This window comes from Salminus brasiliensis, chromosome 12 (assembly GCF_030463535.1).
Source record: "Salminus brasiliensis chromosome 12, fSalBra1.hap2, whole genome shotgun sequence".
Taxonomy (NCBI): Eukaryota; Metazoa; Chordata; class Actinopteri; order Characiformes; family Bryconidae; genus Salminus; species Salminus brasiliensis.
In genome coordinates, this window is record NC_132889.1 from 36,441,400 (window position 1) to 36,511,881 (window position 70,482).

At 43.7% G+C, this 70,482-nt stretch overlaps 6 protein-coding genes across 7 annotated transcripts in view; 2 read left to right on the plus strand and 4 right to left on the minus strand.

Moving 5' to 3' along the window:
- Positions 1-11,669: 11,669 nt before the first annotated feature.
- Positions 11,670-22,797, plus strand: LOC140573604 (uncharacterized). The gene is made up of 13 exons (XM_072693042.1): positions 11,670-11,733; positions 14,676-14,735; positions 15,069-15,116; positions 17,521-17,571; positions 17,665-17,718; positions 18,400-18,480; positions 19,161-19,307; positions 20,463-20,495; positions 20,608-20,667; positions 20,771-20,839; positions 21,358-21,390; positions 22,561-22,605; positions 22,718-22,797. The coding sequence occupies exons 1-13, from the start codon at positions 11,670-11,672 to the stop codon at positions 22,783-22,785; spliced, it is 813 nt and encodes a 270-aa protein (XP_072549143.1). The 3' UTR covers positions 22,786-22,797.
- A 4,765-nt stretch (positions 22,798-27,562) lies between these two features.
- On the minus strand, positions 27,563-33,943 carry LOC140573901 (perforin-1-like). 2 transcript variants are annotated; one of them, XM_072693514.1, is made up of 5 exons: positions 33,856-33,943; positions 32,780-33,367; positions 31,942-32,074; positions 30,952-31,169; positions 27,563-29,524 (listed from the first exon to the last, which is right to left on the minus strand). In XM_072693514.1, the coding sequence occupies exons 2-5, from the start codon at positions 33,295-33,297 to the stop codon at positions 28,648-28,650; spliced, it is 1,746 nt and encodes a 581-aa protein (XP_072549615.1). In that variant the 5' UTR covers positions 33,298-33,367; positions 33,856-33,943; the 3' UTR covers positions 27,563-28,647. The 2 variants fall into 2 exon arrangements, with proteins under 2 accessions (XP_072549615.1, XP_072549614.1); XM_072693513.1 differs by having other exon boundaries at positions 31,942-32,080.
- A 2,476-nt stretch (positions 33,944-36,419) lies between these two features.
- Positions 36,420-38,928, minus strand: LOC140574044 (perforin-1-like). Its single transcript, XM_072693734.1, has 5 exons — positions 38,911-38,928; positions 38,213-38,750; positions 37,822-37,960; positions 37,411-37,634; positions 36,420-37,322 (listed from the first exon to the last, which is right to left on the minus strand). Exons 2-5 carry the CDS (start codon positions 38,740-38,742, stop codon positions 36,431-36,433), a joined length of 1,785 nt encoding a protein of 594 aa, XP_072549835.1. The 5' UTR covers positions 38,743-38,750; positions 38,911-38,928; the 3' UTR covers positions 36,420-36,430.
- A 5,217-nt stretch (positions 38,929-44,145) lies between these two features.
- LOC140574116 (perforin-1-like) lies at positions 44,146-46,313 on the minus strand. The gene is made up of 4 exons (XM_072693831.1): positions 45,784-46,313; positions 45,475-45,613; positions 45,154-45,377; positions 44,146-45,065 (listed from the first exon to the last, which is right to left on the minus strand). The coding sequence occupies exons 1-4, from the start codon at positions 46,311-46,313 to the stop codon at positions 44,174-44,176; spliced, it is 1,785 nt and encodes a 594-aa protein (XP_072549932.1). The 3' UTR covers positions 44,146-44,173.
- A 5,844-nt stretch (positions 46,314-52,157) lies between these two features.
- On the minus strand, positions 52,158-55,647 carry LOC140574090 (perforin-1-like). The gene is made up of 4 exons (XM_072693798.1): positions 55,118-55,647; positions 54,857-54,995; positions 54,532-54,755; positions 52,158-53,049 (listed from the first exon to the last, which is right to left on the minus strand). Exons 1-4 carry the CDS (start codon positions 55,645-55,647, stop codon positions 52,158-52,160), a joined length of 1,785 nt encoding a protein of 594 aa, XP_072549899.1.
- Positions 55,648-61,816: 6,169 nt separating this feature from the next.
- The window catches only part of paqr4a (progestin and adipoQ receptor family member IVa), a 21,748-nt gene continuing 13,082 nt past the window's right edge, over positions 61,817-70,482 (plus strand). The window contains exon 1 of the mRNA XM_072693768.1: positions 61,817-63,574. Coding sequence (XP_072549869.1) covers positions 63,409-63,574 — 166 coding nt within the window. The 5' untranslated portion in view covers positions 61,817-63,408. The remainder of the gene's footprint in view (positions 63,575-70,482) is intronic.

Here is a 70,482-nt window from a genome sequence, read left to right on the forward strand (position 1 = left end):
TCTAGCCCACGCCTGGAATTAGGTGGCATGGTGCCAAAAGGTGCTTGCTTATCTGGTCCAGAGAGTCCTAGTCTATTAGGGGTTAGAAGGAGACATATAGATAAGCTATAAAGGTACTTACTGTTCCTCTCCATTTTGTTCTGCACATTTACATTGCACTCGGCCTACAGATGAACCGATATCTCGCAGGACTTTGGTCAAGCTTTCGCTGCTTTGACCCCAGCATCCAGCCAATCATCCCAACAGAGCATTGGGATTATTTCACAGTGCCAAATAGATTGTCATCTCAGGCAATTCATGGATTAATTCCCTACTCTGGTGCAGCAGTTCTGCGTCAGCAAATGTATTTCAGTGCACAGATTTTTCCCCCTAATCCCCCATTTACACACGGAGCCACAGATGGTTGCATGCATGGCAGATTAGGGGTTGAGTGGCATGGCCTGCAGTACTGTGCTGCAGTAAAGACGCTGCCTATGAAGCTGGAGTGTCGTCACTGTCCGTTATCATGAGTCCAAATGTTTCCGTTTAATCTCAGCCGGAGCAGACCGTATCAGTCCAGTGTCAGAATTCTGACACAGGTGATAAACAGAGGGTAAAAAATGGCTTCTGGAACCGGATCACTCCGGAGACACATCTCAGTGAGCTGGATGCTTTCCAGCTGCCGCATAAACCCTCCCTGTATTTCATGTCTCGACACTATGGCTGGAAATCACAGGCCTCAGCCTGGAGGTGGCGGAGGCGGTCAAAATTTGACGACCAGCCGTGAGCGCAGACATTTTACGGCCCGCGCACAGTCCATCCATTTGTCCCAGTGTGTGCGCATCAATGGCGGCCTGTTCCCAGTTTGTGCTGAGTCGGCTCCGAGCCGCACAGCTGATCACCTTTTACGTCAGCCATCATACTTTATTGGCCGTGGAAATTGCACTGCCGTCATTCTCAGGAGTACAAACCAGAGAGGCATGAGACATGTAGAAGCACTGGCCTGTGCACAGTTTTATATTTATGCTTCATTTAGTGACCATCAGGGAGCTATCTCTCAGTGCCTGGACATCAGCATCTGTCTCATAGAGCTGACCCCTGCTGTCTACCTCATTGGGAGTCCCTCTGATTGCCTGCAGTAGCCAGCGTGGGCACTGGTTTATTAATGACAGTCACCTCAGTTGAATAAACTACAGCATCTGTACGATTCCTCCTCTGAACTCCTTCTGTGTTCATCATTCATTTGTTTTTATTTGTTTGTTCTTTCATCAGGAGTCCGACCCCAGACTGGAGCCCTGGGGAGATTAGTGCCAAGTCGAGGTAAAGCAGTCTGCATTCTTTAGCTACCCCAGCCAGGGTACTTACCCAAGAATTTACCCCATTACTCAATTCTGTATTTATCACAGTAATTACCCAAGTATTTATCCCATTACTCAATTCTGTATTTATCACAGTAATTACCCAAGTATTTACCCCATTACTTGACTTTGGGGTAAATACAGAATTGAGTAATGGGGTAAATACTTGGGTAATTACTGTGATAAATACAGAATTGAGTAATGGGGTAAATACAGAATTGAGTAATGGGGTAAATACTTGGGTAATTACTGTAATAAACACAGAGTTGAGTAATGGGGTAAATTCTTGGGTAATTACTGTGATAAACACAGAGTCGAGTAATGGGATAAATACTTGGGTAATTACTGTGATAAATACAGAATTGAGTAATGGGGTAAATACTTGGGTAATTACTGTGATAAATACAGAATTGAGTAATGGGGTAAATACTTGGGTAATTACTGTGATAAATACAGAGTTGAGTAATGGGGTAAATACTTGGGTAATTACTGTGATAAATACAGAGTTGAGTAATGGGGTAAATTCTTGGGTAATTACTGTGATAAATACAGAATTAAGTAATGGGGTAAATTCTTGGGTAATTACTGTGATAAACACAGAGTCGAGTAATGGGATAAATACTTGGGTAATTACTGTGATTACTACTTACTGTGATTGCAATTAGATTGCAATTAGAATTAGTTCCAGTATCCTTGTAGATGTTCCAGTGATTGTTCTGGTGATTATACCAATACTTGTCCCAGTAGTTAATCCCATTCTCCACCTATAGTGAACTGGAGCTAGAGGTCTATTGACCATCATTAATGTATAGTGTGCCACACTGCTTTACTGTCCCTCTCACCTGTTTCTATTTCTGTTGTCAGGTGCTAGTCTTGGCAGTGCTGGTCTGAATGCAAAGCCTGGAGGTTGGTGTTCCTGTGTTGTCAACATTGTGACAGTGCCCCAGAATTATTGCGTATTCTTCTTTAGTGCCGGCCTCTCTCATTTACTCAGTCCTCTGTCGACTCTTTCCTCGGTAGGTGCTGGTGTTCTTGGAGGCCGTGGCTATGGAGGCAAACCTGGGAAAGCAGGCAGTACGTACCATGACATAGGTGTATATGTGTGTGTGTGTGTGTGTGTTTATCCCATTACTCAACTCTGTATTTATCACAGTAATTACCCAAGTATTTACCCCATTACTCAATTCTGTATTTATCACAGTAATTACCCAAGTATTTACCCCATTACTCAACTCTGTATTTATCACAGTAATTACCCAAGTATTTACCCCATTACTCAACTCTGTATTTATCAAAGTAATTACCCAAGTATTTATCCCATTACTCAACTCTGTATTTATCACAGTAATTACCCAAGTATTTACCCTATTACTCAATTCTGTATTTATCACAGTAATTACCCAAGTATTTATCCCATTATTGAATGTGTGTGTGTGTGTGTGTGTGTGTGTGTGTATGTGTGTATGGGCTGAAGTGTGTTGTGTGTTAGATTAGGATTATGCATGTATTGCACAGAACAGCACATCCGAGCCCAGAAGTCAGGGCCCAGGGTCAGCCGTGCTACAGCACTCCTGGAGCTCAAAGGCCCAACAGTGGAAACCCTGTGATCAATAACCCAGCACTGTAACCACTGAGCCTTGTAATGCTTGTGGCCATATTCAAGTCCATGCATATATAAGTAGATAGATACACTATATGTCCAAATGTTTGTGGACGTCCTTTCTAATAAATGTATTGTGGGGGGGGGGGGGGTTGGGGGTTATACCCCTCTAGCCAATGGCTGGCATTAGGTGGCATGGTGGCCAATAGGTTCGTATTTACCTGCTCCAGAGAGTCCTATTTTTTTTATCCATACATCTCTACAAGGACTAGACAAGCTGTGTGTGTGTGTGCATTTGCACATCTGTGTCAGCAGTGGGTAATTTCATGATGTTTCTGTACCTCTCTGCTTTATTATGTTCTGAATAATGACAGTGCTCTCTTATGTCCTCTGTTCTGAACAGCTGGTCGTTATCTTGGAGGTGAGTTGAGATCATTAACTGTGCCGATGGTGAAGGACCTGTATGAACATGGTTGCATTATGAGTAAAATGGGTTCTCGTCTTCTTCTCTGCAAGCCGGAGGATACAGGCCTTTAGCCGGCAGAGGAGGCATGAAGCAGGGCTATGGAGGAACCCTTGGAGGTTATGGTAGGACTTTTTTCTTTACACAGCTGTGTCCAAGGGCCACAAGACCTGGATATGCAACACTTACAATACACTGTATGTCCAAATATTTGTGGACACCCCTTTCACGAATGCATTCAGCTGCTTTAAGTCGATCACTTTGCTGACACAGATGTGCGAATGCTTGTCTAGTCCCTGCAGAGTAGCCCACTGCCAATAGAATAGGACCCCAGATACATAAACATAAACCTCTTGGCACCATGCCACCTATGCCAGGTGTGGGCTAGAAGGCTATAAAGCCCCCCAGCAGCATTGAGCTGTGGAGCAGTGGAAGAACTGTGTCCTCTGGAATGATGGATTGGGCTGAGGTGGGATAATGATCATCATCCAACATCTTGAACACTCTTGTCGCTGAATGCAATCCAATCCTCACAGCAATGCTCCTCCGAAATCTAGCAGAAAGTCTTCTTCCCTGGACAGTAGAGACAGTTATTCCAACAGAAGCATGATCGCCATATTTTAACACTTTTGGTTTTCAGTGAATGAGCAGGTGTCCCAATACTTTTGTCCATACAGTGTATTTAACTCCGGCTCATTGCACAGCATTTCAAGTCAAGTCAAGTCAAGTCAAGTGGTTTTTATTGTCATTTCAACTACATACAGAGAACACAGTGAAACGAAACAGCGTTTCTCCAGAACCATGGTGCAACACAGACACAGTGCATACAGACACAAGTGCAACACAATACAAGTGCGGACAGACAACACAACACAGTACAGACAGAGAATAATAAATAATTAGGGGTAGTGTGCAAATTCTGCAGTGTGTAATAAATATTGAGCCCAGTGAGGTAGTAAAGTTATTAGTGCAAATGCTTTGTGCAAAAATGCTTCCCATTTTATCTGGGGTAAATGGTTGGAGAGAGAGAGAGAGAGAGAGAGAGAGAGAGACATCAGTTCAGAAGTTGAGTTGGGTTGAGAAGTCTGATGGCTTGGGGGAAGAAGCTGTTGCAGAGTCTGGTCGTGTTGGACCGGATGCTGCGGTACCTTCTTTCTGATGGCAGGAGGGAGAACAGTCCATGTGAAGGGTGGGTGGAGTCATCCACAGTGCTGGTTGCTTTGCGGATGCAGCGGGTGGTGTAAATGTCCATGACAGAGGGCAGAGAGACTCCGATGATCTTTTCAGCTGTCCTCACAATGCGTTGGAGGGTCTTGCGGTCAGAGGCTGTGCAGGTCCCAAACCAGGCAGTGATGCAGCTGCTTAGGATGATCTCTATGGTCCCTCTATAGAAGAGGGTGAGGATGGGTGGAGGGAGACGGGCCTTTCTCAGCTTCCAGAGGAAGTAGAGACGCTGTTGGGCTTTCTTGGCTGTAGAGCTGGTGTTCAGGGACCAGGTGAGGTTCTCCGCTAGGTGGACACCAAGGAACTTGGTGCTCTTAACAATCTCCACAGAGGAGCCGTTGATGTTGAGCGGAGAGTGGTCTTGTCTTGATTTCCTGAAGTCAACAACCATTTCCTTGGTCTTCTCTACATTCCACTGAAGGTTGTTGACTGTACACCAGTCTGTCAGCTGCTGCACCTCCTCTCTGTATGCTGACTCGTCGCCTTTGCTGATGAGACCCAGCACAGTTGTATCATCGGGGAACTTTATGATGCTGTTAGAACTGTGTTTCGCAACACAGTCATGAGTCAGCAGGGTGAACAGCAGAGGACTCAGTACACTACACTGCCCTGGGGTGCCCCAGTGTTCATTGTGATGGTGCTTGAGCTGCTGGACTTTCTCTTTTGCACATTTTGCACTAATTTCTATTGTCCATGTTTTATATATATTTATGTATTGTGTATTAGGTAAGGTTTAGGCCCCAAATCCCATTATTATAAACCATCTCTCTCAGCAATCAGAATGTTTTTACTGTAGAAGCTCCAGATCTCATCAGAACAGATAAAGCAGGTGAACATAAATCCAGTAAAAAGGAGAAACAAGAGCTTCTGATTCTGAAGAAAGAAAGTAGTGAGATCTTGTCGGTGAGCTAGTCGGAAGAACAGAGCTCGGTTCCTTCAGGTTTCTCCTGGACGCCCCCCAGTCCAGCCAGCACAGCGTGGAGGATGTGTTCAACTCCATCAGCAGCAGCAGCAGCAGCTCACCTGATTTACCATCATTAAGCCCTGATTTACCACCAAACCAGGTGTTGATCTGAGGAGAACTCTAAATAACACTAGACTTCATTGATCATTGATGCTTTGCTTGGTCTCTAGGTGCTGGCCTGGGAGTAGGACTTGGGAACGGTTTGGGACTGGCCCTGGGAGCTCAGGCAGGAAAGCTAGCAGGACGAGGTGAGAGGATCTGACATTGCAAACTGACCATATATAACAAAATGCACTATATGTCCAAATGTTTGTGGACACCCTTTCTACTTTAAGTTGCACCCATTTTAAACACAGATGTGCAAATGCACACACACAGCTTGTTTAGCCCCTGTAGAGAAGAAGTACCACCAATAGAATAGGACTCTCTGGAGCAGATAGTAAACATGGCCCTCTTGGCACCATGCTGCCTAATGCCAGGAGTGGGCTATAGAGGGGTATAAAGCCCCCCAGCAGCATTGAGCTGTGGAGCAGTGGAGGAACATACTTTTGGGATGAGTTGAGGAGCTGGGGATGCTGAGGTGGGATGGTGGTCATTCAACATGCTGACCTCACTATTGCTCTTGTCACTGAATGCAATCAAACCCTCACAGCAATCTGGGGACAGTAGAGACAGTTAGCTTTTTTTGTTAATACCCTTGATTTCAGAAGAAACGATGAATGAGCAGGTGTCCCAATACTTTTGTCCAAATAGTGCATTACATTTTCATGGGTATTTATTCGCAGCTCTTGCTGCAGCAGTGCCACCAGGCCTATTTGCTTATTTGACCCAATCTGTGTCTTCTCTACAGGATACACTAATGGCTATGGACTCCAGCCAGGTGAGTGTGTGCTCTTTTCTGGGCGTTTGTGTATTTGTGAGTGTGAGCTCATGTTTTTGCTGGCCGTTCCTAATGGTCATGTGACACATCTGGAGATGTGAGTCATGTCTAATAAAGGAGCCAGCGATGGACCAAGATGGTAGGATTTCATATTGTGATTGTGGTAGACGCTCTTCCCTGGCTCTGATTAAATGTCATGCTGTTGATTTAGATGTGTGGACGTAAGTGTGGACGTAAGTGTTTGCGGGCGAGAGAGGGAGCAATCACCTGTTTATTTCCATCTGCTCTAACCTTGGCCTTGATCCTGTCTTGTTGCTAGGCTACGGTGCTGGTGGATACCCTGGCGCTGGGCGCGGTAAGTTGGGCAGGCTCTGTTTTTTGACTCTCATTGGTCCGTGTGATCAATCCTTACATTTTTTACCCAACATCAGTGTGGCCTGTGCAAAGGTTTGGGCACCTCTGAACCCCCACCTTTTCCGAAACCCATGAAGCGGTCATGAATGGGCATCCACATTATAAAAAAAGAGTGAATCTGTGGAGGTGTGGTTAGGACCACGCCCTAACTCCTCCTCCTCAGCCCTATATATACCGGCCTCTCCCACTCCTCCTTCATGTGAAACAACGTCGCACCCGTCACCACCCGTCACCTCCCTCCTTCTTCTCTGCCCTGCCCTTCACAGCCCTGCCCTTCGCAGCCCTGCCCTTCCCCCTCCACGCATCCACCTGCTGCCTAGAACTCCAGCACAAAATCCTAATCCCAAATTCGCGCCCCACCCCAAACCAGCTCCATGGGTGTGTCCATACTCGCAAAGTGTCCTTTGACCACATGTGTCCAAACTTTTGCATAAGACTATGTATATATCTTTTCTGAACGACTGTATTTGGGGGAATAGGGGGGTTTAGGCAGGGCCCATCCCTGTAAATTGCTGGACCATGGATGTCCTTTGTCTCTGGCCTACTAAAGCCCTCCCCTCCTAGCCAACTCACATATCCTCACTGTTGTGCAAAAGCCTTGCATCTCCAAAACAATAACTTTACAGAAGAGGGAAAAACCTTCTCGGCTTTCACTGGAAGACTTTATTCCAAGTCTTATTCCAAGATTTTCCAATTTTGGAGCATTTCTATTGGCCCATTCATCAGGACTGTAGAAAACATGGACGCTGTGGTTGCAGTTCTTTCTGTTCTATAGAAATTAAGCCAAAACTGCAACCAAAACATGTCCAGTAGAGACCAGAGGCGGAGCCAGACTCGCCGACTCATTAGGTAGACCCGCCCTATTCTTTCAGACCAAGCCTCAGTGTCTCAGACTGCCTTCATTGAGCTTCCAGCGCAGAAGCAGAGCAGATTTCCCCCTGCATTCCCAGCCGGTCCACACCTTTAGAAAGGACACCATGCAGGTCCTGCTGCAGACAACCGGCCTCTTCCAGCCGAGGCTGTCTGTCAATCACTCTATTCCTAAATGTAGCCCCGCCTTCTTACAATGGAGCAAAGTAAGGGTTTACTCATTTCTGGGGTAAAATGGGCCGATATTAGCACAGGGAGAGCTAACTGCTGGAATTTGGAGACACTGGAGATGGAAAGAGGAGGAGAATGAGATGGAAAATGGGCAGAGTTTGGTCATTGAAACATAAGGGGATGGGCGGAGCTACACATCATACTGCAACTGGCCAGCGGAGGCACTAGACCTGTAGTTGCTTCACTGTTAGGAGACACTGTGCTGTCCATGTTTTCTACACTCATTGGGAATGAATGAAATGAAATTCTGAGACAATGTAAAGAACGACCCCCAGATTAAGCCATAGAAGTGAAAAATGAGATACAAGGAAAATGGAGATGCAAGGTTTTGGTCCAACAGCAGCAACATACACTCTGTATGTGTATGTGTGTGTGTGTGTGTGTGTGTGTGTGCCACGTCTCTCAGTCTGGATCACATCACAAGTGTTTTGATGGTGCCGACACTGATCTCATGCTTTTATCTGCAGGTGCGGGTAAACAGGCCTCCTTGTGTTAGCAGGGTCTTTTTGTCAGTAGATGTGGATAATGGCTCTTTTAATAACGTGCATTTGCATTTGTGTTCATGTGCATGTTTTTGATCATCCTCTGAAGCGGAGAGCAGACCATCCCGGCCTGCTCCAGCTAACACCACCAGTCCAAAAGGATGGGCCGGTTGTGCCGTACCTGTGTGTAGTTGGTAGCTAGTAGGCTCTCCCCGTTCACCCTGGTCCGTTGGGCTTGTCAGTGCTCTACTATCCAAGGAAAGTCTTTCTGCTGGATTTCAGAGGAGCATTGCTGTGAGGATCAATCAAACAATCAATCAATCAATCAAACTTTATTTTTATTTAAACTTTATAAAATTGAAATATATATTTAATATAAAAATACAAGATAAACAAATAAGATGATAAAAGTTAAATAATCAAACAAAATCAAATAACATTAATAAATAATAAAATAAAATAAAATAAAATAACGTTAGTTAGTGAGGTCAGGGTGTTGGATGATGGTCACCACCCTACCTCAGCATCCCCAACTCCCCAACTCATCCCAAAAGGATTGGATGGAGCACCACCAACCATCATTTCAGAGAACACAGTAGTTCCACACTGCACCACAGCTCAATGCTGGGCTTGGTTGGCATTAAGTGGCATGGTGCCAATAGGTTGATGTTTATCTGCACCCAAGAGTCCTATTCTATTGGCAGTCCTTCTCTAAAAAGGCTAGACAAGTGTGTCTGTGTGTCTTTGTCAGCAATGGGTGCAACTTAAATGACCTAAATGCATTCATTGGAAAGGGGTGTCCACAAACATTTGTACATATAGTGGATCTTGGCTAATCAGCTATGAATGGAGGAGATGGGGTAGACCTTGATGGGGTAGACTTTGTGGGCTTTGCTCCTCAAGTTGCCATGAGGTTGCAGGAAGCTCAAGCAGGCATGGTTAGCGGCCTCATGCAGGCTCAGGCAGGTTCTGTCCCGTTGTCTTGCTGACTGTCGCTGCTCTCAATCTTTCTGCAGGTCTGTTTAGATCTTACAAAACTCTACGACTCTAAAGTCCTGAGTGTAAGCCGTTATTTCTGGATTGATCAGAATCAGAGGGAGGCCGAAATGGCTCGGCTCTTGTTGCATACTGCTTAAGATCTTCACAGTCGGAGGAAACCGAGAGTATTGTTTAAATTTCTGTGTAAAAACTCAACTCAAAACGCCTGGCCACCAAAACTAAACCTCTTTATCTCAAGAGAACTGAGACACCACTTCATCTGAACCTGTTTCATGAGCTCTGTGTCAAGTAGAGAGAGGTTGTGGTCCAGTTGGCCCACCAGTGGTGGGAAAAAATCTTGATGCTTTGCTCATCAAACCACAAAAAATGAGAAGGTTCCACCGGAAGACTCCAGAGGCATGCATGCAAGCAAGAGGTAAGCCCCTGGACCCTTGCAGATCCTGCCCTTTGAGAAGCCCTTTGAGAAGCCAGCCCTTTGGGCAACCGGGTGGGACCAAACTAGTTGTGGCGGGGTGGACAGAGGGACAGTACAAAATGTCAGCATCCAAAAGCAGCGAAATAGGCGTGTGAGTAAAGGTCTTTTAAAGACAGGTGGAAGCTGGGGATTGGTTGAGGTGAAGGTGACGTAGTCTTCTAGTGGAGCTTCTGCTTGAGCCACTAGGGTCAGCAGTGGAGAAGAGCCACGAGCCAAAGTCTTGGATATGTGCAGGTCGAAACTTCTCCAAAACATATACGACCTGGACTTTCAGATGCCAGAAGGTTCTGGAGACTGGGGAAAGGTGGTCTATCTGGAGACTGGAGAAAAACGGTCTATATGGAGACTGGGGAAAGACTGTCTATCTGGAGACTGGGGAAGGCAGTCTATCTGGAGACTGGGGAAAGGCGGTGTATCTGGAGACTGGGGAAAGGCGGTCTATCTGGAGACTGGAGAAAGGCGGTCTATCTGGAGACTGGAGAAAGGCGGTCTATCTGGAGACTGGGGAAAGACTGTCTATTTGGAGACTGGAGAAAGACGGTCTATCTGGAGACTGGAGAAAGACGGTCTATCTGGAGACTGGGGAAAGACGGTCTATCTGGAGCTTGGGGAAAGATGGCCTATCTGTACACTGGAGAAAGACGGTCTATCTGGAGACCGGAGAAAGGCGGTCTATCTGTGCACTGGAGAAAGACGGTCTATCTGGAGACTGGAGAAAGGCGGTCTATCTGGAGCCTGCATGTTGGACAGGGTAGATAGGCCCTGATGGTTCAAGAACTTTCATTAGTCTCGATTCTTCTGTCCCTTCAGTGTCCGGTGCTCGATCCAAGCGTCATCTGGATCACTGCAGCAGGTTCATTGGTTAGGGTTCAATGGCCCCCAGTGTAATGTCAATGTAATCGATGTGTATGTGCGGTTGGTATGTATGTCTGAGACATGTGTGTATGTTGTAGGCAATGGGGTTGGAGGAGGACTGCTCGTTTCGCAGGGAGAAAAAGGCAATGGTAAAAGGATGAACTTCTGCATTTATCTGGAAGACTCTGAGCATGCTGGCTTGGTTGTTACGATATTTAAACCTAGCAAGCCTACATTTGACGATGACTGTTTTAGAGAGTACAGAAGAGCAAAGGCTTGTGCGATAGTCCACAGTTCAATTCCAAGGAACCCACCATTCATTTCATTCTGTTAGTCTGGATTTACACGATACTGATACTGTGAGTGGTAACCAGTGCTGTGGTCTTTAGGATATGCTTCGACTCCAGGAGTACCGAATGGACGAGGTGCCCCAAGCAACGGTAACTCTCTGGTGTCTTTATCTCTTCTTATATCTTAATGAGCTGAATGTTGGAGGTTTTGTCTTTATGATAAGTCCGAAAAGTAGAATTATGAGAAATCAGAATAGGGAAAATATTCATAGAAATGCTTGTATCTGGTACCTGCTGTCTTGGTCTGTAGGTTACGCCCCAGCACCACTGGGTCCCAATGGACAGGGAGGTAAATTGCAGCCTTTTGGTCTTTCTGCACTGTTATAATATCACAATATCTCCTGTAGTTGAAGTTAAACCCATATTGTGGTCTCTATTAGGGTACGGCTCTGGAGCTGGAGTGGTTAATGGAAAGGCAGCTAAAGCTAATGGTAAACCAGCATGTGTGTGCTCATTATTGTCATTTTTTTGTGAAAATGAAAGTGAAAGTGCTGCTTAAGTGATGCATTGTGCAGTTAACTAAAGATGTGTGCCGTAGGCTACGGCCCAGGAGCGGGAGTGCCTAATGGAGCTGGAGTTATAAGCAACGGTAAAGCACCACAGCCTTGTCAATTGAGCCTTGTGTTTCTGCCGAGTGGTCAGTTTTGAGTGATCAATACTGTAGCGTGTATTGACAGCAGTAGAGCCTGCAGCGATGCTAGTCTACCGTTGTTATATCTTTGCATCCTGCAGTGAAGAAGCAAGTAATATTGGATAGACCGGTCTAGATCGATTGCAGTGTTAAGGAAATTGATCAGTTGATCTTGCAGTGGTCAGTCACGAGTGCTGTGCTTTGTAGGTTATGGACCAGGGCCAGCAGGAGTAAATGGACAAGGTGGTAAAGGTAAAGATGTCTCTTGAAATGTGCATGTGTATGAGAAAGCAGAACCTTGTAGAGCCACAGTCCTGAAGAGCCCATGCACTGCATATGTTATAGTTTCCCTTCTCTAACAAGCCTTAAGCCCAGATTTAGAGTATCTACCACACCACATCCTGTCAGTTCTTGTGGGTTGCCTAGATCAGAAAACTGATCATTCAGTGCACCATTTAGATTTGGCTTGGCTTCATATGACAAACACATACAGGCACATTGACGTAACATTGACGCCCCCCTTCTGAGGAGCCACACCCATTTTCAAAAGGCAGCCATGGGTCAAAATTGGGGGCTCACAACAGGTGAGGGTGAGAAAGCTAGCAAGAGAAATAGGGAGCTAGAGAGGTGATGTAAGTTTGTAGATGTGGTGTGGGAGAGCAAAGTAGAGATGTGAACTCAAGGTGAAGTAAATGGTAATTTAGCTAGTGAACACAGGGACAAATGAGATGAAACTTAAAAGTCTTAGAAGAACTTGTGTAGCCAGAGAGAGGAGGAACGGAAAGGGGCAGGGAGTTGGATATAAGAAATTGGAGGTGGGCGGGGTGAACAGTGGTTAATTATCATTTAAAAGGAACAGCCATTGTGAATGGAGCTGTGTAGAAACAGCGATAACCGGTGCTGTGATGGCTCGGAGGTACTTTTACTGGTACTTTGGTACTTCTACCTACACTGGAGTACTTCATTATCGGACGTAGCAGTGCAATACGTTCTCTATACCCCCTGTTACAGCAAGGGAAACACAACAGTATGGAAAACATGGGGTTTCCAGGACTGTATTTTGGAGCTCATGTGTTGAACTCTTTAGGGTATCGGTTATTTGAGAAGTCTATCATACTATGAAGAACTTCAGATACGCAGGGCGATGTAATGTGTAGCACATAACCTCAGATAAAGTGTGGTTTGTGTTGGTGGTGTTGTAATGTTGACCTGACCATTGATTCATATGGCACAGGAGGACCCCTGTCCCGCAGAAAGGGCACCAAACTGTCCAAGACTGGTAAACCTCTATTAAGTGTGTCACAGGCCGATCGGTCAAATGCATGCCCACCACAGGGTGGTATTTTTAACTTCCTAAATCGGACTGTGCTGGTCAGCGTTTCTCTGACGACACAGTGAAGGATTTAGGTCTGTAAAAATCCACTCTTCACTCAGGACCCACTGCTGCTGCATTATGGCTTGGACACACACTCCTCCGTGCACCTTCCCTGATTAAGACATGCGAAACACACCTGCTTTTCTCCTCCCCGTTTCTGCCTTTTCTCCCTGTTGTAAGTTGGAGTGCTGCTGAACACGATTCCGTCTGCGCTTGAAGCCTTTTAGTTCACCCCCTCCTCCCTGGATCACTGCCCCATCTTTCTGGCTATTGTCACAGTATCTTTGGTTTGTCATGTATGAGATTTTTTGCCCCACAGGCTCTTCTGCCCCACAGGCTCTTCTGCCCCACAGGCTCTTCTACCCCACAGGCTCTTCTACCATGCTGTTTAATGATGTGTATAATATCTGGGTAAAGTTCAGTTAATAAAGCCACAGAGTACGATCTGGACAATAGTATATGTCATAGGTTATGTGTAGGGTAGTTAAGGTTAGGGTGGGTGTAGGGTAGGTTATGTGTAGGGTAGTTAAGGTTATGGTAGGTTTAGGGTAGGTTATGTGTAGGGTGGTTAAGATTAGGGTGGGTGTAGGGTAGGTTATGTGTAGGGTAGTTAAGGTTAGGGTGGGTGTAGGGTAGGTTATGTGTAGGGTAGTTAAGGTTAGGGTGGGTGTAGGGTAGGTTATGTGTAGGGTTGTTAAGGTTAGGGTGGGTGTAGGGTAGTTAGGGTTAGGGTGGGTGTAGGGTAGTTAAGGTTAGGGGTGGGTGTATGGTAGGTTATGTGTAGGGTTGTTAGGGTTAGGGTGGGTGTAGGGTAGTTAAGGTTAGGGTGGGTGTAGGGTAGGTTATGTGTAGGGTGGTTAAGGTTAGGGTGGGTGTAGGGTAGGTTATGTGTAGGGTAGTTAAGGTTAGGGTGGGTGTAAGGTAGGTTATGTGTAGGGTGGTTAAGGATAGGGTGGGTGTAAGGTGGTTAAGGTTAGGGTGGTTAAGGATAGGGTAGGTTATGTGTAGGGTAGTTAGGGTTAGGGTGGGTGTAGGGTAGGTTATGTGTAGGGTAGGTAAGGTTATGGTGGGTGTAGGGTAGGTTATGTGTAGGGTAGTTAAGGTTAGGGTGGGTGTAGGGTAGGTTATGTGTAGGGTGGTTAAGGTTAGGGTGGGTGTAGGGTAGGTTATGTGTAGGATAGTTAAGGTTAGGGTGGGTGTAGGGTAGGTTATGTGTAGGGTGGTTAAGGTTAGGGTGGGTGTAGGGTAGGTTATGTGTAGGGTGGTTAAGGATAGGGTGGGTTTAGGGTGGTTAAGGTTAGGGTGGTTAAGGACAGGGTAGGTTATGTGTAGGGTAGTTAAGGTTAGGGTGGGTGTAGGGTAGTTAGGGTTAGGGTGGGTTATGTGCTGATTATTTGTATTATAAACTCCTTTGTGGTTTTATTAGCTAAACAATACCATGATGTTTGTGCTCCACAGTTTTCTGGCTGATGGGAGTAAAGGCAGGTCGGCTGTGTTGAAACGTGACTGTGCTTGTTTTTGATAGGATACAGTCTTGGTGCAGGAAGCTATCCTGGAGCAGGGCTAACTAATGGCTATGGAGCAGGTATGAAACTTCCAAGGTCATGATTTTACCTGATCACTGACTATGATGTTATTTGGGTTTATTCTAATGTTATATAGAGTTAATTACAGGTAGACACTCTCACTGACCACTGACTATGATGTTTATTTGGGTTTATTCTAATGTTATATAGAGTTAATTTCAGGTAGACACTCTCACTGACCACAGACTTTATGTCTATTTGGCTTTATTCTAATGTTATATAGAGTTAATTACAGGTAGACACTCACTGCTGAGAGAACAGAGTTCTGTAGTTCTACCATAATCTGTTGTGTTTGCTGGAGTGAGGAAAGGCTGGTTTGTCCTCTGTTTCAGGTCTTGGTCCAGGTGTTTATCCAGCTGGTAGAGTGGGCAAACAGACCGGTAGGGCTGTTTTCATTATATTTCTATTACATTTACATTTATGGCATTTAGCTAAAGCTTTTATCCAGAGCAACTTACAAGAGTGGGCCAATGTAGTGTTAGGAGTCTTGCCCAAGGACTCTTATTGGTGTAGCGCAGCATAGTCACCCAGACCGGGAATCGAAGTCTCCCACGTGGTGTGGTAGCTCACTGGCAGGTAGTGATGTTATCTGTTGCACCACACCAACCATTATATATCTTGTTATTTCTCCCCATCGCATTATGCCCATTTACATTTTTTGTCTCCAACACTGTGCTACACTATATTCTATAATCTCAAAATTGAAAAAATCTAAAATCTAAAAATAAATCTAAAACAGAATTTTCACACATGTACAGTTATACAGTTATATATTTGGGCACCCCGATACAGTTGCTTAATTCAATTCTTTAGTGTAAATAAGTCACGTCCTCTAAATTCTAAAGCATTGTTGAGGGAAATAGGTGCCGTTTCTACATTGCAATAAAAAGAAAATCTACATTATTAAAGATATGTTCATCCTTCCAAGAAAAACAACAACATCATTTTCCAACTCAGCTATACATTATTTCTGCTATAGACAAAACAAGTAAGTGCAATGGGGTGGTAAGTTAAATTCAGAGACACACACAAATCATATAATTTTTCTTTACATAAATAAAAAAAAAACAATAAATATATCTTATGTAAACAGAGGCACATATTTAATCCTATATAATAATAATAATAATAATAATAATAATAATAATAATACAAGCTTGATTAAAAACAATACATTTATTTAGTGATATTTTAGAGTCTCATGTTGGTCAGTATGGACATGTGGAACTAGCCAGGTACTAATTACATGATTTAAAAGTGTATACTATTCTTTAACTCTTACTGCCCTGTTTTAAAGTTTAAAAATACAGAAAATTTATTTATATTATATATTTATATTATATTTTAATCATTTTTAATAATTTTTATAAACGATTTTTGGAGCATGAAACCTTTTCTGGGTTTAATTATTGTAAATAATGTGCAAATGGAAAATTTCATTTTACTAATTGAATGTGTTTGGAGGCCCACAAATGTTTGTATTACACACACACACGCGCGGTTGAGGTTATATAGAATATTGAAGGCTACAAAGAAAAAATTTAATAAAATGTGTAAATTAAAAGTAAATCACTTTTACTTCTAAATCAGACTTTTTTTTTTTTTTTTACCAAATATTGAATAAATGAATATTAATGGAGAAAAATACTATACAATATTTTTGAATATGATAAGAAAATAAGATAAGATAATACTTTATTAGTCTCACAGTGGGGAAATTCTCAGTGTCACAGCAGAAAAGGGATAGCAAGACACTGCACTTCACTGCACTGCACTGCTGCAAAACACAGATAAATTACCAATATATACACAAAATAAATAATACAAGTAAAAAACAATAACAATGTAATGTAATAAACATGCACATGCACAAGATCTGCTGTTCGGCCCAGGCACATTTCTGCCGTTCCTTGCAGTTGAACATTAAGTTAAGATAAAATAAAAAATAACATAAAATTAAGAGTTAAGAAATAATATTGTCTCATATCATTTTACAAAAATGATACTTACTAATGGCTGTATATTTTAGAAAAACACTTTTTTGTGCCTAATACAAATAGCATATGTTTTTTTTTTGTTGTTAAGAAAGGCTGAATTACTGTTTATTAGTACTGGATTACTGAATTGAACTAAATAAATAAATAAATAAATAAATATGGATATATAAATATAATAAATATTGCACATTAATTATACTCATGCTTCTTCGAATCAATAGGAACTGAGCTCCAAAGCTCTGCTTAAGGCTAGATGTGCTGTGTGTGGTTTGTCAGCTTTTACTGATAATGTGACATTTCCGGGTGATTTAGTGGTTAACCGGCCTCATCAAAACAACCTTCTGGAAACAATGACTAATCTGACACCTCCGCTCACTTTTGAGCTCCCCTTCGCGTTCCTGAGACTGAAGTGTGAACCGTAGGAGTCACGTCACGCAGGCCTGACTTTAGACTTAATCTCCTGCTGAAGTGTGGCATTGTCTTCTACGCCGGGCTGAGAGGACCCTGCAGTCCTTCTTGCTGCCTCATGCTGGAACAGCTGAGGGCACAGTCTTCTGCTAATGCACTGCTAGCCGTTATCCGATATCAGAGTGCATGTGTTTGCATCGGTGTGCAAGAGGCCACTCACAAGCCCTGCTATCACTCTCTCCCCCCATCTCGGTTTTTAACCAGCCTAACCAGGGCACAGAGGGCGCACAGACACGGTTCTCATGCAACATCATGTCGTTCTGTTTACATTAAGCTTGAAACACAGTAACCCCCCCCCCCCTCCCCCAAATCTCCTCAGGCTACGGCAATGTGTATGGCATTAATGGATATGATGGTGGCTATGGAGCTGGTGAGTTTGACCACGCCTTTTTTTTATCACAGTCTCGCTGTACTAACACATCAGCATAATTATAATCCAGTGAGAATTATAATTATGTTACAGAGCTTGGCTATCCAGCAACGCTAGGCGATGCCGCTGGGCTGGGAAGCAAGGCTGGTAAGAGCTGAGTCTAAGTGAGCACTCATGTAGGCCTTGTGTAGGCCTCGTTGCATTGATGTGTGTGTGTGTGTGTGTGTGTAGATAATGACATCTGCTCAGTTACATCCTTAATGGGTTAGTTTCTATACCTTACTGCGGATTAGACCAGCCTGGCCACTGACCACACTGAAGTATCTTAGGCTACATTCACACAGCAGGTAAACGTGACCCAAATCTGACCTCTGACCTCTGTCATATGTGACACAGATGTGTTATCTAATGGCAGTGACAGCATTTTCAGATCTACCAGAAGACCCTGGAGACATGAGAGCGGTAAAGCCTAAGTCTAATCTCGTCCAATAACGAGACGGGAGCGATGTTAGCTAGTTAAAACTCAATCAGTGTAGGCCCCGTCTTGCAACATAAGGACCCCTGCAGATCCGGCTTACCCCCGGAAGGAGGGACATCATTGGCTGGAGAATGGTGAGAATAATCGGATTTGGGCCAGTTCACCTCCTGTGTGAATGTAGCCCTGCTGGTGTAGTGTGGTGTGCTTGCCTGGCTAGGGAATTGAACCCTGGTCATGCCATGTGAAGGGCAGTGTTATTACCCACTATGCTACACCATTAGCTACCTACTTATACCTATAGCACACGCATTTGCGAACTCTTTAGTAATGTAGGGCCCCCTGTACTTCAGGTCTGGGAGCTGGAGGCTTTGGAGCTCCAACACTGGGACTAAGCACTGGCCTTGGCACAGATGCCAAGTCTGCGAAGTATGGTAAGAGGGCAGGCGTGAATCTGTCAGGCCAGAAAGCTTGTTTTTTTCCATCAAATGCTGCTAATGATTGTTTTATATAGGCTATTGTGCAATTAATCGACCAATCAAACCATTAATCCTTCTGTCACATGGTCCCATCCCTGATGAGCCATAACATTAAAACCACAACATTGATGATCTGGTTCCAGTGGTTCTAGTCAGTTCTTGAAGGTGATGGAGGTGTTGAAGCAGGACAAATGGGCAAACGTAGGAATCTGAGACTGGGTCAGAACATCTCCCAAGCATCAGGCAGGTCTTGTGGGTTTTTTCAGGTAAGCTTTGGTACTAGTGGTCAGTGGTCAGTGGTCAGTGGGCACCCAAGGCTGATGCTCATGGAGGCCCCATATCACAACTTACAGGACTTATGGGATCTACTTACGTTAGTCCCAGGGCCAGATACCACAGGACACCTTCAGAGGTCTTGACCTGGAGTCTGATGCCTCAACAGGCCAGAGCTATTTTGATGGCACATAAGAGATCTTGCGCAGTATTAGTCAGTTGGTTTTAATGTTATAGCTGATCGGGGTACAGCATAGGACATTACAGGGCCTTCTCTGAAGTAGATTTTGGACCAATAGAAATGCTCTAAAGTGAACTCCCTGTCTACGCTCTCTAATACAGTAGCTGTTTCTTATCTGTAGGGGGCGTCGCTCCTGGTTCTGTGCTCGGTGCTGCTGGAGGCCAGCCTGTGGTGTCTGCAGGACTCGGCCCTCAAGGCAAAACAGGTGGCTATGGAGGCGCTCCTTACGTGGGACAGACGGCAGGCTTGGGACCTGATGCCACTCTGGGTAAATACACACCTGTGTGTGTGTGTGTGTGTGATGGAGCTATGCGTGCGGATCTGGTTGTAAGGTGTGTCTTTGTGTGCATGTGCAATTCAAATGTTGATGCAAATCCCCTGCGGCTCGAACCCATGACAATTTGCTTGTGGATTTGACTCAACGTGAACGGACTGCGACAGTGGAGCTTTGATGGAGAGAGCAGGGCGCACTAGTGGCTCTCATTTCTGATGGTAGAGCTCCACTCACCTGTGCGTTATCTTACACGTCCAGAAAGGTGTATTAATTAAGCAAATCAGAGAGGTCAATCGTAGACCCAATCAGTCCAATCAGTCCAATCAGTCCAGTGGCCAAAGACCTGTATTCCTGCCATAATGCTGATAATCTGAACCCTAGCCTGCAACAGGGACTACTTACCCCCTATACTGCACCAACCGGTAATATCAACAAATTGATTACCATAATAAAACCAGAAAACTACGCTGCTTAAGAGGTTCCCACTTTCATGCGGTTGCTAGGGTATTGCAGTGTGGTCACTACAGTGAAACTAGGGTGTTTTCTTTGCCTATAATTCAGGTGGTTGCTATGTGGTTGCTAGGTGGTTGTTAGGCATATGCTATTGTATCATAGGTGGTTGCAATAGTTTAACTGGTGGATGCTATGGTGTTGCCAAGTGGTTGCTATGGTACTGCATGTGGATGTTTGGGTGTTTGTGTTATTGTGGGTCCTGCTATTAATTCTAAAGGGTGGAAAATCTATTTAATACAAGTCTGAATCGCAAAATCAGGAGATGGATGGGTGTGGATGTCTTAAAAAATTGAGGGATGAATTATGAAGTAAATATTCTGCAAAAAATGTAAATGATAGTAAAGTCATGTGTAGATAAATCAATGGCACATATAGCTGTAGACGTATAGAAATGGCTGGGGTCCTTTGAGTACTGGACAGCAGTGGTCTCCAGCCCTGCTACTGGAGAGCTACCTTCCTGCAGGTTCTCCTCCAACCCACATCTCCAACCCCCCACAATTAACCGATCAGGAGCTTCTGCAAGCAGTTATTGGCTGGATCAGGTGGGATGGATAAGGGTTGGACATTAGCTGGACATTGGTTTAGAAGAATTGAACTGGCACCATGACTACAGCCCCTCTTTCTTTATTTTTTAAGGTGGTAATGGTGGAGTCCTGGAGCCTGTGACTGGTAAATCTGCTCAGCTACAGTATTGTACAGTTCATAATAAGACTCTGTGGATGAGGTTGTGAATTTTTCCGATCTTGGGCTGCTTTTAATTGGATGTCTCTTTCTGGACCAGGTGGGGGAATGGGTCAGTTTCCATACAATGGAGCAGGAGTCGTTCCTGCAGGACTGGAAGGTCAGTTACAGAGAATGAGTGCGGGAGGTTGAACCAGTAAATGTTACGGAATATTATGGGTGATGAAACCATCTGTTTCCGCACTGAATGTGTCTCTCCCCAGGTGACACTGGCTATGGATATGGACCTCAGCAGCTCAGCATGGGAACTGATGGAGGCAAATTAGCATACGGTAAGTCGATAACTGTGAATGATATATATATATATATTACCAAACCTTCTCCTGTATATAGAAACAAAGTACATTCATATGACTATATGTCCAAATGTTTGTGGACACCCCATCTAATGAATGGGTTCAGCTACTTTGCAACGTTGCACCCATTGCAAACACATACACAGCTTGTCTAGTAGAGAAGTACCGCCAATAGGGCCTATTGGCACCATGCCACCTAATGCCAGCTGTGGGCTAGAAGGGTGTAAAGCCCCCCCCCAGCATTTGAGGTGTGGAGCAGTGGAGCATGAAGGCTATATGGTGCTGCTCCATCCAATACATTTGGAGTTGGGGATGATGAGGTGGTTGCAGGGTGGTGATCGTCCAACATTCTGACCTCATTAACACTCTTGTTGCTGAATGCAATGAAATTCTCACAGCAATGCTTCTCCAATATCTAGTAGAAAGCCAATTACTGAATGAGTCACTCTGAGTGATGCTGTAAATGTAAGCTGTGTATTTTGATTGCTTTGCAGAGGATGGAGGAGCTTATGGAGCACAGCCAGCAGGTATAAACACACACACACACGTGCATGTGGACATAAATGTAGATTATTAGTGCATAGACCATCGTACACTCTTAGGACACTCAAAGTAAACTCTGACTGGTGGAATAGAAGAGCCAATTTTGGTTCTGTAAAGACGTGGATTGTAGAAATTGCTTCTTGGGAACAATTGGTGAGTTCTTGGTGAGGTCTAATGCGCTGCATCTACAGCCTGGGGGTTGTGAGTTCAAATCCCGAGCCATCAACGGCCAGAGTCAGAGAGAGCTGGGTAGTTGGGTAGGTGGCGCTCTCGCCCCTCTTCAGCCGCCTGCTGCGGTAGAGTGTGTCGGCTGTCTTCGATGGCTGGGGGGGTGGCTGGCTTTGCGTGTATTAGATATGCTACATATAGTGGGAGCATTGTGAGTGCTTGGGGGGAGTGGGTTAATTGGCAGTACCAGTTAGCAAACAAAATTGAGAAATGTTTAGTTTCTAGACTAATTGAACCTCCTGAACCTTGAATTTATTTTTCTATAATTAATTATTGTTACACACACACACACACACACACACTAGTGAACTAACGGCAGTGAGCACACACACACACACACAGGGCGGCGGGCAGCCAACTCCAGTTCACGGGGAGCACAGAGAGAGAGTGAAGGGCCTTGCTCTAGGGCCCATTAGTGGCAGCTTGCTGAGCACGGGTATCGAACCCACAGCCCAGAGCTCTAACCGCTGAGCCACCACTGCCCCATTACTGGAGTAATGTAGTTATGAGGGTGTCGAATCTATTTGTGTAACGCTTTTACAACTGGTGTTCTCACAATCAGTGATAAGTAAAAAGACAAGAAATCAACAACAATAGAAAACATGAAAAAGCTAAGACCCCCAGTGAGCAGCCAAAGACCACAGTGGCAAGGAAAAACTCCCTCAGAGCTGGAGGAGGAAACCTTAGGAGGAACCAAGGCTTACAAGGGGGGCCAGAACCATCCTCCTGTAGTCAGAATATTCATAATATAATAATCATGGTGTGGTATAGCAGTGATTATATTACTATTATATTATCAGGTACTTTGCACTCACATACGTCAATGGCGTAGTTTTTAAGGTGCGGAAAGCATTGTTTAGGTGTTCAGGTGGAATTTTTAAATCGATATGTTTTGAATATACTTATCGATAATCGTCCGTGTGCAGGCTACGGGGCAGCCCTGGGGGCCGGAGGTCAGGGTGCCTACGCAGGTGAGACTTCTACCTCCTCTTTGAGCCACCAGCTTGGCTTTCTGGCTGATTGAAGCTGTAGGGCTGAATAAGGACGTATGAATTTACTCTGCGAACGCGTTCTCTTTCACAGGAGGGAAGGACGGCAGCAAGTACGGCCTGGGCGGCTTCTACGGAAACGGAATTAAAGGTGTGAAATGAGGAGGATGTGGGGATGCTTTTGGTTTGCTTTGCTTCCTTTGTAAATGATGCAGCTCAGCAGTCGCTTGTTATATTCATTGTATTCAATAATGCTACAGTTATTATAACCCATACTAGGGATGCACCGATCCATCTTTTTCAGTTCTGATACTGATACGATACATGAACTTTGCGTATCGGCCAATTCCTGATACCGATCCGATACCATTGTTGAATTAATAAGCCATATACCTGACCGTCTGGGAGAGGCTTAAGGCATCAGGATTGACGTAATCAATACTTTACTAACGTTATAAAACAAACTATAACTAATGATCACAGATCTTTCTGTTTATTGGTCACCATAATTTATAACAGGGCTGGATCTCAGCACAGAGTAGTCTGGGCTCAGGACTTTTATTCTGGAATCTTTTGAATCAGACTAATTATCCGATACCTGATCCAGCTAATTTTATTAGTATCGGGACCGATATCCAATCCTAGTATCGGATTGGTGCATCCCTAATCCATACATCAAGTGTTATTTGAGGAGAGCTTTACAGATATTCTGGATATTTCATTTATTAGAAGATTTGTCCCAGTGTTATGGGCTTGTCTACAGTTCTGAGTATCATAATGGACCCTTAAATATGTATTTTTTTTATTGTCCTACAAATGTTGTGAAATAATCAGGATACCCCATGAAACTTTATGTCTTCTTTGACATATTTAAATATCTGAACGTTTGATCTTCATGTGATCAGCACTAAGAGATGGAGGTAATTTAACTAAACTCACACCTGAAGAAATGTCTTTAATCATCATTAATAAAGTGGAATTAATAGAAATGTAATTATTCTGTAAGGAAAAAGTTTGACCCCTCCCCTCTCACATTTATCACCCCTTCAAATGTGTAGAATCAGACTCAGGAGCAGCTGCAGATGATCAGAACATGGTTGGAGAGGATTATTCTGGAGGAGTCTGGAGTCTGATTTAAACCTCAGACGTTTAGTCTGGTCTGATCTTGATTGATGGTTGAAGTGAGGGGTGAAGAAGATCACCATCATGGTCAGATCCAGATCCAGAGAGCTCTCTGAGGCCTTCAGGAAAAAGGGTGGAGATGTTGTAGAGGAGTCTGGGCAGGGGTTTAAACAGATCTCAGAACAGTTAGAAATCTGCCACTGTTCCACCGTACACTAAATCATTTACAAGAGGAACAGCTGACCAACATGGCCAGGTCAGGACGTCCCAGCAAGTTCAGTCTAAGAGCAGAACCTCAAGATGAGTAAAGACGTCTCCAACAATCCTAAAATATGGTCATGGTAGAATCTTACCACATGCTGAGTTTAGTAGATCACCTCCATCTCTCAAGGTTTTTATTAGGGTTGTTATTCATGTCTAATGTTTTTTTATTTCTCTGGTTTTCTGCAGGCTGATATGTGATGTGACTTGTGCGTGAATTTGGCTTCGTCCCCCTCCGTGTTCCCCCTCGTCCTCCGTCACTGTTCAGTGTGTGTCGTCCGGCTGCGTCTGTGTTTTAGCTGTAATTTAGTCCTTGTCTTTCTCGTCCTTGTCTGTTTGTGTCTGTGTGTGTCTCCCTCGCTTTCTGTGTGTGTGTGTAGTGATATTGATGAGGTTTGTAGTTTGTGTGTGTTGGTATCTCCTCCCTCCGTCTCTTCCCCCGCTGTTGTGTTTTTGGGGGGGCGTCCTGCTCCCGATGTTGGTCTCTGTATCCAACTAAAACCTTTTGCGCACTACTTTTGGTTGTTACTGTAATTCATATTAAGACTAAACATGTCCCCTCACTCCTCTGACTAGTTGTGTTGTTTCTGCAAAACCTAAAGTAAAGCGTAGTATTTAAAGTATTGGGACACTGTGAATTCTGGTGTTTCATTCAGTCCCATTCTTACAGTCTGCCTTTCCACACATTACTGAAAGAACGGGAGTTTCTAAAGAGCTCACTGAACTCCAGCGTGGTTCTGTATGTAATAGGAGACACCGCTGCACCAACAACAACAAGTCAGCTGGTGAAATTTAGACCTTCCCTCCTAGATCTTCCTCCATCAGCTGTGAGTGGTGTTGTTATTGAACAGTGGAAGAGTTTAGGAGGAACAGCTCACAGAGAGCAGCTCAGCCACCGAGTGTCTGTCAGACCACGTAAAGTTACAGAGCGGGGTCAGGGCCGAGTGCTGAGCTCAGAGCAGAGTGCAGAAAAGCCTCCAACTGACTCAGTAACTGCAGCAGAGCTCCAGACCTGCTGCTGTTAGAGCTCAGAGCAAAAGAGGACCAGCTCCATATTAATAATGCCTTTAAAACTTTTGTTGTATATATATATATATATATATATATATATATATATATATATATATATATATATATACATGTGGTTTATCTAATGGATATTCTGATCCAGTATACTGACTATTATTACACTGGAGCTTATCTTTCCAGTTTGTTCTATTTAATCAGGTTAAATGGAGATAAAAAAACCAACAATATTTGAGATTCATACTGGATTAAAATGAGTACTCAGTTACAGTTTTGTCACACAAATAATATTCATACTGGATTAAATACTGGATCCTTCTACAGTTACCATGGCCAGGGGTTCTGCCAGGTATTTTGGACCTTGTGAAGAGATATTACTCCCACAACTTTAACAATGCCAAAATACTCAATCCATACATTGTTAGGGCTCCTGTCAATCACAGGCCCTTAGAATTGTCCTAATCCCCCCATATGGCCCATGATTACAGTCAGACTGTAAAATAAAACTGCACCCTGCAGATTCATACTGGTTTAAAAGGGCTTCACAATATTTTATTTAGTGACCAATAATAATTCAGACTGTAAAAACTACATTCTGTATATTCATACTGGTTTAAAATGCCTTTGTAAGTATTCTTGAATTTGCAAGTATTCTTGAAATATCAGTGAATTTCCCCACTGCGGGACTAATAAAGGACTATCTTATCTTATCTTATCTTTTATTAACCAATAATAATTCAGACTGTAAAAACTACATCCTGCAGATTCATACTGGTTTAAAAGAGCTTAACAAGATTTTATTTATTAACTAATAATAATTCAGACTGTAAAAACTACACCCTGTAGATTCATACTGGTTTAAAAGTGTGTCGCAATATATTTTATTTATTAACCAATAATAATTCAGACTGTAAAAACCGCACCCTGCAAATTCATACTGGTTTAAAATGCCTTTGCAAGTATTCTTTTATTAACCAATAATAATTCAGACTGTAAAAACTACATCCTGCAGATTCATACTGGTTTAAAAGAGCTTAACAAGATTTTATTTATTAACTAATAATAATTCAGACTGTAAAAACTACACCCTGTAGATTCATACTGGTTTAAAAGTGTGTCGCAATATATTTTATTTATTAACCAATAATAATTCAGACTGTAAAAACCGCACCCTGCAAATTCATACTGGTTTAAAATGCCTTTGCAAGTATTCTTTTATTAACCAATAATAATTCAGACTGTAAAAACTACATTCTGCAGATTCATACTGGTTTAATAGAGCTTAACAATATTTTATTTATTAACGAATAATAATTCAGACTCTAAAATCTACACCCTGCAGATTCATGCTGGTTTAAAAGATGTTACAATATTTTATTTATTAACCAATAATAATTCAGACTGTAAAAACTAAATCCTGTAGATTCATAGTGGTTTAAAAGGGCTTCACAATATTTTATTTATTAATGAATAATAATTCAGACTGTAAAAACTACACCCTGTAGATTCATACTGGTTTAAAAGATGTTACAATATTTTATTTATTAACCAATAATAATTCAGACTGTAAAAACTACACCCTGCAGATTCATACTGGATCAAATCTCGAGGTTTTTCAGTAATGAGCTGAATACCTCCAGCACTAATTCTACTACAGCTCCAGTAAGGCTGCTGGTTTCGCAGCTGCAGATGAGGAGCTGCTGATTCTTCAGTAGTTCAGTAGTTTTTCTCATTGCAGCATTTCCATCCTACTCTGTCACATGACTTCAGATATTGATCAGATCAGCTTGTGCACGTGTGTGTGTGTGTGTGTGTGTGTGTGTGTGTGTGTGTGTGTGTGCTGGCTTAAACAAATAATTTAGTGTTCTGTCTCTTTGACCTCATCCGTTTACAGGAAGCCAGCGTATTTCCTGTCGTGTCTGCGCATCGTGTCATACCAGAATCAGACATTTTAGAGAAGCAGAGGTTGGGCAAGCCGGATCACGACAGCAAACAGGATACAAACAACCTCTCTAAACGACTGCTACTAACATTATCTCGTAGACGATTGTCTGAAAAAATGATGTCAGCAGTTTCACACTGCGAAAAAATGACATCTTAGCAAGGAGATCCTCTTAAATGTGGCCTACGTATTTCATATTTCTCATTTTCAGATTATTGTAGTTTTATTACAAGATTAATTTTTTACTTGATTTAAGTGAATTCATCCACTAAAAGGGTTTTCTATTCTATTCTATTGGCAGATAATTTGGCTTAATTCAGGAAATAATAGATAAATTCACTTTTATCGTGAAATAATAGAATTATATTATACATACAATAGAATAAGACACAGTTAGTGGATAAAATGACTTAAAACAAGTAAAAAATAAAATAATATAATATTATTATTAATAATAACAAAGCAAAAATGAGAAATTTCAGATATTGAGGTTAGATTAAAGTGGATTGTTTGACTTTTTGCAGTGCAGATATACAGAGACGGCCGACGGACGTTTGATGCAAACAGAGTCTTTATTTACTTGGGAAAACACGAAGCAAAGCTATTAAATAATGTATTTTATCAATATTTGCTTATTCAAAAAGGCTTTATAGGCCTCATAACAGTGCAGAAATTTACTAAAACTGTGTATTTTAAATAAAAATACACATGAATATAAATACATTCAGCACATCCACTGCGCATTATCACAACCCCACCAACCTTTTCCAGAGAATGAACATAAAGAACAAGCACATGCATTTATTCTATACAGGTTGGTCCAAGCTTAAATATATTGTATATATTAATTCATTTATTATATACAAACCGATCAGCCGTAACATTAAAACCACTGTCAGTTTTTAAGCTCAAAGTGAAGAACATGTGAGTACATGAGTATCTGGTTCTGCTGGAGGTGTTGGAGCAGGAGAAATGGGCAAGCTTGAGAAGCTGAGCCACTTTTTCATATCCCGATCACTCAGCTAGCCATCGGCAGCCGGGGCCTTGAGAGAGAGCGCATTTGGCCTCACTCTAGTGTGACACTGGCCGTCACTGGCATCTGCTAGCCAGTGCGTCAGAGCCGGGGATACGGTGCTCCCCTCCAGGTGCGCTGGTGCGCCTGGTGATGTCGCATTGGCGGCAGTTAGAAAAAGAGGTGTGTTGGGGGTGTTGCGTGTGATGGGGTGGGGGGGTGGGGGGGGTGATATGTACGGGTTGGGTAATTGGTGATCTAAATTGTGGAGAAAAAAAGACTGGGTCATCAGAACATCTCCAAATCATCAGGCAGGTTTTGTGGGGTGTTTTCAGGATGCAGTGGTCAGCACCTACCACTCCATGGACGCCCCAGAGCTCATTGGTGCAAACTATGGAGGCCCCACCTCGCAAGTTAAAGGGCTTAAAGGATCTGCTGCTAACGTTTGCTTGGTGCCGGACATCACGGGACGCCTTTAGAGGTCTTGTTGAGTCCATGCCTCAACTGGTCAGGGCTGTTTTGGATGCACGAAGGCGGCTTACGTGGTATTAGACAGGTGGTTTTAATGTTATGGCCAATCTGTGGATATTATCAGACTTCAGATACTTAAAATAATGTCATATTTAAAAATCAGACTAATAACACGACTGGCTTAATCTACTTACCAGTCAATGTAATGATTTTGGCCTGTTTTCTGATTGACCATAAAGTGAAGCTCATTCAGAGTCACCCCCATGTCCAGCAGCATGTTCTTCGGGACAGGACGGGCATGACGAGACACGTACACCTTTTCCAAATTGTTATTCATTGGAGATCCCACATAATCTGTGCAGGACGCTCCAGCCAGACTAGGGGCGCAAACAACCTGTGTTTTGTAGTACAGCATGCCATGGGTTAATGCACAGAAATTCTGTGTCTCGCCTGCTTTAACGGACACCACGCACGCCCCCAGCAAATCGTCGTCCCATTTGTTGTCTTCGTCCCACACCTCAAACCGCACAGAATAATGGTCCGTCAGAACCACGTCCCCCAGGTCAAAGACCATGGCCCAGTGGGGCGCATTGTTGTTGTAGATCACGGGGGTGCGTCCGATCTCCATTTTGTTCTTATCAAACACCTTCACGTACCCGTCTGTTCCCGTCGTGTGGTCTCCCCACAGACCAGACCCTCTTTCCACGGTCACTTTCACCCGAGCGAGTCCGCGCTTAGACGGGCAGCAGTCAGGAGTCACCCCGGGGTTGTTTCGGCAGGCGCAGACACAAGGCTCCCTGGGGTTCTGTTTGACGCCGGCCGTGCAGGGTTCCGAGCAGTTCCTCCACAGTGACTTCTCCAGGATGAAGTCGTGGATGGCTTTGCGTAGGTGCTTTCGGACGGGGTTTTTGGTGGGCAGCAGCTCATGTAGAGGCTCCAGGGAATAGGAGATGACGTCTGGGTTGAGGGGCAGGGAGGAAAGCCAGTCCTTATAGGCCCCTGGGTCTTTATCTGCTGAGAAGAGGAGCTCAGGCTCTGTGGTGTGACCACCGGAGACCTCCGTTAACCTTTGTGACATAAGGATGCTGTGAGTTAGTGAGTGAACGAGAGTCAACTATAGGCAGCTAAGGGTTCTAAGGGTTAGAGAAGTGGGATTTGGGTGGGAAGATTGCGGGTTGGATTGATCCAGGATTGGACCAGGGGCTGAGGTGCACTTAAGGAAGGCACTCAACCACCAATTGTTGGCTGAGTGCTGTGTTCACTGCCATGGATGGGTTACTCTTGGAGGTTGAATGGTGGGAAAAGTGCTCTTCTTAAATTCATCATTGGTTTGCATTAGAAAACGATGCAGACTGGATGAGTAACTCCTAAAGCCTTGGATACTTTTAAAGTTGCAGCAGATCATCCACTACACGACTTCACCTGGTTGCTAAACAGACCTGAATCCTCCCGACTTGAAGTCGCAGATTCGCGCCACCAAAAACGTAGGTGAGGTCGTGGGTGGGAAAGCGGAGTTAGCATGGAGTTAGCTGTACTGACTGCAGAGGGGCACAGCCAACATGCTCATGTACAGTTCACCTGAGTGGAATGTGGGCTGGGTGGGTTTCAGGTGGGCATGGGCTATGAGTGAGTGTGTACATACTTTGTAGGTGGGAAACAGTTGGGCTTCCCAAATGGGCCCTATCGTTAAAGCCCACCTGCCCTAATCTCACACCGGACCCATCTAGGTCCCATTAGCACAACACAAGGTGGGGCCCATGCTTACCCTCTCCTGGTCCCATCACTGACCCTGGTGGGCATCCATATATGGGACCTGAGGACACACATTGGAGGATACCCTCCTACATATTTCCATTCCACCCTTAATACCATTCCACCTTAATGGACTAGTGCCAGATTACAGCTGCTACATCATTTAAGGTGGAATGCAAAATTTAAATAAGTCAAGTAACTTATTTTACTCAGTTTTCATTGGCTATTGACAGGACCCCTTCAGACTGAGTCACTGACCAGTATACACTACTAGATAATGCAAAAAGTCGGTGACAGAAATGACCGCAACTATATTTAATGTGCTTCAATTGGCCTGAAACACACTACTCGACTCTCTCCAACAGTCTCCAACTAGAGGAAACTAGCACAGATCCAGCCAGACTGAGAATCAGGGCTAAAATTGGGGTATAAATCATGCAGTGTAACCCCGGCTGGAGCGGCCGTGGCAGTTCCATGGAGAACCATAAGAGCTTTCAGCTTTCTCAGTCTATTCAGAATCATCTATGGCTGTTTTTAATAATTCCAGACTGTTCCTTTCATTCTTACAGCTTCCTGCTGATTTTGGAGGCCTCTGAAGTTTGCAGGGCCTGATGGTACGTGAGAAGCACTGTAAACATGCCATTGCCACGAAATTGATACTGAATACTGAAAGCTTCCACAAATGTCCTGTGATCCCAGACACCACCAGCTCTATGAACGCTATAGTCTGTGAGTAACCCACCTGTCATTGAAACTGCTGGAGAAGCTCCCTTTGGTCTCAGTCTTGGACTTGGCTTCGTCACAGTGCTTGGTGTTTGCTTTCATGTCAACCTTTCCCCTTACGCTGGCGGAGGCCTCCACATCTAGGCATGTCTTCACTTCATCTGCACTAAGGCCCTGCAGTGCCGCCTGACACTGTCTGATGCTGGTCACTGAGTGGACCTTCCCTCCAAGGGTTACCTGGCCAACGCAGAATGGTTACTTCCAGTGTAATATAATTTCCATTAATTCCCATTAACACACATGCAGTTTAGAACTCACTCGGACCACAGAGGGAACTTAGTAGCTGCTTATATATGTCCAAATGTATGTGGACACCCCTTCTAATGAATGCTTTCAAATTCTTTAAGTTGCACCCATTGCTGACACAGATATGCAAGTGCATACACAAACACAGCTTGTCTAGTCCCTGTAGAGAAGTACTGCCAATAGAATAGGACGCTCTAGAACAGATTAACATAAACCTATTAGCACCATGTTGCCTAATGCCAGACGTGGGCTAGAGGGGTGTAAAGCCCCCAGCACTGAGCTGTGGAGCTTGAATTAAGGTTAGTGCTCCATCTAATACTTTTGAGGAGTTGAGGAGTTGAGGATGATGAGGTGGGGTGGTGATCATCATCTAACATCCTGACCTCACTAACGCTCTTGTCGCTGAATGTAATCAAATCCTCACAGCAATGCTCCTCCAAAATCTAGCAAAAAAGCCTTCCTCACTGGACAGTAGAGGCAGATACTCCAACAAAAGCAGGATCAGCTCTTTTTAATACCCTTGACTTCAGAAATAGCAATGAACGAGCAGGTGTCCCAATACTTTTGTCTCTATATCGTATCTATTTTGGACCTCTTAAAGTGCCTTTAAGATCATGTGCGCTGACCAAAATGGGACACATGACGGCTGTCCCTTTGGGGACATCAGGTCGATGGTTAGAACAATGCAAGAGGAGAGAGTTACCTTGGTGATGAAGTGTGTGCCGAAGTTGTCGATGAGTTTGTAGAAACGCGACTTGAAATCGGGGCTGTACTGCTTGGGTAGCTGACTCACGGAGCGCTTGAACTCAGGGTGGAGCAGGGGCTTGTTGGAAACCCTGTAACTGGAGATGGTGGGTTAACTGGTTAATTGGACTGGTCTGCATAATAATATAGTTCTGTCAGTTTATAGGAATGTGGGCTAGGTGGGTTCCAGGTGGGCATGGGTACGAACTTTGTTAGTCGGACCCAGTTGGGCTTCCCAAATGGGCCCTATTGTTTAAGCTAATCTCACATCGGTTCCCATCTAAGCCCCATGTGCAGGGTACAACCCAGACGGGCCCCATAATTATGCAGTTCTGTCAGTTTATTGGAACTACTTCATCCGAACCTCCATAGACCCTCATTTCAGAACTGTGATCGGTCAAGTCGACCAAGATGGTCCCAGCACTCAGTTAACAGACTGGACCTTATGTACCATTTTTTTAAGTGGTTCCCCTAGCACTAGCAATGCACCCAACACTATCGGGGTAAGGATTAACTCACGTCTCCTCTGGTACATGTTTATCAAGCTGCAGCTGATGTGGCTTCGCCGGGAAACCGCCGAGTCCCCAGCTCCACCACACCACCTGTGTCGACCCACATCGCTTAAGAGAAAGCACCCGAAACATCCACCCACCCGGAGAGAGCACGGCCAATTGTGCCTTCCCAGACTCCGGCCACTGATGGCAAAGTGGCCTGGCTCGGGATTCGGAACTAACACAAGGGAATTCTTAGGAAGCTTTGGATGGATGAGACCCGGTGAGTGCATCCTGCTGCCTTACCTGTAGTATCCGCAGGAAACACTTTGACTGGCGAAATTGAATCTGTCCTTTTTGGTCTTCTCCATGGAGTACTCAGCCAACTTGGAGTCAGTGCCAGCCAGCATCAGCGAGCCCTGGGCTCTTTTGGCGTCGATTCCCAAGTTTGCGCTCCAGTTGTTCTCAATGGCTGAAGTGCTGGCACTCAGCAGGGATTCGCTTGACTGATAAACTGAGCTGGACAGCTTCATGCTGCACTTCTGGCTGGGTCTCCAGTCCACCACTGAGAGTGGCAGCTTCTGCTTCTTCCCTTCCATGTAGGGGTTCCTGCAGAGGGTGCAGGTCTTGTCCTTTAGCTTCCATCTTTTCATGTCGATGACGAAGGCTCCTTTCCGCTGCATCTTGGTGATGTCGAAGCCTTCGCCGGCCAGGTCGGACCCCGGAGCGAAGTCGGCTTCGGTACACTCGCGAGGGCTTCCCTTTTCGCAGGATTGGATCAAGGGCAGGGAGAGGAAGAAGATTACCCCTGAGCACAGTAGCATGGTTGCCCGAGGTTGCCCACGCTGACTGCTTGACTGATGTTGACGATGCTTCGTCTTTGATGGTTCTTCTCTGTGAAGGACACATTTAGCCCAGACAAAGTTAGAAGATCATTGAGCAGCTGCCCCCTATTTCTACACTGTTCTGAACCATAAAACCCTAAAATGTCTCTGGAAGACCTGCAGTCATGAGAACGAGGAGCTGAAGGAAGAACTAGGTGACGTAGTTCAGTTTCAGACAGCAACACTGTGGCTTAAAGAACAACAGTCTTCGTACTTTTTCAAGTTCTGCATTGCTGCCACAGACGTTTCCGTGGCTTCCACAGCCGAGCTAGAGCACCTTTGACTTCTTATCCGTCACCATCAGCCTCACGTTCTTGCTCTAATGAAAGTTGTCTCTCACTAAACAAAGCCTTTTGACTCTCTTCACCAGAAAACGAAAGCAAGACTGAGTTACGTGATCTCTTCACTTAACTTTTAATAAATCGTATGATTAAAGGTCGGCTTCATTGAATGAATTCTAAGACCATCTAAGACCAAAGGCAAAGTTTGTTCTCTTACCTCTCTAAGCTGGTGGCGGTGTGTGAGCACAATGTGTCTGTTCTGGTGGGTGGGTTTGACTAACGGTGGAGTTCACCCCTCTTTCAGACGAATGGAAGAAAGAAAAAAAAAAGACACATTGGCTGAGAATCTGCCAGGTTAACATTAATACGGCTGACCACAGACCAACTTCTGAGCAGTTCACATTGCGGTGAGAGTGAAAGAGTGAGCGAGGGAGTGAGTAAGTGAGAAATTGTAGGTAAGCTGAACATCGTGAGATGTTCTTGTTGAGTGGAAAGTCTAGAAAAAGCAACACAAAGGCTGAGGCTCAACCGACTGACCAGGGGGCATCCCGGCAACAGGTCCTAGAGTTTGCATCTTCAGGACCCAGTTGGAGAATGTCTGTGGACTGTCCAGTTCTTCAAAAGCACCTTGTGTATCACTTGTAAATGATTTAGCAGACTCAGGATGGTTCTGAGATCTGTTTAAACCCCTTCCCAGACTCTCACTCTGCATCAACACCCTTCTTTCTGAAGGCCTTAGAGAGCTCTCTGGATCTGGATCTGGCCATGATGGTGATCTTCTTCACCCCTCACTTCAACCATCAATCCAGATCAGACCAGACTAAACGTCTGAGGTTTAAATCAGACTCCAGACTCCTCCAGAATAATCCTCTCCAACCATGTTCTGATCATCTGCAGCTGATCTTCTGCACCTGAGTCTGATTCTACACATCTGAAGGAGTGATAAATGTGTGTGGGGCTTTGGAAAGTGACATTTCTATTAATTCTATTTTAAAAATGATGACTAAAGACGTTTCGTCAGTTGTGTGAGTTTAGTTAGATCACCTCCGTCTCTCAGTGCTGACCACATGAAGATCAGATCTCCAGATGTTTAAATATGGCCAAAAAGAAGAAGGGTTTCATAAGGTGCTGATTATTGAAATTATGTGAAATGTGGCATATCTGAATACACTTTTTAATAAGTTACAGATATACTTACATAATTTTATTTGACATAACAAGTGTGCTTTAATTGTAAATGTAAATGTTTTAATAAGTTTATAAGTATTTAAGTATTTAAATGTAATTAAGAATTATATTACATTGAAGTACATTTGAACTAAAAGTATTGTTCATAGCAATGTATTTATTAAAATATACTATTATTGTACAAAGCACTATATAGTACAAACATATAATATTTATTTTAATAGTATAGTAATATATGAAAGCATGTCGTGATGAAAGCATAATATTAATGTATTTTAACATAGTTTTCACTAGTGCGGACTTGCAAAGGGGGGGACGGATATTTTTGGCTTGGAGTCCGGGGTCGGCTTTCCTGGAACCTGAGAGTGAAACCAGACCCCCGTTGGTGTGGTGAGTCATGGTTAAAGGGGGGAGATGTGGTGGAGGTGGGTGCGATGTTTGTTCGACATCGAGTTGAACTGAAAAGTGGGCTTATATAAGGGGTTTAATTGCAGTTTAAAATTAAGGACCTACATGAATGTTCTAGTCTATTTACAAAACACTCTATGTTTTAAACCCTTAGTGATAACTGATTTGTTTTTCTCTAGGTTGTAAATAAATATCCATTTTGAAATCACTCATTTTCTTTCTTTGGTGTAAAATGTTCCTTTAACTAAAAGTACCTTTTTTTTTCTTCAATTCATCACAGTATTTTGCCATATTGGTCAATAATAACTAGAAATAAATGTAACAAGCATTTTATTTTTATGATTTTATTAGATCCCAAAACACCCAAAGAAGGCACACATGATTACCAAATGCAAAAATGGTTCTTCACTTTAGGAACTGAATTAAAGCTGGTTTATTAATTATGTTCAAAAAGTTTTCAATGCCTAACAATTTATTTTTTAAATGCCTGTTATGCTTTAAAAACAACAATAAAAAATGACAGACCAATCGAACAGCAAATGCATAAAGAATACGTAAAGAAATGCAAAATACACTACAAAAAAATGTATTTTACAAATATTTAACACTTCAATTTTGATAAAAAAAATAATTTTAAATGTTTTATTACAAAAAAATTACTTTTATTTTTTTGTACCTAAATTTTACTTTTACATTTAGTTTTTTGTTTTTTGTTTTGTTACTAAAAATGTACTTTTGCTCTCAATTAAGTTAGAATGCAGGGATATATTTTGAGGTGCAAAAACCTAATATCTCCAATCAATGTAAAAAAACAAAATCTAAGTCATTTTGGAGCGTTTCTATTGGTCTGTTCATCATGAAATTCTGACAAAATGTAAAGAACACCTGCCTGATTCATATTATGTCAAAAAGTTTAATACAGGGTTTATGTGTGACAGGAAAAGTTATGCTGCTTTCACAAAACACACATTTCACAATTGCACAGCTTATAAAACAGATGGCTGACTGAAATAGAAACTGTGTTCATATAAAAGCCCCCCCCCCTTCAAGTCTTATATAACACTTAAAGCATCAAAAAGCAAAAGAACAGTAAAGAACAGTAAACGCGAGAAAATCAGTCCAAAACTTTCACACAATGTAAAAGACGGCATTTTCAAATGAGTACTTTTTGACCTGACACAAATTACAAAACTTCTTCACAGGATCAGGCCTTTAGTTTTGAGAGCTGTTTGAAACCGGTGACTCTGGTTGTAGTAGGAAATGCGCTCGTCTAAAAGCACCCCCATCTTCAGCAGCATGTCTGCTGGAATGCGTCTGGCATGGCGAGAAACATACAGCTTCTCCAGCTGAGGAGAAATGGGAGAGGGCACGTACTCGGAACATGTGGAGCCGGTTAAACTTGGGATGCAGGTCACCTGGATTTTGTAGTACAGAACTCCATGGTTCAGGTGACAGAGATCTTTCTTTACCCCAGCTTTCAGCTGGACTTGGCAAGCCCCTAGGAGGTCATCATCCCATTTGTTGTCCCGGTCCCACACCTCAAGCTTCACGCTGCTGAACACAGACAGGTCGTTGATGTCCAGATTGAACATCCAGTTCCAGGTCGGTGAGTTCTGGTTCCAGATCACAGGAGTTTCTCCAACCAAGATCTTGCCATTGCGATAGATCTTGACATATCCGTCCGTCTGACTGAAGTAGTCTCCCCACAGGCCAGTGGCTCTGATCGCAGTTACGGTGATCTGGGCCAAGCCACGGCGAGTGGGGCAGCAGTCATGGTTGACCCCTTGGTTGTTGTGGCAGCTGCAGATGCATGGCTCCTTGGGGTCAGTCTTGACGCCGGATTTGCAAGGCTTGGAGCAGTTCTTCAGCAGGCCTCTCTGCAGGATGTAATCTTTAATGGCTTTGCGTAACTGCTCTCGGGTGGGCTTCTTCTTGGGCAGCAGGTCGTGGAGGGAGTCGAGGGAGTAGGTAAGGATTTCAGGGTGTTGGGGCAGGGAGGAGAGCCACTCCTTATAGGCAGCAGGGTCTTTATCCGCAGAGAACAAAAGCTCAGCATTCTGAGTGTGTCCACCAACGACATCTGTGAGCCTTTCATGGTGAGACAGATCATATTATGGGATAGTAAGGTAGGGTGTTGGAAGTGCTGGAACATCTGTCTAACAAAATATGGACAAACCTGTCACTGAAGCTGCTGGAGAAGCTCTTCTTCCTCAGAGTTTTGTCCTCGACTTTCCGACAGTGATGATACTCAGTTGATAATCGGACTTTGGCTTTCCTCCCCATGCTGGCGGACGCCTCCACGTCCAGACATGTCTTCACCTCGTCCACGCTCAGACCCTGCAGGGCTGCCTGACACTGCTGGATGCTGGTCACTGCATGGACCGCTCCACCCAAGGTCACCTGAAGGCCACAGTGTTCAACAGCAACACTGACTCCACTTAACCTCCACATTACACTACAGACACTGCAGATTCATACTGGATTAAAGTCACTACTCAGTTATTAGTCATGCTGTAAAAAATACACATGCTAACTCAACAAGGCTTTTATACTTACAAATCAGTCATTTGAGGGTTTCCTTAGTTACCTTAGTGATGTAATGAGTACCAAATTTGTCGATGAGTTTGTAAAAGCTGTATTTGGTTTCATTATTGTATTTCTGTGGAAGCCTTCCGAGTTCATACTGCAGCTCAGGGTGCAGGGTGGCACGGCTTGAGATCCTGTAACTGAATGCATTTCAGAAAGGTTAATTGTGTACAGATGTGTACAGATGTGCACAGTTATGAACAGTAGCACATCTGTCTGTTGCTGCGCAGTTTTTAGTTTTAGCCAACCTCCACCCTGTTCAATATTAGTCAGAGAGCGCTCCTTTCAAAAATATCCAACCCACGAGGCAGCTCTGTGTTCAGAAATGACCATTGGTGAAGGCCTAGAGGTCAGAGGGCTAGAGGGGACAAGAGCATGTTTTCAGGGCCTACCTGTAGTATCCACATGACACTGAATGACTGGTGAAGCTGAATTTGTCCTTTTTGGTTTTCTCCATCGAGTACTCAGCCAGCTTGGAGTTAGAGCCGGCCAGCATCAGTGAGCCCTGGCCTTTAATAGCATCGATTTCCAAACCCACCTTCCAGTTGTTGTCAACAGAGGAGGTGCTGGAGCTGATCAGAGATTCGCTGGACTGGTAAACTGAACTGGACAACTTCATACTACACTTCTGACTGGGTCTCCAGTCCACCACTGAGAGTGGCAGCTTCTGCTTCTCACGCTTCATGTAGGGGTTCCTGCAAAGGGTGCAGGTCTGGTTTTTGGTCATCGAGGTGCTCATATCAATGACGAAGGCCCCCTTTCGCTGCATCTTGGTGATGTCGAAGCCTTCCCCTGCCAGGTCAGATCCAGGAGCGAACTCTGCATCGCGACACTGAGCTGGGTTACCCTTGAAGCATGCCGGGCTCGTCGGAGGTGGGAGGGCTGCAGCAAGCAAGACCCAGAGGAGAAGCGCCTGCAGCATGGCTGTGCCTGTCGTAGAATAGAGGTTTGTACGGTGAAGCTCTTAAATTCCCAGGAGCCCAAAATGATGAGCCCATTTGTGAATTCACAATCTCACTCTGATGTCTCTGTAACCTTGTATACACACATATACATATATATATACTCGGTAATTAGAATAAGCACTTACCCTATTTTCTTGTGGCCTAAGTTTCCTGGATGTAAAAGCCTTCAGATTCTTCTTCAGATGACTGAATGTTCAGAGACGTTCTAGCCTTTATATAGAGGAGTGTACGTAGATAGCAGGTTGTTTTTAAATTATTGGGTATGAAAAAAACAGTGTGATTGTGGGTGTGAGGGTGCTGTTTGAGACCACTGTGGAGTGTGTAGAGTGAGGAAAACAGGTTAGATACGTTTCTTTCTAAACCCTATGTGGTAGAGACAGAGTGAGAAGGACCAGAGGTGATGCACTGCTGCTTTGACCATCATCAATATAAGCCTTCTTGTGCATCAGCTTGTTCTCAGGCCAGCTTCCACAACACAGTCCAGTTGAGTAGATCCTATCCTTTTATGGTGCACTTATTAAAAAATGACTACAAATATTCTGATTCATTACCGAGAGTTCATGGTCTAATACCACTGCTCCTCAGATTAGCACTGACCAGTGAAATAGCTCTATAGGTTAAGGTAATCACTTGCAGATTATACTGTATATGAGAGGGGTGGTCAAGTACACAGACAAAGAAGGCAGTTCTCACACTCTACAGCCTACAGTGCTGTGGTCCTGTACAGCTGAAGTCTCTCACACACAGGCTGTAGATATTACTATCCCAGTATTATCTACATACCCCGTGAAGGCCAGTTTATATTCAATGAGCATTGATAGCATTGATCCCCAACTTTGCATTTAGGGCTGGTTCACGGGAGGGGTATGAGGATGAGGACACAGGGCTGGTTGATTGGTAGGGGAATGAGAATGAGGACAGGGCTGGTTGATTGGGAGCGTTATGAGGATGAGGACACAGGGCGGGTTGATTGGCAGGGGTATGAGCACACAGGGCTGGATGATCGGTAGGGGTGGGAGGATAAGGTGGAGAACAGATGGCTCATTGATTGGTAGAGTTATGAGGATGAGGACACAAGGCTCTTTGATTGGTAGGGGTATGAAGAGGAGGACACAGGGCTGGTTGATTGGTAGGGGTGGAAGGATGAGGACACAGGGCTGGTTGATTGGTACGCATATGAGGATGAGGACACAGGACTGTTTGATTGGAAGAGGAATGTTAAAAGAATGAGGTGGAGAACAGAGGGCTCATTTATTGGTAGTGTTATGAGGATGAGGACACAGGGCTGTTTGAGTGGTAGGGGTATGAAGAGGAGGACATAGGGCTGGTTGATTGGTAGGGGTATGAAGAGGAGGACATAGGGCTGGTTGATTGGTAGGGCAATTAGGATGAGAAGACAGGGCAGGTTGATCGTTAGGGGTGAAAGGATGAAATTACAGAGCTGGTTGATTGGTAGGGGTATGAGAATGAGGAAACAGGGCCGGTTGATCGGCAGGGGTGGGAGGATGAGGACACAGGGCCGGTTGATTGGTAGGGGTGTGAGGATGAGGACACAGGGCCGGTTGATTGGTAGGGGTGGGAGGATGAGGACACAGGGCTGGTTGATTGGTAGGGGTATGAGATGGAGGACACAGGGCTGGTTGATTGGTAGGGGTATGAGGATGAGGACACAGGGCTGGTTGATTGGTAGGGGTATGAGGATGAGAACACAGGGCTAGTTGATCGGTAGGGGAATGAGGATGAGGACACAGGGCTGGTTGATTTGTAGGGGTATGAGGATGAGAACACAGGGCTAGTTGATCGGTAGGGGAATGAGGATGAGGACACAGGACTGGTTGATTGGTAGGGATATGAGGATGAGGACACAGGGCTGGTTGATTGGTAGGGGTGTGAGGATGAGGACACAGGGCTGATTGATTGGTAGGGGAATGAGGATGAGGACACAGGGCTAGTTGATCGGTAGGGGAATGAGGATGAGGACACAGGGCTGGTTGATTTGTAGGGGTATGAGGATGAGAACACAGGGCTAGTTGATCGGTAGGGGAATGAGGATGAGGACACAGGGCTGGTTGATTTGTAGGGGTATGAGGATGAGAACACAGGGCTAGTTGATCGGTAGGGGAATGAGGATGAGAACACAGGGCTAGTTGATCGGTAGGGGAATGAGGATGAGGACACAGGGCTGGTTGATTTGTAGGGGTATGAGGATGAGAACACAGGGCTAGTTGATCGGTAGGGGTGTGAGGATGAGGACACAGGGCTGATTGATTGGTAGGGGAATGAGGATGAGGACACAGGGCTGGTTGATTGGTAGGGGAATGAGGATGAGGACACAGGGCTGGTTGATTGGTAGGGGTGTGAGGGTGAGGACACAGGGCTGATTGATTGGTAGGGGAATGAGGATGAGGACACAGGGCTGGTTGATTGGTAGGGGAATGAGGATGAGGACACAGGGCTGGTTGATTGGTAGGGGCATGAGGAGAAGGACACAGGGTAAGTTGATTGGTAGGGGCATGAGAACATAGGGCTCATTCATTGGTAGGGGTATGAGGATAAGGACACAATGAACCGTCAGTTCTGGTGATGTGTTGGATGAAGGAAAATGGGCAAGCGTGAGAATTTGAGACAATTTGAGAAGAACCAAACTGTGTTGTGTTGTTCTAGATGACTGCGGTAGAACATTTGCAAAACATTAGGCAGGTTTCGAGGGCTGTTTCTGGTATGCAGTAGTTAGTACCTAACCCAAAGACACATGACATATTTTTGTGTGGTTCCCTGATTACTGAACTCAATGTACCTTTTTAAATTCTCCAAATCTGCATTATTTTTCCATCTGTCATGCCTCAGGGGCGGTCTCGGGCCGCGGCTCACAGGCGATCAAGAACTCCCTATCACGGTCATGTCATGGGCTCCAATGTTGAAAAGGACTTTTATGTTGACAGTCATGTTTTGTTCTTCCTTTCCTGTGTTTGACTTCACGTTCTGTTGATGTGTTACACCTGTGGGCTGGTGCATTTAAGGAGGGCTAGCGCAAGCAGCCAGGGCAGAGAATTGACTTAGTAGCTCTGGTTATCTCAGGTCAACACTGGGTTGGATCTGGTGTCTCGTAGTGCTGGCATTATCTGTTGGGCTCTCCAACGGCCTCTGCTAATGTCAGCTAAACCTCCCTGGTCTAGGGACTCAAGTGTGGCTGCCGAACCGCTACTGCCTGCTTACCTTCGGTCATAGAGCACCTTAAGGAGTATTAGGGGCTTGTTCATGGGGAGTGCGCTGAACTCTCCTCGCTTCGGTTGTAAAGCTCTCGTCAAGGAAGTCAGCTCTGGTGCGTGCTCTAGTTATCGCCTGTGTTCTGGTAAGCTAGCCCTGTCATTGTATCGGTTCTGTTGTTTGGGTTCGGCAGCGGATCCCTCAGCTCCGGAGGTCCAGTAAGTCTCAGAAGAGCCTGACCCGCGCTGTCTTTCTGTTTCACGGTTTTCCCCATGCACTGCCTGTAGGTTTAGGTTTTCTCTATCGTTTTGGCTCAGCCCTGGCATACTAGCCTAGCCCTCGTCCCTCACCAGCCACAGGTGTGCTCTTTTGTTTGCCCAGTTTAGTTGTCATGTTTGGCTTTTGTTTATCGTTAACCCTGTTAGTCTGTTGCTGCTTTTTCCTTGTTTTCTTCCCTGTTTGAGTTAATAAACTCTCTCGCCTTGGTCCATCCCCTGCAAATGTTCTCCCTCATTGTCTGACCCAGTGGCTCATGACACCATCTTGATGATCATTAAAATTTGTTTTAAAGATCTTAGGACAGGACAAATAGAAGACCAGTGAATCTGAGTAATGAAATGCAGAAAATGAGCTTTATTGAATTAAAGCTAGGATTGCTGAAGCTTCAAGCTACAAAAAGCAGTAAAATTGGAGCAATATTGAAAAACATGAATATCATTGGCGTTGAGCAAAAAGCTTGTATCTCAAATTTTGCCATTTTTCCTTTGACATAATGTGAATCAATAGAAAAATCTTCAAAATGCTCTAAATTGGTAGGGGTGTGAGGATGAGGACACAGGGCTGGTTGATTGGAAAGGGTGTGAGGATGAGGACACAGGGCTGGTTGATTGGTAGGGGTATGAGATGGAGGACACAGGGCCGGTTGATTGGTAGGGGTATGAGATGGAGGACACAGGGCCGGTTGATTGTTAGGGGTATGAGATGGAGGACACAGGGCCGGTTGATTGTTAGGGGTATGAGATGGAGGACACAGGGCTGGTTGATTGGTAGGGGTGTGAGGATGAGGACAGGGCTGGTTGATTGGTAGGGGTATGAGATGGAGGACACAGGGCCGGTTGATTGGTAGGGGTATGAGATGGAGGACACAGGGCCGGTTGATTGGTAGGGGTATGAGATGGAGGACACAGGGCCGGTTGATTGGTAGGGGTATGAGATGGAGGACACAGGGCCGGTTGATTGTTAGGGGTATGAGATGGAGGACACAGGGCCGGTTGATTGTTAGGGGTATGAGATGGAGGACACAGGGCTGGTTGATTGGTAGGGGTGTGAGGATGAGGACAGGGCTGGTTGATTGGTAGGGGTATGAGATGGAGGACACAGGGCTGGTTGATTGGTAGGGGTATGAAGATGAGGACACAGGGCTAGTCGATTGGTAGAGGCATGAGGACACAGGGCTGGTTGATTGGTAGGAGTATGAGGATGAGGACACAGGGCTAGTCGATTGGTAGGGGCATGAGGACAGGGCTGGTTGATTGGTAGGGGTGTGAGGATGAGGACAGGGCTGGTTGATTGGTAGGGCTATGAAGATGAGGACACAGGGCTAGTCGATTGGTAGGGGCATGAGGACACAGGGCTGGTTGATTGGTAGGAGTATGAGGATGAGGACAGGGCTTGTTGATTGGTAGGGGTGTGAGGATGAGGACACAGGGCTGGTTGATTGGTAGGGGTGTGAAGATGAGGACATAGGGCTGGTTGATTGGTAGGGGTATGAGGATAAGGACACAGGGCTGGTTGTAAATTGGAGAAATAATAAAAAACATGAATATCATTGGTGTTGAGCAAAAAGCTTGTATCTCAATTTTTGCCTTTTTTCCCTTTTTGACATAATGTGAATCGATAGAAAAATCTCCAAAATGCTCGAAAATCTGTTTACATTGACTTCCATTGAAAGTTAGAAAGTCGTTGACGGTTGAGAGATTTAACTGTATTGCTGCAATTGGAACAAAACCTTGCATCTTTGAAACTCTGAAACTCTTAATCTTTCATGTAAGTCATTTTTTCCAAGCTATTTTATAGTTGATCCATTTACCATCACCAGTGTTCACACAATGTAAAGAAAAAAATTATGATGTATTAAAAATGTTTGGATTCGGCAGAAGCGTTGCAAAGCACTGAACTTCTTCACAGGATCAGGCCTTTAGTTTTGAGAGCTGTTTGAAACCGGTGACTCTGGTTGTAGTAGGAAATGCGCTCGTCTAAAAGCACCCCCATCTTCAGCAGCATGTCTGCTGGAATGCGTCTGGCATGGCGAGAAACATACAGCTTCTCCAGCTGAGGAGAAATGGGAGAGGGCACGTACTCGGAACATGAGGAGCCGGTTAAACTTGGGATGCAGGTCACCTGGATTTTGTAGTACAGAATTCCATGGTTCAGGTGACAGAGATCGTCCTGTACCCCGGCTTTCAGCTGGACTTGGCAAGCCCCTAGGAGGTCATCATCCCATTTGTTGTCCCGGTCCCACACCTCAAGCTTCACGCTGCTGAACTCAGACAGGTCGTTGATGTCCAGATTGAACAAAAAGTTCCAGGTCGGTGAGTTCTGGTTCCAGATCACAGGAGTTTCTCCAACCAAGATCTTGCCATTGCGATAGATCTTGACATATCCGTCCGTCTGCTTGAAGTAGTCTCCCCACAGGTCAGTGGCTCTGACTGCAGTTACGGTGATCTGGGCCAAGCCACGGCGAGTGGGGCAGCAGTCATGGTTGACCCCTTGGTTGTTGTGGCAGCTGCAGATGCATGGCTCCTTGGGGTCAGTCTTGATGCCGGATTTGCAAGGCTTGGAGCAGTTCTTCAGCAGGCCTCTCTGCAGGATGTAATCTTTAATGGCTATGCGTAACTGCTCTCGGGTGGGCTTCTTCTTGGGCAGCAGGTCGTGGAGGGAGTCGAGGGAGTAGGTAAGGATTTCAGGGTGTTGGGGCAGGGAGGAGAGCCACTCCTTATAGGCAGCAGGGTCTTTATCCGCAGAGAACAAAAGCTCAGCATTCTGAGTGTGTCCACCAACGACATCTGTGAGCCTTTCATGGTGAGACAGATAATATTATGGGATAGGAAGGTAGGGTGTTGGAAGTGCTGGAACATCCGTCTAACAAAATATGGACAAACCTGTCACTGAAGCTGCTGGAGAAGCTCTTCTTCCTTAGAGTTTTGTCCTCGACTTTCTGACAGTGATGATACTCAGTTGATAAGCTGACCTTGGCTATCTTCCCTATGCTGGCGGACGCCTCCACGTCCAGACATGTCTTCACCTCGTCCACGCTCAGACCCTGCAGGGCTGCCTGACACTGCTGGATGCTGGTCACTGCATGGACCGCTCCACCCAAGGTCACCTGAACACAGGGTTCAACAGCAATACTGACACTTTCACTCTAGACCCATGTCTCGTTTATTTATTTCTCAATGTCATTTGAGGATTTCCTTAGTTACCTTAGTGACGTAATGAGTACCAAACTTGTCGATGAGTTTGTAAAAGCTGTATTTGGTTTCATCGTTGTATTTCTGTGGAAGCCTTTCGAGTTCATTCTGCAGCTCAGGATGCAGGGTGGGATTGCTTGAGATCCTGTAACTGGATGCATTTTAGAAAGGTTAATTGTGTACAGATGTGCACAGTTATGAACAGTAGCACATCTGTCTGTTTTAGAAAACGACCATTTGTGAAGGACTGGAGGCCAGCATGTGAAAACGTGGCTATGTGAGTGTGTTTATGGGGACAGGAGCATGTCTTTTAGGGCTTACCTGTAGTATCCACACGACACTGAATGACTGGTGAAGCTGAATTTGTCCTTTTTGGTTTTCTCCATCGAGTACTCAGCCAGCTTGGAGTTAGAGCCGGCCAGCATCAGTGAGCCCTGGCCTTTAATAGCATCGATTTCCAAACCCACCTTCCAGTTGTTGTCAACAGAGGAGGTGCTGGAGCTGATCAGAGATTCACTGGACTGGTAAACTAAACTGGACAACTTCATACTACACTTCTGACTGGGTCTCCAGTCCACCACTGAGAGTGGCAGCTTCTGACTCTTCCCCTCAATGTAAGGGTTCTGGCAGAGGGTGCAGGTCTGGTTCTTGGTCATCGAGGTGCTCATATCAATGACGAAGGCCCCCTTTCTCTGCATCTTGGTGATGTCGAAGCCTTCCCCTGCCAGGTCAGATCCAGGAGCGAACTCCGCATCGCGACACTGAGCTGGGTTAGCCTGGAAGCACACCTGGCTGGTAGGAGGTGGGAGGGATGCAGCAAGCAAGACCCAGAGAAGGAGCGCCTGCAGCATGGCTGTGCCTGTCGTAGAATAGAGGTTTGTACGGTGAGGCCCTTAAACTCCCAAGAGCCTAAAATGATGTGCCCATTTGTGAATTCACAATCTCACTCTGATGTCTCTGTAATATCGGTTTCAGAGTAGTTATCGTATCATTTACTGAACAGTAGCTGATTGAACAGAAGTATTCATAAATATATAAAAAAATAATACTTCATAATAACACGGTTAGCAGATGGAAAAAGTGGTGAAACATAGACACAGTTAGAGAACTTCAGAGTTCGGAGCAGCTCTGTAATGAATAATGAGCTTCTTGAGAGATTCAGCTTAACCCCAGTTAGTTAGTTTGAGAACCCAAGTCATAACGGCCTAAAAGACTACGATTATTATTGTTTATTATTATTATTATTATTATTATTATTATTATTAATAATTGTTATTTTAAAAATGGTATTTAGACCAAAACATGTAGTGTGTTCTATATCCATAATAGAGTTAGATATTCAGTTTGCTGCTTAAGTAATATATGAAAATATTGGTTTACATTACATTTACATTTACAAAGAAGGCGTTTAGCAGACGCTTTTCTCCTGAGCGACTTACAAAAGTGCTTCACTGTTTACTCAAAAAATACCTCATAACTAGTTTGCATAGACTAGGATCTAAAAATACGTTAGATTAGATACTACTAAATACAGTCAGTATGGAGATCACTAAACTCCGCACTACACTTCGCCTAAGTCCTCTCAGAAGAGGAGGATCTTCAGTATGGGTTTGAAGACAGCAAGCGCTGGACTCTGCTGTTCGGACACCCAGGGGCAGTTCATTCCACCACTTCGGTGCAGGACAGAAAAAAGTCTGGATGCTCGTCTTCTGTGGATCTTAAAGGATGGCGGGTCGAGCCGAGCCGTATCTGAGGCTGGAAGGGCTCTTGGTACAGAACGGCTTTTGACCATCGGCATCAAGTAGGGAGGGTCTATATATAAAAAATTCTAAACATTAAATGTGGAAATGCATCAAAAAGTAATGCCACATTAAATATGTTAAGCTATATATTGTAAAAGAAAATGTTTATAAAATATGCATAATATTTTGATATATCAGGTTGTAAGATTTGCTCAATTATTTACCCTAGGAACCTTTACCAAACTTTTGCACGTCTGCATACAAATGCATTTATAAACAGTAATTTTTGGAATTAGCACTCACCCTGTTATGTGTGGCCTCTGTGTTCCCTGTATGATAAAGACTTCAGATTCTTCCTCAGATAACTGAATGTCCAGAGAGGTTCTAGCCTTTATATAGAGGGGTGTATGTTGGTAGCAGGTTGTTTTTGAATTATTGGGTATGGAAAAAAACGTGTGATTGAGGGTGTGAGGTTGTTGTCTGAGGCCACTGCGGAGTGTGTAGAGCAAGGAACACAGGTTAGATGTGTTTTTTTTCTAAATCCTGTGTGGTAGAGACTGGAGATGAAATACTGCTGCTTTGACCATCATCAATATAAGCCTTCTTGTGCATCAGCTTGTTCTCAGGCCAGCTTCCACAACACAGTCCAGTTGAGTAGATCCTATCCTTTTATGGTGCACTTATTAAAAAACGACAACAAATATTCTGATTCATTACCAAGAGTTCATGGTCTAATACCACTGCTCCTCAGATTAGCACTGACCAGTGAAATAGCTCTATAGGTTAAGGTAATCACTTGCAGATTATACTGTATATGAGAGGGGTGGTCAAGTACACAGACAAAGAAGGCAGTTCTCACACTCTACAGCCTGCAGTGCTGTGGTCCTGTACAGCTGAAGTCTCTCACACACAGGCTGTAGATATTACTATCCCAGTTGAATGCCAGTTTATATTTAGTGCCAGCCAGCGTGAGTGACTCCTGACCTCAAATAGCATTGATCCTCAACTTTGCCTTCCAGTTGTTATTCATAGAGGGAGTGCTGGAGCTGAGCAGGACTGGTAAACTGAACTAGACTGACATGCTTAATTTCTATATGGGTCTCTAGTCTATCACTGAAAGTGGCAGCTTTTGCTTCCTCACCATTATGTAGAGGTTTCTGCAGAGTTTCTTCAGTTTGAGTCTTTACACACGTGGACAAAATTGTTGGTACCCCTTGGTTAATGAAAGACAGAATTATTTTAAAAACTAAACTCGTTAAACAGGCCTGGACAGAAATGATGGTACCCCTGAAAATAATGTGACCTAAGGGACATGTTAAATCAAGGTGTGTCCACTAATTAGCATCACAGGTGTCTACAATCTTGTAATCAGTCAGAGGACCTATATATTGGGCTACAGGTGTTCACTGTGCTGTTTGGTGACATGGTGTGTACCACACTCAACATGGACCAGAGGAAGCGAAGGAAAGAGTTGTCTCAGGAGATTAGAAAGAAAATTATAGACAAGCATGTTAAAGGTAAAGGTTATAAGACCATCTCCAAGCAGCTTGATGTTCCTGTGACTACAGTTGCACATATTATTCAGAAATTTTAGATCCATGGGACTGTAACCAACCTCCCTGGACGTGGCCGCAGGAGGAAAAGTGATGACAAATAAAAGAGACGGATAATACGAATGGTAACAAAAGAGCCCAGAAAAACCTCTAAAGAGATTAAAGGTGAACTTCAAGCTCAAATAACATCAGTGTCAGATCACACTATCCGTCGTTGTTTGAGCCAAAATGGACTTCATGGGAGATGACCAAGAAGGACACCATTGTTGAAAACCAATCATAAAAAAGACAGACAGGAATTTGCCAAACTACATGTTGACAAACCCCAGAGCTTCTGGGAAAATGTCCTATGGACAGATGAGACAAAATTGGAACATCACCTCTATGTTCACAGATGGAAAAATGAAGCATATCAAGAAAAGAACACTGTCCCTACTGTGAAACATGGAGGAGGCTCTGTGATGTTCTGGGGCTGTTTTGCTGCATCTGGCACAGGGTGTCTTGAATCTGTGCAGGGTACAATGAAATCTCAAGGCTATCAAGGGATTCTAGAGAGAAATGTGCTGCCCAGTGTCAGAAAGCTTGGTCTCAGTCGCAGGTCATAGGTCTTGCAACAGGATAATGACCTAAACACAGCTAAAAACACCCAAGAATGGCTAAGAGTAAAACACTGGACTATTCAGAAGTGGCCTTCTATGAGCCCTGACCTAAATCCTATTAAGCATCTTTGAAAGGAGCTGAAACATGTTGTCTGGAAAAGGCTCCCTTCAAACCTGAGACAACTGGAGCAGTTTGCTCATGAGGAGTGGGCCAAAATACCTGCTGAGAGGTGCAGAAGTCTCATTGACAGTTACAGGAATCATTTGATTGCAGTGATTGCTTCAAAGGGTTGTGCAACAAAATATTAAGTTAAGGGTACCATCATTTCTGTCCAGGCCACCACTCCTTTAGCAGGACAAAAATTAATCAGATAGATAGATAGATAGATAGATAGATAGATAGATAGACATGGCTGATTGGTAGAGTATGAGGATGAGGACACAGGGCTGGTTGATTGGTAGGGGTGTGAGGATGAGGACACAGGGCTGGTTGATTGGTAGGGGTACAAGGAGGTGGACACAGGGCTGGTTGATTGGTAGGGGTGTGAGGATGAGGACACAGGGCTGGTTGATTGGTAGGGGTACGAGGAGAAGGACACAGGGCTGGTTGATTGTTAAGGGTATGAGGATCAGGACACAGGGCTGGTTGATTGTTAAGGGTATGAGGATCAGGACACAGGGCTGGTTGATTGGTAGGGGCATTGATTGGTAGAAGACATTACTGTTTATATTAAGTGCTGGCCAGCATGAGTGACCCCTGATCTCTTATAGCATTTTACTCTTTATCTGGAATGAATGTACTAAAAAAGCTAAGATCAACATTAAGACACTGAGATCAGCCATAACATTAAAAACACTCGCAGCTGAAGTGAATAACATTGATGCTGACTGATGATGGACGTTGATGGCACCTGTCTAGTAGTGGGATCTTCATATTAGTCAGCAAGTGAAGAGTTAGTTGAAGCTGGAAAAATAAGCAAGCGTAAGAATCTGAGTCACTTTGACAAGAACTCAAGTTGGTCTTGGTGGGTATTCCTGGTATGCAGTGGTCTGTACCTACCAAAAGTGCTCTGAGGAAGGACATCCAGTGACAAAGGGCACACAAGGCCTCATTGATGCTCATGGAGGCCCCACTTCACAACATACAGTACTTAAGAGGACCTGCTGCTAACATCTGCTTGGTACTAGATACCACAAGCTATCTTCAGAGTTTCGGAGCTGTTTATAGGGGAACCTACTTCCTTTGTGTGTTCTTAAGTCGACCAGCATCACAGCATATTTATGAAGGGTCTTTTTTTATTGCAAAATCAGCAGCAACAGGAGGCTGGGAGGTGTTAGCGTACCTCTCTGAGCTGGCGGTGGTGTGTGAACGCAATGGTGACTATGCTGGTGGGTGGGTTTGATTAACAGACGTGTGGATAAAAAGACACATGGCTTGAGTATGTGCTCAGCACGCATTCATTTTGTGGCCACCGACCGCATTAAAACCACTCATGTAGCTGTGCTCATTTTCTGCAAGTCACATGGGCTGTATGGTCGGACCTGTAGTGGGGGGAAAAAAGTATTTTTTCTTTTTTGTGGTTTGTGTTCGCTGAACTTGATATATTTATTTAAATCCTCCCAACATGTATAACAGTATTTGGGTGTCCGCCATCTAGGTGGATCATTAGAAGCTGCGAAAAAAGTCTTTTTTATTAGATCCCCAGACAGGACAAACAGAAGACCAGCCAGTCTGAGCAGTAAAATGAGCTTTATTGAATTAAAAGTGGAGTTGCTTTCACAATTAATGCAAATGTTCCCTAATTGACACACAATATATGTCTGAAAGTGTGTGGACACCCCTTCTAATGAATGCACACAGATGTGCAAATACATCACGAACACACATACACACAGCTCGTCTAGTCCCTGCAGAGAAGTACTGCCAATAGAATAGGACTCTCTGGAGCAGATCAACCTGAACCTATTGGCACCATGCCACCTAATGCCAGGCGTGGGCTAGAGGGGTGTAAAGCCCCCCAGCAGCATTGAGCTGTGGAGTAGTGGAGGAACTGTGCTCTCTGGAAAGATGGATGGTGATGATGTGGGGTGGGGATCATCATCCAACATCTTGAACTAACCAGTCTAATCCTCACAGCAATGTTCTACTCTAAAATATTGTAGATAGGCTTCTTCTCTGGACAGTAGAGACAGTTTCTCCAACAAAAGCAGGATACACTCTTTTTAATAGCCTTGATATCAGATGAAACAGTGAAGAAGCAGGTGTCCCAATACTTTTGTCTAGATGGTGTATGGTATAGTGCATCATAGCTTAAAGCCCTTACTTTGTGAGCAGATATAAACCTGACTGACTGGAACAGAAACTGTGGTCAGTGAATCATCTGTGGTCTTCACCCTTTTAGCTGCATGAAGCAAAAGACAGAGTCTATGAACAGTAAATATGAGAGAGAATAAGAGACATAGATATTGTCAATGCCACGCAAAAAACCTTGCATCTTAATTTTTGCTGTTTTTCACTTTTTGATGTATTGTAAATCTGGCTGTTGATCTTCACATTGTTTCCAAGTTTCTTGATGAACAGATCAATAGAAATGGTCCAATATGATGTGGAAAAATATATTTTTCTATTGACTTCCAGTTAAAGGATTTTTTCTTCTCCTGTAAAATCTTAATTTTGGAGTTTTTGTTGTAACAGTGACAATATGCAATATTGTGATATTTAATGTAAGTTAATGTTATTCCAAGCAATTTTAGACTTTAGCTGGTATTTTCAAAAGATGCATAAAAATCACCGAACTGCTTCACAGGATCAGGCCTTTAGTTTTGAGAGCTGTTTGAAACCGGTGACTCTGGTTGTAGTAGGAAATGCGCTCGTCTAAAAGCACCCCCATCTTCAGCAGCATGTCTGCTGGAATGCGTCTGGCATGGCGAGAAACATACAGCTTCTCCAGCTGAGGAGAAATGGGAGAGGGCACGTACTCGGAACATGTGGAGCCGGTTAAACTTGGGATGCAGGTCACCTGGATTTTGTAGTACAGAACTCCATGGTTCAGGGGACAGAGATCGTCCTGTACCCCGGCTTTCAGCTGGACTTGGCAAGCCCCTAGGAGGTCATCATCTAGGTCGTTGTCCCGGTCCCACACCTCAAGCTTCACGCTGCTGAACTCAGACAGGTCGTTGATGTCCAGATTGAACGTCCAGTTCCAGGTCGGTGAGTTCTGGTTCCAGATCACAGGAGTTTCTCCAACCAAGTTCTCGCTATTGCGATAGATCTTGACATATCCGTCCGTCTGCTTGAAGTAGTCTCCCTTCAGGTCAGTGGCTCTGACTGCAGTTACGGTGATCTGGGCCAGGCCACGGCGAGTGGGGCAGCAGTCATGGTTGACCCCTTGGTTGTTGTGGCAACTGCAGATGCATGGCTCCTTGGGGTCGGTCTTGATGCCGGCTTTGCAAGGCTTGGAGCAGTTCTTCAGCAGGCCTCTCTGCAGGATGTAATCTTTAATGGCTTTGCGTAACTGCTCTCGGGTGGGCTTCTTCTCGGGCAGCAGCTCGTGGAGGGAGTCGAGGGAGTAGGTAAGGATTTCAGGGTGTTGGGGCAGGGAGGAGAGCCACTCCTTATATGCAGCAGGGTCTTTATCCGCAGAGAACAAAAGCTCAGTGCTCTCAGTGTGTCCACCAACGACATCTGTGAGCCTTTCAGGGTGAGACAGATCATATAATAGGATAGGAAGTTATGGACGTGTATGTAAGCACATACACACGTAGACAAAATTGTTGGTACCCCTCGTTTAATGAAAGAAAAACCCACAATGGTCACAGAATTAACTTGAATCTGACAAAAGTAATAATAAATAAAAATGTTATGAAAATTAACCAATGAAAATTCAATATTGATTTTGAACAATACTTCAACATAATTATTTTAAAAGGTAAAATCATTAAACAGGCCTGGACAGAAATGATGGTACACTTGAAAATAATGTGACCAAAGGGACCACTAAAGGGTCCACTAGAAAAACGTATAAAGGTGAACTTCAAGCTCAAGGAACATCAGTGTCAGATCGCACCATCTGTCGTTGTTTGAGCCAAAGTTTTCTTCATGGGAGACGACCAAGGAGGACACCATTGTTAAAAACAAATCATAAAAAAACAGACTGGAATTTGCCAAACTACATGTTTGAACTTTTTGCCAAGGCACATCAGCTCTATGTTCACAGACAGAAAAATGAAGCATATCAAGAAAAGAACACTGTCCCCACTGTGAAACATGGAAGAGGCTCTGTTATGTTCTGGGGCTGCTTTGCTGCATCTGGCACAGGGTGTCTTGAATCTGTGCAGGGTACAATGAAATCTTAAGACTAACAAGGGATTCTAGATCCCACCACTGCCAGTAGAGCTTTTAGGGGCAGTGGTGGCTCAGCGGTTAGAGCACCGGGCTATCGATAACAGGGTTGTGGGTTCTGTGGGTTCCAATGTCTGCCTTTTATTGGTTAATTTTCATAGCATTTTTATTTAATATTACTTTTGTCAGATTAAAGTTATTTCTGTGACCATTGTGGGTTTTTCTTTCATTAACCGAGGGGTACCAACAATTATGTCCACATGTGTATAAACATACTTGCATTTTGGGACTTTATTGCAAATAAAATACCAAATATGACATTTGGAAAGAGGTAGACTTTTGAAGTAGGTGGCAGGCAAAGGTTTTGGGCTCCCCTGGTCAAGGGGCAGAAAATGAGCTGACCTCAACAAGGCATAAGGTTACAGATCACACATTCTTGCCAACATTTTGAGCAATACTAGTGTATAATTTAGGCAGCATGCAGCAGCCATAAGCTCTTCTAGGCATCTGCCCAGCACTTTAGCATTTTAGCATTGTTACTGCGGTGTTAGAAACAGCCAGCACTGCTAGCGCAGAATTATCATTGCTACTGCAGCATTAGCTACAATCTCGCCGTGTTAGCCCTGCTTATGTGCCAGCCATCTGCCCTTGCCCAGCAGCGCTATCCCTGTGTTAGCATCGCTATCACACCGGCTGCCGGCCTTGGCCAGCATCACTACTGCGGAGCTAGTCACAAGCCATTTTCATGTCATCTTAAGTTAGCATTGCTACCATGGTGTTAGCATCGCAGTTGCACTGATCTAGAACATCCGTCTAATAAAATATGGACAAACCTGTCACTGAAGCTGCTGGAGAAGCTCTTCTTCCTCAGAGTTTTGTCCTCGGCTTTCTGACAGTGATGATACTCCGTTGATAAGCTGATCTTGGCTATCTTCCCCATGCTGGCGGACGCCTCCACGTCCAGACATGTCTTCACCTCGTCCACGCTCAGACCCTGCAGGGCTGCCTGACACTGCTGGATGCTGGTCACTGCATGGACCGCTCCACCCAAGGTCACCTGAAGGTCACAGTGTTTAACAGCAACACTGACTCTACAGGAGCTCTACAGATACCTGCTGTTTATTAGTTCAATTAGTGTCAATTAAAAGAAAGAGTTACCTTAGTGATGTAATGAGTACCAAACTTGTCGATGAGTTTGTAAAAGCTGTATTTGGTTTTGTTGTTGTATTTCTCTGGAAGCCTTCCAAGTTCATATTTTAGCTCAGGGTGCAAGGTGGGATGGCTCGAGATCCTGTAACTGGATGGATTTTGGAGAAGTTGGCTTTAAAACACTGAAGAAATGCACAAATCGGTGGTTCAGACACAGACAGTGTCCAGTTACTGTAGTTGTAGGGAAAGGAGCATGTTTTTAGGGCCTACCTGTAGTATCCACACGACACTGAATGACTGGTGAAGCTGAATTTGTCCTTTTTGGTCTTCTCCATCGAGTACTCAGCCAGCTTGGAGTTAGAGCCGGCCAGCATCAGTGAGCCCTGGCCTTTAATAGCATCGATTTCCAAACCCACCTTCCAGTTGTTGTCAACAGAAGAGGTGCTGGAGCTGATCAGAGATTCACTGGACTGGTAAACTGAACTGGACAACTTCATGCTGCACTTCTGACTGGGTCTCCAGTCCACCACTGAGAGTGGCAGCTTCTGACTCTTCCCCTCAATGTAAGGGTTCTTGCAGAGGGTGCAGGTCTGGTTCTTAGTCATCGAGGTGCTCATATCAATGACGAAGGCCCCCTTTCGCTGCATCTTGGTGATGTCGAAGCCTTCCCCTGCCAGGTCAGATCCAGGAGCGAACTCCGCATCGCGACACTGAGCTGGGTTACCCTGGAAGCATGCCGGGCTCGTCGGAGGTGGGAGGGCTGCAGCAAGCAAGACCCAGAGGAGAAGCGCCTGCAGCATGGCTGGTTATTTCTGTGATTGGAAAAAATGAAGGCTCTGTTGGTTCACGCCCTGATAATAGTATTGTTTTGTTTTGGGTTTTACTAATTTTGTCAAATAAGGACCTTTCCTTGTACTTTTCAACTGCACTGCAGGCAGAAAATTGCACCGGTCATCATTCTTATTTATTATTACACATCAATTTAAGACAACTCCACAATTCATGTTCAGCAAATGATTGTTTTGTGTTAAAGTTGCAGTTTTAGTATTAACTTCCTGACAAAGAAATGGACAGTATGATCAGTATGAATAGCGATAATGCAGGAGGGAAAGCTGCAGTACTCGGCGATTCAGAAAATGATAACTTGCTCCTACAGCCTCCAGCAGTGAGGCCAGAGAGAGAGCATATTTATGTGGGTGTAGCCAGCGGGGAGCGACTACACGCTGAGTCTGAGTGAATAGGTGAGGAGACATGTCCAATATGCAAATAGATGATGCCAGGAGCCAATGGGAAGCTTTCAGGAGCTGCACTGCTCAAAGCCCCTGGTGTGCAAGGCTGAGAAGCCCTGTGGCGTCCGTCCATGTGCCTTAGTACAGCAAGTGAGAATCTTGTTGGCCCAATTTCAGGGGGAAATCTGTTGGTCAGATTCAAATCAGGTAAGTGAAGGATGTCTGGATGCTTTGGAATTCCATTCAGTTTTATGGGAGGGAATTTTTGGATGGGTTTAAGGATACAGGAATGTCTAAGAGCTAAACTTAACAAAGCAAAACCTTTAGCAACCAGCAACTGGCTGAATTTCGTTGAATGTATCAAAGATCTTCAGTGTTTTGCTCAATTTGATGATGTAAAGATGCACGTATTTGTCACTGTACTATGTATAGCGAAATGTGTCCTCCGCATTTAACTCATCTGTGGTAGTAAGCACACACACACACACACACACACACACACACACACACATACACACACACACTAGTGAACTAGGGGCAGTGAGTACACGTACACCCAGAGCGGTGGGCAGCCAACTCCAGCGCCCGGGGAGTAGAGAGAGTGAAGGGTCTTGCTCAAGGGCCCAACAGTGGCAGCTTGCCGAGCCCAGGAATCGAACCCACAACCCTGTTATCAACAGCCCGGAGCTCTAACCGCTGAGCCTCCACTGCCCCCCTAAATATTATTTTATTATTAGTTAATTAATTGTATTATTAACAATATTGTTTATTCTTTGGTTGTTTATTTTGTATCATTTTTGATGTGATGTGTTTTGATTATAGGGCGTGTTCCTGATAATGTATGTAACCATCCTTCCTCCCCACCTCTGTTTCTATTAATGTGTAAAATACAATAAAAAGCTGATCATGATAAATTGATGACTTTTCCTGTGGTTATAATTTATTCGATCAAAATAAAGGTTTGTTTAATCAAGATTTTAATCACTTCTAAGTCTGGCCATTGACTGTTTATGCTTGCTCATTTTAATAATATTTCATAATATTTAAAAAGTAAACTAAAATTAAGAGAAAATATATTTAATAAAATATGTAATAATATTTAACAACTAAGAATAATATTTAAGAAAATAACATTTTTTAAAGAAAATATTTAATAATATTTAAATATTTTATGCATCTCTCTTGCTCTTACCCCATCCTGCGTATATCTCATGATTCTGGCCTTTGCCTCAGTTTTTCTCAGCAACTGTATTTACTGTCATTCATTTTGACCATAAAATCAGGTGCTTCCGTCCATCTTCTTATCTGCTTTCTCCTAGTCAGGGTCTGGTGGGGGGTCTGGAGCCTACCAAGAATTGTTGGGCACATGACAGGAATAACCCCTGCACAGGGTATGTATGGTTTTTTTCTCATTCACTCACAATTAGGGGCAATTCAGCACAGCCACCACCACTGTGCCGCTGTTTGTATCCAGGACTGTGCAAATGTTTTACATAAAAAAACCTATATATATATATATACAAGAGAAAATAACATTTAATAATATTTTAAAAGTAACAATAGCATAATATTTAATAACTAAGAATAATATTTAAGAGAAAATAACATTAAAAAAATTATAATATTAAAATATTAAAAGTAAAACAAATATTTAAGTGAAAATAATATTTAAAAAATATGCAATAATATTTATTAACTAAGAATATTAATACTAAATAATAAGAGAAAATAATATTTTAACATCAAATAATATTTCATAATATTTAAAAACTAAACTAAAATTAAGAGAAAATATATTTAATAAAATATGTGATAATATTTAATAACTAAGAATAATATCTAAGAGAAAATAACATTTTTAAAGTAAAATAATATTTAATAATATTTAAATATTTTATGCATCCCTCTGTGCTCTTACCCATTTCCAAAACTCTTTTTTGTTGATTTTTGAGGTGAGAAGAAGTGAGATTGTTCTTGATATTTAATGAGCTTCAACAACAGAATAATAACAATAAAGCGTTTAGAAGTCTGGGCACCCTTTTAGCCTCGTAACACTTACCTTGCAGCTGAGTGTGTTTTCGCAGTATCACAGAAGCTCTGTGTCTGACGTTCTGGGTCTTCTTCAGGAAACCAAATTGTGAGGCAAGTTCTAGACAGGCTTTATATAAGAAGCAGGTTTGAAGGGGGGGGTGAGGTCAGACCTCCTATATGCTGTTGATGAGTTGACAGATGTGTTGACTGTGTGAGAAAACTGATATAATTAAATACATCAGTGAGATGCTCTAGATTACTGTGGTGTGAGTGGGGTTTGAGGGAGATTAGACTGTATATCTGCTGAGCTCTTTGTGGCTGAGACAGACTGAGAAAGACTGTAAGGTTACATGTACGTGCATTTTGTGTTGGCCTTGTTTACAGACCTGCTTTCACCACGGTTCAGCACATCTTTTTAATCTTGTTATTGCGCAGCATTAATAACACACTGTACACTGCGTACAGTCGCTAACAATGAATACATCAAAGCTAATCAAATCCAATCAGGTGCATCGTCCCCAACAGTAGTAAATACACAGACATACAAAATATACATACATATATATATATATATATATATATATATATATATATATATATATATATATATATATACTATTTACACTATACACACACTATACATGCACTATACACATACTATACACACACACCATACATACACTATACACACACTTTTCCCACACTATACATACACCATACATACACTATACACACACTATTCCCACACTATACACACACTATACACACACTATACACACACTGTTCCCACACTATACACACACTATACATACACTATACACACACTTTTCCCACACTATACATACACCATACATACACTATACACACACTATTCCCACACTATACACACACTATACACACACTGTTCCCACACTATACACACACTATTCCCACACTATACACACACTATTCCCACACTATACACACACTATACACACACTATTCCCACACTATTCCCACACTATACACACACTATTCCCACACTATACACACACTATACACACACTATTCCCACACTATACACACACTACACATACACCATACATACACTATACACACACCATACATACACAATACACACACTATACACACACCATACATACACAATACACACACTATACATACACTATACATAATATACACACACTATACATACACTATACATACTATACACACACTATACATACACTATACATAATATACACACACTATACATACACTATACATACTATACACACACTATAACATACGCAATACACACAGTACATTCACTTTACACACTATACATACACTGTTCACACACTATACATACTATACATTCACTATACACACTATACATACACTATACACACATTATACATATACTATACATACACTTTACATGCACTATACACACACTATACACACACACTATACATACACGATACATGCACTATACACACACTATACACATATACTATACACACTATACTCACACTACACACACTATATACACACACTATACACACTATACCACACCTTAACAGTAGTAACAGCATTAGTGTTATACAGTATACTGCATAAATCAGACGTACGATGTGTCGTACCGTCCGGCATCTATCGTAAACGTGATTCTGTTGTGTTTGGATGCACAAGATACTGAATAATGCCGTTATCAACTTGTATTATTAACAACGCTAATCTGAGACAAGCTGACGGTGCTAACCTTAGATGTAAAAAGTGGGACATATTTTGATTAGCTCGTACAATTTGTACTTTTATCGGAATGTGTAACTGAGACTCGGCCAACTGGGACATCATTCCCAGCTCCGACTTCAGAGGCAAATGGAACGCGGCATGAGCCAAAGTTTCACACTTAGGCTTGGTTGGTGTGGCACAACAGATAACACCACTAGTTGCCACTGAGTCTCCCACATGGAGTACTGGGGTTCGATTCCCAGTCTGGGTGACTATGCTGTGCTACACCAATAAGAGTCCTTGGGCAAGACTCCAAACACTACACTGACCCTCCTCTGTAATACGAGTTACCTTGTAAGTCGCTCTGGATAAGAGCGTCAGCTAAATGCCGTAAATGTAAATGTAATGTAAAACTTTCCGAATAACGTGTTTCCGTCTTAACGACTTCGTAAACAGTTATAAGCAGATATTAGGAATAACAGCCGGAACAGCTCTATAAGCACCTGCGGCAGCTCATTATGTTACATGCGGTGTGTTTAACTCAGTCGGCTATCCTACATGGATGATGGGATGCTGGAGAACTGTACACTCCACCCCGACGAGTCAGCATACAGAGAGGAGGTGCAGCAGCTGACAGACTGGTGTACAGTCAACAACCTTCACTGGAATGTAGAGAAGACCAAGGAAATGGTTGTTGACTTCAGGAAATCAAGACTGGACCACTCTCCGCTTAACATCAACGGCTCCTCTGTGGAGATCGTTAAGAGCACCAAGTTCCTTGGTGTCCACCTAGCGGAGAACCTCACCTGGTCCCTGAACACCAGCTCTACAGCCAAGAAAGCCCAGCAGCGTCTCTACTTCCTCCGGAAGCTGAGAAAGGCCTGTCTCCCTCCACCCATCCTCACCCTCTTCTATAGGGGAACCATAGAGAGCATCCTAAGCAGCTGCATCACTGCCTGGTTTGGGACCTGCACAGCCTCTAACCGCAAGACCCTCCAACGCATTGTGAGGACAGCTGAGAAGATCATCGGAGTCTCTCTCCCCTCCGTCATGGACATTTACACCGCCCGCTGCATCCGCAAAGCAACCAGCACTGTGGATGACTCCACCCACCCTTCACACAGACTGTTCTCCCTCCTGCCATCAGGAAGAAGGTACCGCAGCATCCGGTCCAACACGACCAGGCTCTGCAACAGCTTCTTCCCCCAAGCCATCAGACTCCTCAACACAACTCAACTTCTGAACTGATGTCTTTTCTGTTACATGCACTCTCTCTCTCTCTCTCTCTCTCTCTCTCCAACCATTTACCCCAGGAAAAAAGGGGAAGCATTTTTGCACAAAGCATTACACTAATAACTTTACTTTACTACCTCACTGGACTCTATTTATTACACATTGCAATTTGCACACTACTGGCAATTATTTATTATTCTCTGGTCTGTACTGTGTTGTGTTACACTTGTGTCTTGTATGCACTGTATCTATGTTGCACCATGGTTCTGGAGAAACGCTGTTTCGTTTCACTGTGTTCTCTGTATGTAGTTGAAATGACAATAAAACCCACTTGACTTGACTTGATTACCACCTTGACCTCTGAGTTTTGACGGCAGCCTTTCAGTTCAAAAGTGTAAACGGCTGTGAAAACCATCCCATTCAGTGCTTAAGAATCTAAGATTCTGCAGTTAAAGCTAACTGATATGCATCCTGAGTGACCTCGGACCTCTAACTCCTGATACCTGCAATCTGCATTACACTGCACATCCACAAGGCCCAGCACAGCACGCCGAGGCGTCATTATTCAACAACCCCCTCCCCGCGCCCGTATTGGGGCCAACAGCTAATGAGAATGAACACTCCGCCAATCCGAACGCAGGAGGGAGGGCTGCGCTGGCCAATCCGAGCGCTAGGGAGGCGGGGTTTGTCGGAATACGGGTGGGGAAGCAAAACGCGGGTGAGGCGAGCCGAGCCAATCCGCTGCTGCCGCTGCTGCTGCCGCTGCCTGTGGAAACGGGAGGGAGAGGATGGTCGGGGCTTTCTGGGGACAGAAGGACCAGATTTCTCGGGAATATCCGGAGCGTACCGCAGAACTGGATGTTTATCGGCCCCGAAAACCAGCGGAGAGCAAAAACCAACGAATTTAAACGGGTAGCGACGGCGGGTTCGTTAGCTAGCTAGCTGCGGTCTCCATGGGCCGTTAGCAATCCGCCTAGCAACCGGGATACGGCCACTGTTATTGAAGCACCGGGCATTTCCACGGCCACGTTTTGGGCTTTTTTGGGTCCTTGCGATGTCTGCTTGAAAGCCAGCTGTTTCTCACCTTTGTCGAGGTGACAGCAGCTACCTAGTGCTGCTAACCTGCTAGCCTAGCCTAGCTGTGTGGAGCCGGGGAGAGGCATGGCTGTCAGCTAGCTAGCTAGCTAGCTAACTAACTACAGGACCGAATGGGCTTCCGTGGAGACTTTTCTTTCTCTCTGTCCTTTTCGGTAAGAGGTTTGCTTGTAGCTGGGCCATATTGTGCTCTGTTCCCTTGCAGACTGCCTCACCCCCCCCTGGAAGAGGTAGCTAGCTAGCTGCTAGCTCAGTCAACCTATTTGCCCAGAAATACAGCGCGTGTTTGGGTCCACAGCCCCAGTTGGCATCCCTGTCAAACTTCAAGACCCATTACTGGACATGCAAATGCAAGTCCAGGTCCAGTGCATTCATCACACCAGCATGCTGATAAGTCACACTGTAGACTAGTAGGCTCAAGGGGCTGCTGTGAGGAACCAGGGCTGGTCAGGTTGTGCTGTTCCAATGGGGAGATCATTCAAGCCTGGTGTTAGATGTTAGGTATTAGATGTTTATTAAGGTGTTATAAGCGTGGATGCTTGGCCCGGGGTTAGTCATTACACCATACCGCTTATATCCGCTTCTGCACCACCAGAGCTGGACTTTGCGGAGTCAGTAAAGTCATGAATGGTGGTGACTTTGGTGTCACCATGATGATGAAGTCCCACCACAAGCTCAGAGAGGAGTGGAAGCTGGGGAGCGTACCACCTTGCGGTCAGAGCTGACCGACTGATTGTTCTTCCTTTTTTGGGAGACCCACAGAGGCAGGTCGGAGTGTTTCTGCCGAGGAACTTGAGCGAGAACCCCGGAGACCGACACCTGGCGTGGAAGATGCCTTCAGACTGCTTGCCGAGGTGACAACACCAGACCAGGCTCAAAGGTTAATGCACTGGGCACGAGTAAATGTTGGAGCATTGGCCACTGCTGGGTGTCGTTATGAAGGCTGTGTGCTTTTTCTTTCTCCATCCTTGCGGATGACGACTCGGACCGTGTTCCAGGAGCAACCCGGTGCACAAAAGGCGAAGACAACAACGGATCCCTCCTGCTCAGGCAAAGGAACGCAAGTCTATCCCCCTGACTTTCCCCTGCCCCGGTCAGCCAGCCATAGCTGCATAATGCAGGCGTAAGCTCACATCCCAATGCCTATGGTGTTCAATTCCCTCTTTATGAGCAGTAACTGTGCTCCGCCTGTGCATACATGTGCAGCTGTGGTGTTGCTGTTGTGTTGTTGTTCTCGTCCTATCCGTCCTCGCTGCTATGGCCTGTCTAAATGGCCCCAGGTTACTGGACTGGGCAAACTCTCCTCCACACCTGCAGTTCAACAAATACGTCCTGACTGGCTACAGACCCATATCGTCGGTTCAGGACTGCATCAGGAGCCTCTTTTATCTACACAATGAACTGGGCAACATCTACACGCATGGTGAGTACTGGCACTGACTTCAGCTCCGCTTAAGGCGGGTTGGGAAGCGGGACTAGCTCGAGCTCCACTGTGAGTGTGTCTAAAATCATCATTCAGACAGACTCGGAAAGATCCCCCCCCACCACCATCTTATGGTGATCGGTACTAGGGATGCACCGATCTGGCTTTTTTTAATATCGATATCGATATTGGTACATACACTTTGCATATCGGTCGATACCTGATACCGATCCGATACCATTGCTAAATTAAAACATATTCTAAAACAAAATATATCAAATTAACACATAGATATAAATGTACTAAATTGCTATTTATTTGTCACTAAAATAAACAGTTGTGTGACAGCATTCAAACTTGCAATAAAAAAGGAATCAAACGTATTAATAAGTATATTAAAATACATAATATATATCAGCCAAAACAAAATCATATAATATATGAAAATAAGTAGCTTCACTTTGTCAAACACACAAACAGTAATCAATCTTATTTTAAAATATTTAGCGTAAACAGTCATTCGAAATAAAATCGAGCAGCTGAACCTGAGAATAAATAAGTAACTTGGTCAAACATACAAGCAGCAACCAAAAAATTGCCAGTTTACACAAACAAGGATACATCTGCTAAAGTAAACTGGGAGGAACTAAAGGGTAAAGGTGCACGTATTTGTCACTGTACAGCGAAATGTGTCCTCCGCATTTAACCCATCTGGTAGTGAACACACACTCACACACACACATGTGTTAGGGGCAGTGAGTACACACACACACCCAGAGCGGTGGGCAGCCAACTCCAGCGCCCGGGGAGCAGAGAGGGTAAAGGGCCTTGCTCAAGGGCCCAACAGTGGCAGCTTGCCGAGCCCGGGAATCGAACCCACAACCCTGTTATCGATATTCCGGTGCTCTAACCGCTGAGCCACCACTGCCCCTAACTGTTTTTTCCTCAGTCGTATTAGTCGTATAACCAACATCTGTGCCAATTTAGTTACACAATATTACACTGTTTAGGAGTGTTTTCATAGAAATACATATATATTAGAGGTCGGACGATATATTGAGGGGATATTTTTCATTTTTTAATATATCGGCATCGGCCGATATCCACGCTTAGTAGCGCCGATTAAAATCGGTCAACTTGCTCACTTGCAGGCAACTTTAAGGACTGTAGTGGAAAACTATCAGCAGCTTGCCTGCTTGCTTATAAGTTAATAGTTTAATTGATTTGTATTTATTAAGATGGTTTGATTAATAAACGATAATGTTAAGTGTTAGACCTCCTATTGTATTTCCATTGGCCCATTTATCACAAAATTGTGACCCAATGTAAAAAAACAACAGTCAGATTCACAATATGTCAAATTGTGATAAATATAAATACTTGCTCTGAATGTAATATAATGTGTTATAATAAGTGTTATGTTTATATTAAACTAATGCAGCATATATGCAATACTGTTAGGCTCTGTAAGTGTAACACTGTCAGTGGCTTCCATTTATCCATCCATCCATTTCCAACAGTCCATTCCCAGCGCTCACCTGAAGGACGGCCAGTATTCCCAGTCCCCTTCCAACGCCTAGTTTATCTAATCAGTCCTTCATTAAAGTAAATGAGGTGAGCTGCTGGCAGAACGGGACAAGCCCATACGGTGTCTGGAGTTCGCAGAGCAGTCAGAGATAACCAAGGCAAAGTAAGTGTTTCAGCAACTAACGCCCTTTGGACCAGCTGGTCATTATTTGCACACCTGAGTCACCATTGTCACCATTGAATCGCTATATGAAGTGCAACCTTTGCGACTGTGGAAACGCATGTTATGCTCTTTTAAAGGGTCCACGTCCTACCGGTCCACTCACAGTGCTTTCGTAAGGTCATCTATCACAGGCAGTTATGATTTTGTATAAATCCTATAGACTCGTTATTATGTCTTTAAGAGTAAAATGTCTGGCCTGAAACATTTCTTATAACAGGGGATGTCCCGATCCGATGGTCCAGGCATTTCTTTTATGATATCGGCTTTTAATCTTCCTGTATCTGAGTAAAATTTTGGGCGTCCATGAACAGACATGATCCTCAGCTGCTTTTTAGAAAGCTACCCCAGACGAAGTTCATGTGGGACATTATTTCAGTGAGCAAAACTAAACAGAGCTTCATTTGAAGTGATAAGATCGTCAACGTTACCAGTTAGCCGCCAAAACAGAAGCTGAAGTTCGGGGAGGAGGACAACTTTAGCTTACCGTTAGCTCAGAGCCTCGCTGTAAACGCTGCGACGCAGCAACAGCAGACCCAGTTTGGTTGTAGCTGCACAACGACAAAATTTTTGTTATCCCCATTTGGGAAGATCTAATTCTCCTCCTCCCGTCTTTACTCTTGAGTTTCGGCTGGTTAGAAACCAGACTATGGTGGAAAAGCTCTTAATCCAGCTCTGAAGGGAGCATTCAGAACACACACTAAGTGATCAGACCGCAGAGCTGTAAAGGAGCTGAGAGCTGAGTGGTCTGGTAGGTCAGTCAGACTGGACTGTGAGATATTAAACACTGTAGAGTTTAAAACAGTCCTTTCAAAAGTTGCTCCAAACAAAGTAGATCAGATTTGAATTTAGTCTAATTTTAGAAACTGAAACTAAAAATATAGTGGTTTTACTGCTGTTTACTAGCGTGGATTAGCACAGTGCATTTAAGCGGTGGAGCTGTATTATTTATAGAAACACAAAGATATCAGATCGGATTGCTATTGGCCGATAATCAGCTTTAAGACTCAGATCGGATCAGGGGGTGAAAAAAGCATGACTGGGACATTCCTAACTTACTTAGCACAAATGGGCGGGGCTAAACAGCGGTACTCTCCTTTTAGACTGAGGAGTAAATGGTAGGTGTAGGTGAAGTCAGTTTAGTAGTGTTCACATACTGCATCCAGCTCTTTCATTTAGAAAACAATATTACATTTACATTTAAGGCTTTTAGCAGACGCTCTTATCCAGAGTTACAAAAGTGCTTCACTATTGACCCAAGAAGAACCTCAGCTAGTTAGAATAGACTAATAGTTTCCTAATAGATCCTCTAAGTTTAGACTCTGCTAAACACAAGTCAGTAAGGTGACCATTCTGCTATTCTCCCAAGTCCTCTCAGAAGAGGAGGGTCTTCAGTCTGGGTTTGAAGACAGCGAGTGTTGGACTCTGCTGTTCGGACACCCAGGGGAAGTTTACTCCACCACTTCGGTGCAGGACAGTAAAAAGTCTGGACGCTCGTCTTCCGTGGATCTTAAAGGATGGCGGGTCGAGTCGTACTTGAAGCTGGAAGGGCTCTTGGTGCAGATCGGCTTTTGACCATCGCCATCAAGTACGGAGGGGCTAGCCGGCTGGTCCAGTCTTGGCTTTGTAGGCCAGAGTCAGGGGTTTTGAATTTGATGCGGGCAGCAGCTACAGGAGGCCAGTGAAGGGAACGCAGCAGTGGAGTGACATAAAAATATATAAAATAATTTTTTACATGATTTGGGAACTTTAATGGAAAGTAGCTCACTGCTGGACTCGAGTGTAGAGCTTTTGGTATTATTTTACTGTAGTATTTACATGTAACTACTCAAATACACGGTTAGTGACAAATGCAAGTCATTACATTTACATTTGATTTACATCAACATTTCAAGTCTGCATTTTTGACTTTGTTCCATTTGTTTCAGTTGCAACAAATGACAAAAGCAGGAGTGTTTTTATTGTAAAAACACAGTTTTACACACATTACAAAGTTTTAATTATAATAAAAATAAATCTCATTTTCTACATTCCAAATAATCTATTCCCTTGTTTTAAGGAGCTGTAAGTGAGTAATTCATATCTGCAGTAGAGCTGGGCAATATGGCGATATTTTATTGTATTGTGATAAATTTTTGTTATCGTGACAACTAGGGATGCTCCGATTCCACTTTTTCCTGTCTGATACCGATACCTGATTTTCAAGTATCTGCTGATACCAAGTACCGATACCAGCTCTGATTTAAATACTCGATAGACGGCTATAAATCCTGATACTCCTTAAAAAGAGCAGCATGTACTGGTCGAGTAACGGCACGTCTGAAAAGTTTCAGAGCTATGAAACGATGAAAAATTTTTTAACTTTTATTTGGTGTTTAAAAAATTTACATTTCATTACAAGAACACGTCTCTACATAAAAATATACTAAACCTCAGTGTGTGGCTTTAAAACAAGCTGCTTAAACTCGTAAACTTTTGATTTTAGAAACAGAAAAACACACATGGAAAGAAAAAGTGCTAAAAGTTGCATTAAAAGTCTTAGTGTTTAATGGTGATAACTATTTAAGACCGGCTGTTTACTGGTTGATTAAAAGTTTGGTTTCATAAACTCTGCAAGCCAAAATTTTCTATGTTAAAAAAAAAGTCAGTAAGCTTTAGGGTATCGGTGCTCTTTATTGCCGATACCGATACTGTGTGTAAGTGCCAGTATTGGCACATATACTGATAAAGTAACAATTGTGAGAACAATATGCTTCTCTAATCATATGGAGGAGACTGTTAGTGCTTAATAAACACTGATCAGCTGCAGGTTTCATTACTAACAGTGTAATTAGACTGGTTTAATTAGATGAAGAGCAGCAGATGTTATAGAGTATAAATCACTGTATTCAGTACAGGAGAGGATCTGAATAGTAAATGATAAGAATCTGTTTGTAATGTATCGTGATAAATATTGTGTATCAATTGTGTAAAAAGTCTTTAAATACCGTGATATAGTATTTTCTACCATATCGCCCAGCCCTGCATCCAAGTACAAAAACAGTTTGTTATTGCCGCTGATCAGTATGTTACAGTGAACACCTGCTTTTCAAGATATAAGGATATTAGAATAGCTCACTTTCCAGCTTTTCAGCAGTGGTCTCATGCGTTCATACCAGCCTCTCCAGTAAGTGCCTACAGTCAGCAGTTGTTCACCATCATTACATTATATTTGCTGACCTGGTAAACTCGAGCACAAAGCACCATAACAGTGAAAACAACACCACTGTTCTAATATTATCCCCATCCTTTAGCATCTAGACAACATGCTTAAACAAAAAACAAACAAACAAACAAACAAAAAGAACCAATAAGGTCTGTACAAAGAAAATAGCTTAGTTTAATATCATAGAAAATAGCTTAGAAAATAGCAGTTTATTAAAGAAACAGTTCAGCAAAACATGTATTATCAGAAATGCAGTAAAATGTACATAATTCTGTAAAACAGCATAAGTGAATATTCAACATTTTTATTGAATAGTAAACATTTTAATGCGGTTCATTCAATAGTAAACGTTTTAATTCGGTTTATTCAATAGTAAACGTTTTAATTCGGTTTATTCAATAGTAAACGTTTTAATGTGGTTTATTCAATAGTAAACATTTTAATGCGGTTTATTCAGTAGTAAATGTTTTAATTAGTTTATTCAATAGTAAACGTTTTAATGCGGTTTATTCAATAGTAAACATTTTAATGCGGTTTATTCAATAGTAAACATTTTAATGCGGTTCATTCAATAGTAAACATTTTAATGCGGTTCATTCAATAGTAAACATTTTAATGCGGTTTATTCAATAGTAAACATTTCCGCTAAAAACTAAATGATTACTCAAATGGTCGCCCCACCATTCAGCTCTGCAGAGAAGGTTACGTTTGGGTTTTTACACTTAAATTATTTAAAATAAAATAAAATTGAAATCACACCGTGTTAGAAACCACATTGATTTGTCTGTGCTAACTGGTGACAGTCTAAGGCCATTGTTTGTTAGCAGTGTTAGCCTAGCTTCTCCTGTCGTAAACTGAAATAAGTCTAAACCTGTTCTGTGTGCCCTTGGTGATTGGTGACAATCCACGACCCTGTTTACACCTGGATTGTATCTGGATTAGGTCGAGCCACATAGAAGTGCAAGTGTAAACACACCCTGGATCCAAATCCCATCACTCAAACCACTTCAGGACCCCGGGGGTCGAGACATATCTGAGCCACATTATAGCAGTGTAAAGACATCTGTCTCTCCAAGACACATCCAACAATCAAAACTCCTCCCGGTCCAACCAGAACACCAGTAATATTTGCCATGCAAGGAGCAAATTTGCATATTCCGTCCCACACAGCAGTGAGATATCAGTCTGAATGACCGGAGGCGCATTTTACTGCCCAGTGTAAACAGTGTATGTGGCTGAAATCTTATCAGGAGACAATCCAGATACTAGTCACATGACCATGTGTAAAGTCCTGTGTCCAGTTCAGTGTCCAGTGTTTGTTAGCCGTGTTAACCTAATGTCTTGGCTGATCAGTTGTATCTGGGGTCAGTGATCAATCAATGTCCAGCAGATTGTTTTTCTGCCGAACTGTTCCTTTAAGAGAAAGGATGGAGTAGGCTGTGTGTCAGAGGAGTAATCATACGCCGATCAGCCATAACATTAGCACCGAAGTGAAAAACATTGATTAGCTTCATCTGCAGTGGCTCCTGTCAAGGTTAGCAGTGAGTGAACAGTCCTTCAAGTCCTTGAAGGTGATGGAGGTGTGGAAGCAGGACAAATGGTCAATCCTTAGAATCTGAGATACTTTGACAAGAACCAAACTGTGACGTTCTAGACGAGTCAGACTGGGTCAGAACATCAAAAAAAAAAAATGAGGCAGGTCTTGTGGGATGTTTCCAGTATGCGGTGGTCAGTACCTACCGAAAGTGCTCCAAGAAAGAACAACCTGAGGACCAATGACAGGGTCACCATAGGCTCATTCATGCTCATGGAGGCCCCACCTCACAACTTTCAGGTAGGGATGCACCGATCTGATACCAGGATCAGATATCGGTCCCGATACTTACAAAATTATCTGGATCGGGTATCGGATAATTAGTCTGATCCAAAGGAATAATCCATTCACAGAACCCGATT

Excerpts from the sequence above, each read along its gene's own strand:
- LOC140573604 (XM_072693042.1), top strand. The coding sequence starts at position 11,670 with ATGTGTGCCGTAGGCTACGGCCCAGGAGCGGGAGTGCCTAATGGAGCT. Across the intron at positions 15,117-17,520 it reads TAGAGTGGGCAAACAGACCG|GCTACGGCAATGTGTATGGC; the intron begins GTAGGGCTGTTT and ends AAATCTCCTCAG. Across the intron at positions 21,391-22,560 it reads TTATGGAGCACAGCCAGCAG|GCTACGGGGCAGCCCTGGGG; the intron begins GTATAAACACAC and ends GTCCGTGTGCAG.
- LOC140573901 (XM_072693513.1), bottom strand. The coding sequence starts at position 33,297 with ATGCTACTGTGCTCAGGGGTAATCTTCTTCCTCTCCCTGCCCTTGATC. Across the intron at positions 32,081-32,779 it reads GTTTCCTGCGGATACTACAG|TTACAGGGTTTCCAACAAGC; the intron begins GTAAGGCAGCAG and ends CACCATCTCCAG. Across the intron at positions 31,170-31,941 it reads GCACACACTTCATCACCAAG|GTAACCCTTGGAGGGAAGGT; the intron begins GTAACTCTCTCC and ends TGCGTTGGCCAG.
- LOC140574044 (XM_072693734.1), bottom strand. The coding sequence starts at position 38,742 with ATGCTGCAGGCGCTTCTCCTCTGGGTCTTGCTTGCTGCAGCCCTCCCA. Across the intron at positions 37,961-38,212 it reads GTGTCATGTGGATACTACAG|TTACAGGATCTCAAGCCGTG; the intron begins GTAGGCCCTGAA and ends AAATGCATTCAG. Across the intron at positions 37,635-37,821 it reads GTACTCATTACATCACTAAG|GTGACCTTGGGTGGAGCGGT; the intron begins GTAACTAAGGAA and ends TGTGGCCTTCAG.
- LOC140574116 (XM_072693831.1), bottom strand. The coding sequence starts at position 46,313 with ATGCTGCAGGCGCTCCTTCTCTGGGTCTTGCTTGCTGCATCCCTCCCA. Across the intron at positions 45,614-45,783 it reads GTGTCGTGTGGATACTACAG|TTACAGGATCTCAAGCAATC; the intron begins GTAAGCCCTAAA and ends AAATGCATCCAG. Across the intron at positions 45,378-45,474 it reads GTACTCATTACGTCACTAAG|GTGACCTTGGGTGGAGCGGT; the intron begins GTAACTAAGGAA and ends CCCTGTGTTCAG.
- LOC140574090 (XM_072693798.1), bottom strand. The coding sequence starts at position 55,647 with ATGCTGCAGGCGCTTCTCCTCTGGGTCTTGCTTGCTGCAGCCCTCCCA. Across the intron at positions 54,756-54,856 it reads GTACTCATTACATCACTAAG|GTGACCTTGGGTGGAGCGGT; the intron begins GTAACTCTTTCT and ends TGTGACCTTCAG. Across the intron at positions 53,050-54,531 it reads TCCAGCAGCTTCAGTGACAG|GCTCACAGATGTCGTTGGTG; the intron begins GTTTGTCCATAT and ends TCACCCTGAAAG.